This window comes from Euprymna scolopes, chromosome 41 (assembly GCF_053919585.1).
Source record: "Euprymna scolopes isolate OS-2025 chromosome 41, ASM5391958v1, whole genome shotgun sequence".
NCBI lineage: Eukaryota > Metazoa > Mollusca > Cephalopoda > Sepiida > Sepiolidae > Euprymna > Euprymna scolopes.
Genome location: NC_136522.1, coordinates 69370166 through 69433208, shown reverse-complemented (window position 1 = coordinate 69433208; position 63043 = coordinate 69370166). Strand labels below are relative to the sequence as shown.

General features: G+C 32.7%; 1 protein-coding gene across 2 annotated transcripts; it reads left to right on the top strand.

Moving 5' to 3' along the window:
* The first annotated feature begins 2500 nt into the window (after positions 1 to 2500).
* LOC145266603 (uncharacterized) lies at positions 2501 to 58996 on the top strand. Of its 2 annotated transcripts, none has more exons than XM_080122488.1 (3): positions 2501 to 2696; positions 43759 to 43961; positions 51991 to 58996. In XM_080122488.1, exons 2-3 carry the CDS (start codon positions 43899 to 43901, stop codon positions 58759 to 58761), a joined length of 6834 nt encoding a protein of 2277 aa, XP_079978614.1. In that variant the 5' UTR covers positions 2501 to 2696; positions 43759 to 43898; the 3' UTR covers positions 58762 to 58996. The 2 variants fall into 2 exon arrangements, with proteins under 2 accessions (XP_079978614.1, XP_079978613.1); XM_080122487.1 differs by having other exon boundaries at positions 2508 to 3008.
* Positions 58997 to 63043: the final 4047 nt, after the last annotated feature.

The window sequence follows — 63043 nt, the reverse complement described above, 5'->3', positions numbered from 1 at the left end:
ACCATAAAGCGGAAGACCATTACCCGTATTAAGCTGGTCTGCAGTTTAATTTGTTGCTGGCTATCTTGCTCTTGCTTGTTGCTGGATCTCAACATTTTGAACCGAGAGAGAGACTTAGCTGTCGTACAAAGCTAAGACTCTGTAACATCATATTTGTATAGATACTCCCTCAGGCATTTGGGCTCATGGATTTTAAATGTCTGAGGGAGTGGCACTCGTCTGACAAGACGTTGCAATCATCATCATATATGAATGTATGTGCGTAAATATTTAACCGATAAACTCTTAAACTACTGGTCACATAACACTGAAATTAACTGGAAATAGTAATCATACACCAAGGAGAGTTTGTATACGGTGGAACGATAAAATTGTCGCCCTTAATAAAACAAAATTACAGTTTTATTTTAAAGCTTTTATTGAAAAAATTCACTTCAGGTAACTTGATTATGTAGTTGAGCTGACATCTAATCAATATAGGTGACTGCACCCTCAGTCAGTCACAAGCAGAACTGGGAGCATGCCTTTTCTGTAAGGGGCTCGGAGGATGGCGGCGATCAGACTGTGGGAGTTCATGTTGGTGATGTTCTCGACGTGTGACCAAATGAAGTAGTCCAGTGGGTTCGGGTTAGGGAAGGAGGGAGCCAGTGAGAGAAGAGTACAAAGTTACAGCACTTCTTCTGAAGCCAAGCCTGGGTCTCTTTGGACTTATGGGCTAGCGTCAAGTCCTGCTGCCACACCCAGGGTTTATCAGCGGCCACCACATTACACCAGGGAATCACTACACTCTTCAGCACATCCAGGTACACTTTAGTGTTGATTTTCAATCCAACATTGAAGATGTGAGGTGGCATGTTGTGGCTCTTACTTGAAACGCCATCATAGACCATAACTTTGGCAGGAAACTTTTCATCACCCTGGGCATGTCACTGTTATTCGTTGAAATCCTGCAATGCATTTTGAGGGTGCTGGCAATGGTCCTGTTGTCATAACTCAGATCAGAAGAGCGCATGACTTGTACCGCAGGTGTCACCTTCAGACATGCCAGAAGGCTCCTATCACTCTTGGGATTCATACACAACTGGCCAACTAGTGGATAGTCTGCAATACAAAAAAAAAAAAAAAAAGAAAATAAAGCCGGTTTTCATCAAATGGAAATGGAATCATGTCGTCTTTTCTAGTACAAAAGTTTTATCACTCCACACTGTTATGAGTAAATTCTTTGTTTGGATGAATAATGATTACAAAAATATGTTGGCAAGGTGAAATGCAAAATGTCCATTTCAACTTGACGACAAATTTCTATTACAAATTCAAATATAGCTTGAAACGGTTTAATTTTAAATCTTTCTTATCTATCTTGCGATAGCTCGAACAGCAGGGAACACAGCTGGAACACTAAATGTTTTTGTTTCGCTATTAGCTGATGGCATCCAAGTCATTTTCTAAAAACTTTTCAAATCGCTACTATATATTAGGTACAATATAATATTCAAAAGAGGATTTCCTGTTATAATAAATACAAAATCTGCATGAGTTAAAATATATTTAAGCATATTTTATGGCCGGGGAAGGCCGGGTGCTCCCACTAGTATACATGTATAGATTATATATGTATATATACAATGTACTTAATATGTATATCCATATTATATATATACATACATATATATATATATATATATATATATATATATATATATATATATATATATATATATATATATATATATATATATATATATATATATATTACATGGAGTTCACCACTTATCAAGCCCAATGGCCACGCAGGGATATATATGTACACACATATGTATAATAATAGAAATAAAGTTGTTATATGTTATATACACATATAACATGTGTATATTTCTCTCTATATACATATTTTATTTAAAATGTGTATGTATATATATATATATATATACATTTGTTTATATATATATACATTTGTTTATATATATATGTATATATATATATATGTATATATATATATATATATATACATATATAAATATATATATATACATTTGTTTATATATATATATGTGTATATATATACACATTTATATATATATATATACACATTATAGATTGAGTAAGGAGTTATGTTATATACATGCTAATTTAATATATGGGTATCTCTCTCTTTCTCTCTCTCTCTCTCTCTCTCTCTCTCTCTCTATATATATATATATATATATATATATATATATATATATATATATATATGTATAATTAGAAGATCGGAACAACATCGGTACCGTCGGTTTCAAATCAAAGCAAAGGCGAACCATGGTGATAGATAACCAACCACAGCAGAATACTCAATTAAAAACAATTTAAAAATAATAGCCACACACACACACACACACACACACACACACACACACACACACACACACGTCAATTTTATTAAATGTATATTAATTAGCTTTCATGAATATTAACTAAGTAGAAAGCTATGAATATTAATCAGGAGCAGCCGAACGGCGCCATCTTGGTTTTTTTTTTTCTTTCTTTCTTTTTATTTTCTCATTGTTTCTAGTGAAGCCGTCAACGGCAGCTGCACTTTCTTTCTGCTTCTAGCACCAATTTGCCGTTTTGGAAATGCATTCAAGCCTCTGTGCGTATATTTGCGGTACATAATTCGCCGGACATCGAACGATAAGCAGAAAGAAGAAGAAAAAAAAGTATATATATATTGCTAATTTTTTGCGGTTTGTTTTGCTACAAATTTAAAAAGCAAAAAAGAAAAAAATGTAAATTCTAAACAAGGGGGACAACTCTAATCGGCGACTGAAAATCAGTTTTTCTTTTTTCCCTTTGGTGTTTTTTTTTTGTTTTTTTAACGAAAAAAAAAAATATAACACGAGTAAAACATATTTTTAAACTTATTGTACGGGATACTTCATCTTCAAAACCAAAACGATTTTTTTTTTTAAGAAGAAAATTAAAAAAAAATTGCATCGAATAGATTACAAGAATTCTTATAAAAAAAAAAGGTAAAGTTTTTATTTTTTTTATTCTTTCTTTCAAGCCAGGTGCTTGTTCTTTATTTTTTAAGCGCTCCATTCTCTTAACGACGTTAAACATGTTTCCCCGTTTTTTTTTGTTGTTTTTATTTTATTAAACATGTTACTTTTTATTTTTATTTTTTATAAATGATCGGAAATTATTTAATTCTAGTATGAACTGTAGAAAATTAAAGAAAGGTTATTTTTTTTTTAAAATAAATTATTTTTGCATTTTTTAAATTTATTATTAAAAATAACAATAACAAAACTAGAAAAACACACCCGGTCTTTCTATTTTCTAAGCAAAAGTGAATTCTTTCTTGTATACGTTTTTAGCGTCCCAATTGTTTTTATTAAACGTCATTCGATTTGTAGTTTGAAAATCACATCGCCACATATATATATATATATATATATATATATATATATTCGTAAAGATTTAATATTGTTTCTTTTTTTTTTAAAAAAACTTAATGTTTTGTTTTGCTAACTTTAAAGAAAAAAAACAAACAAACAAATAATGAGAAAAATGTACTATTATTGGATCAAAATTTTAAACTTTACCAAAGAATATATACAAAAGCACTAAATTCTCTTTAAAAAGACTTTCTATTAAATTAAACTTTTGTAAATAACTTTAAACTGTAGTGTTATATACAAAAAAAAAAAGAAAAAACAAAAAGAAACAACAACAAAAAACACAATTTAAACAATCTAATAAAAATGACGCCTTTTTGAGAAGAGAATTTGGGACGCTGAATCCGTACACAACTCGTTTTGTTTTCCGCCGTTTTATCAGAAAATATTTTTTTTCTTTGCAAAATTAACAGATAAAATATTTTCTCCGTTTGTTGTCGCCTTTCAGATTTATGTACATTATTACAAAAAAACAAAAACATTTTATAAATTTTTATGCGAATTCCGTGTTTATTATTGTAATTTGTGAAAACACTTTGTGCAAGAAGTCCAACATAAAGAAGGGGGAAAAAAAAGATCGCTTTTATTATTTCCCATTAACTGACATTTAAGTTTCGAGCGAATTGTCATTTTTTTTTTTATTCCGATGTTATTTTCCTCGCGTCAAAAAAATATAAATGCCTTGGAATTTGAAGTTAATTTCATTTATAAGATCGTTTTTATTTTTTAAATATTTTACAAAATATTTAAGTTTATGTAATGTTTTTATTGTGTGTGTGTGTGTGTGTGTTTTAATATATTTTTTCATTAAGACAAAATAGAAATCCGATTTTAGCAACGAAACAAATGTGTGATAAAATAATTCTTCATAAAATTAAAAATTTTCATAACACAACTGCATTTTTTTTTTATGTCTGACATTTTTACCGACTTGAAATATCAAGTATTTATTAATCTTTTTCTGTAAATTAAAAATTAGAAACTGAACAATTCTCGAGTAGAATAAAAATAACTTAAATGTGTAAATCTAGCTTATTTATTTATTTATTTTCGGGGGGGGGGATACAAAATTATATTTATTCCTAAAATAGAATATTTCATTTATCCAAGAGTTAAAACCGAGCCATCATAGAAACAAAAATCCCTTTCTCTTGACATGTTCAAGGGAGAAAGATGGGTAAATTTATACAAACACCGTGACAGCGAATTAACCCTAACCCTAAACCCTAACCCTAACCCTAACGCTGTCACCGTGTTTGTATAATAATACCGAAAGATGAAACTTATTTCTGTTTTATTTCATCTTGAACAAACCATAATAATAATAATTATTATTATTAATAATAATGATTAATTCTTTTAAAATAAATTTGAAAATTACGTTGTCAAAGATACAAGAATTTTATTATTCTTTATTTTAATGCTTGTTTTAATTCTTGGTTTGTAATAATCGTGTCATCACTTCTTCGAGTGTTTGTGTTCACGTGACTTAATCGTTATTTTTATTTACTTTTCGTGCTTCTACAGAATTTGAACAGAGCCACGTTGACTTTTGTCGAATTAAACCTAAAATTTAAGATTTCTTGTGAAGAAAAAGTTCGGTTCAAATTCTGGAGAAGTGTTTTTCCAACGAATATTAAATGCGTTACTTCAGTTTATGGACCATGCTAAATAACGTTATTATTTAGAAACCAATTCTTAATATAGGGAACATGGCTTTGTTATTCGTTCTGTACTTTCACCTAACAATTTAATAAACAAAGCATTTGAATTCAACTTGAAAATCCTACCTAAAATACATTGCACAGTCCGTAAACTGCAAAAGTATCAAAAAGGCAATGGTGTAATATATATATATATATATATAATTTGAAAAACCATTTAAGTACAAAATTAAATCCGACTGAATGAATTTCGGTTTCTTCGTAAACAAGTCAGACATTTTAATCTCTTTATAATTGGGCGGGGAGAGGGATTTAAGGGCATTTCTCAGAGCCACTAAAACGAAAAAGTGATAAAAAATAAGGGGGGGGGCAACCTGAACGAGAATCAGCCCCCTATAATTTTTATAGCATGTTTTAGTATGTAGTATAGTTTTCAAAGTTGGGTGTTTATTCCGAAAGCCGTTCTTAACATGGAGAGGTTGGGAGTGAGGTCGTAAAAAAAGTACCAACTACAGAATACCGGTTAAAATATATTCTCGTTCAGGTTCGCCGATTTTAGTATTTTTAAAACACTGTTTTAACTTATTTTAAAGCGTTTATTTACTTTGAAACACAAGTAGAATTGAGTCGTAAGTTAGAACAAGAAGAAATGTCTGTGATTAGACAGTAATCTGCTAAGTCTCGATAATCGCTAAAAGTCGAAAATTAAACAAAATCCTGGTAGAAATCCACCCAATCAAATTTTGCAAAGAATTTGAAAGCATTTAAACTGATTTTAAAATTAAATCCCAATTTAATTACAACATTGAAAGCTATTTACATCTAATATAATTTTATAGATATAAAAATATTTTATTAACGTATCTGTTTTCTAACAATTTTTAAATGTATTGAAAACAAAGGACCTTGTTAAAAAACAAAACAAACAAACAAAAAAATGTAAGATTCCCGGGCAACACCGGGCATATACAGCTAATAGTAGCCTAAAATAGGAACAAAAGCTTCAAGTAAAAGTAAGATTTTATGGAATTTTACATCGTCAGCAAATAATAATAATAAAAAGTTTTTTTTTTTTTTTTTTTTCAAGAAAGGTTATAACCCCCCCCCCCCCCCCAGTATTGTGATCAACCCTGGATATATTTATTTTGATCTCCTTATATTTGGTCCAATTCGGGATATATTAGTGCGCTTTTATATTTGGTCCAACAACCCTGGCTATATTTGGAATAGTGCACTTACTGATCCGATCCGCGCTATTTTTTAAATCGTATTTCCAAGTTTAATTAAAGTTTTATGGGTTTTTTTTATTCAATTGTAAGGTAGAAGTATAGAATAGGTACAAAACACCCTCCCCTCCCCATGTTAAGAACGGCTTTTTAAATAACGTTATTTACGTCCGGATCACTCTCTGCACTAGTACCACAGTACCACACACACACACACACATATATATAATACAGACCGTGCTGAAATAATAACGTTATTATTTAAAACCTCATTCTTAACATTATGAAAGGGAAGACATAAAAAAAAAATATTCTGTACTTTCATCTAACAATTTTCTAAACAAAAGATACCGTAAAAATCGACTATAATTTTTAAAATTCGAAAAATAGAATTGTCCGTATTTTTCTACATAATTACCTAATTTCGAATAAATATTTTCTCGTATATTTGTTCCCATATTGGACCCATTTTGGTATTTCCTTATTTGTTTGTCCGAAAATACCGGTTACTTGACCTAAAATGCACCAAACATTGATGTTATTATTATTTTTCATTTGCAAAACTCAATAATGTTCTGCAAAGTCCAAAACAAATATAACAATTTTCCTCTACAAAACCAAACCAAAGTCTAAATATTTGAATATATAAAGAATTTGAACTTTAAAACTTCTTTCTTTTTTTTTTTTTCTAAATTAATGAATTCGACATTAAATAATTCGAAAAGGGTTGATATGCCGTAAAATAACACTAAACAAGGATATAGTTTACATTGTCCCCTTTCGTTTGGTGCAGATAACTCGTTCGATTGAAAGAGACACGTTTTTTTTTTTTTTAGTTCATTGAGATTTATCTTCCCATGGAAAGAATTGACATTTCTTTGTTTGGGGAAATTGTCATGTCGAAGAAGGAAGAAAGAAGAATTTAAACATGAAGTAGACCCCCCCCCCCTCTCTCTCTCTCAATTGGTCTTTCTCTTTAGCACCCCCCCCTCATACATTTATCGATTTTATTAAAAAAAAAAAAAAAAATTCTCTAATATATTAAGAATAAAAATTCGCTTAAATTGTTAATAGCCAAATAATTTGTACGCATTTTTATGAATGGAAATTAAAATTTTCAAACTAGATTTATCTACCCGGCGTTGTCCGGGGGGTATTTTCACTTTCAATTTTTTTGTTTTCGTTTTCTTTTATATTTTTTTAATTAAAAACATTTTTTTTTTTTTTTTAATATATAATTACATTTAGATTATCTTTACGATTACTGTTCCCACTCAACTTCCGGTTGCTGCTTCATTCTTAATTGGATTTTTACGGTATTTATCTTTCTGTAGGTGCAAGTACAAAATAGTTCAAGAAAGACCCTCCTCATATTAAGAAGGGCTTTTCTACATAAGATTATTTTTTAAAGCCATTCTTGATATGAGTATGGGCAACAGAAAGTGAAATGGAAGCTTGAATCGTAAAGATAACCAAAATTTTATGATTATATTTTAGCCAAAGAATCACTTAATTTTGTTATCCTAATGTTTTAATCTGTTAAAAGTATGAGATATAAAAAAAAAATGGTATTATTTTATGCTATAACATTTTTGTATTTGGTGCATCTAAAGAATTTTTGCCAAATTGAAAAAAAAAAAGAGTTAATTTTGGGTTCAACTACTGTAGAAGCACCATTGATTTCAATAACTATACGATTAAGATGCAAGTCACGTGGAGGCGAGGAGGCACACAGACACACCAGAGTCACAATTGTATTTATTTGCTTTCCCAAGAGAGCAAAACATGACGCAAGGTCGTGAGGGAAACCAGCTCCCTAAAAGAGGCACTATGGCTGTAAACAAAAATCCTTAATTAAAGTAGATCTTTTTGAATTTTTTTTTTTTAATTAGTTGTTGCTTCTTTAAAGAAATTATATATATATATATATATATATATATATATATATATATATATATATATATATGAAATAAGAATTATAGTTAAGTTTACCAAAATAATCCAAGATGTCAAAACTAAAGTACATTTTATATATTGAAAAGTAATCTCAACCAGATGTAAAAGCTCGATGAAACCAAATAGGAAATAGAGCTTATAATACCTTTCACCAGACTATTCATTCACGTGAAATCACCTCCCCCCCCTCTATTCCCTCTGCTTCACTATTTGTTACCAAGTAAGATCTATGACTTACTTGTAGTTTCATTTAATACTTTTGCAAGCAAAATCCGATCCCGCATTTTACTAAATCCTACACTCTGATGAGAAGGAAAGTATTTCCTTGAAACTCCGCGGATTAAGGACTATCCACTTATTGTTTCCTTTTTTAAATTAAATATGTTTTAAACTCTTTTTGAAAGTGTTTTTAACATATTTTATTAACTACTTGTTCTTATATATATATATATATATTAGTGGAGATGGTAATTAATAAAAACTGGAGAAAGTGCTCAATACTATTGTAGAGCAAATATACGTTTTATTTTTTATTACCGTATCTTTCTGTTAAGTTACATTATTGTTTCGGCTACACGGCCGTTTTTGTTTGGCCGTCTGTAGCGCCCTCAGACATTTACAAGTCTGAGGACGCTACAGACGGCCAAAAAAACGGCCGTGTAGCCGAAACAATAATGTACCTATTTACAATGCCTCCCCACGGGACAAAGTTAGACACAGGGTCGTTTTTTAACGTGGAGAAAAGGTACAAAAATAAAAATTGTCTCCGTCGTGAAGGATTTCTCCTCCACTGAAAGATACGGTAATAAAAAATAAAACGTGTGTGTGTGTATGTAATATATATATATATATATATATATATATAATCCCATTAGTACTATCAGTAACAGTAATAGTCCTACACAACTGTTTTAGTTTTTATGAATGGAAATCAGGTTTCATCTTTACTTACCTCCCCACGAGGACATGGTTAAACACCAGGCCCAGAGTGCTCCTTTTTTTATTCCTCCAAAAGAAAAACACACACAAAAACAACGGGGCATTTTATTGGTAACATTTAAAATTGCCTCAATCTAGAAAGACTTCTCCAGTTAAGGACAAAACAAAATACAAGTCAAAACGCTCATTTTTCTTTTTATATTTTATTATTGATTATTGATTATATAGGAAAAAATTAATTTCAGGTCTTTTTTATGTAGGATTTAAAAAAATTCTGTTTGATTTTATTTTATTTTTGATTTCAAGAAATATTTGGTTAATAGCAAACAAAACACGATTTGTTGTTTTAATACATTTTTTTTTGTCGTTGTTTTAAAAATGGGGGGGGGGCAATAAAAATGTAATTATTTCGTATATAATTAAAAAAAATATGTAACGCTCCAAAAAAAATCTACAATAAATTTTTATTCAAAAATGATGAAAATAGAAAAAGTCTGTCCTTTGATGCGACATAGATGTGCGTGCGTTATTCGTTCCAGAGCACAAATGAACCCTGAATACTTGACGTTTGATGTTAGATTTTAAATGAGGAAAATATTTTCTATTCGACAGTTTAAAGGTTTCAAAAAACAAAAAAAAAAAATCACCGATATTTCTTTTTGTATGAGAACCATTGGAAAGTGGATTTCAAGTCTTGAAACCTCTGAATAGAAAATACTTTTTAGATTTAAATCAAAGTTTAAAGTCAGGGTTTGAATCGGGCTTTTAAAATAAACAAATATGAATTTTCAATCATGTCTTTATTTTATCGATAAAGCCAATTATTTTCATGTTTTCTTTTGCCTCTTTTTCTTCTTGGTTCTAAAATGTTTTGTTTAAAATTAAATTTCGATTTTAATTCTTTATGAAAAAAAATATTGAAAATACATTTCTTTTTAATCCACTTTTATTTAAAAAAAAAACAAAAACAAATGATTTAATCTCCTTGTCTGAAACAACAGAAATATATATATATATATATATATATATATATATATATTTTTATTTTTTTTATTTTTGACAATTCGACGTGTAACTCGATGTTTTTTGTTTTGTTTTTAAATTTTTATTATTGTCTTGTTTTACTTTCTGTATAATTCTATAACCGTGCGTTATTTAATTAAAATATAATCTTTGTTTACCAAGAGATAATTTTCTTGAACAATTTATTAAAAAAAAAAAAAAAAAATCATATCCTAGAAAATGATAATTTCATATCAGGGAAGCTGCATGGAATCGGTCACGTGTTTGTCTTTTATGAATATGTACTTACTGTTTATTTATTTATTATACAAGTGCACATTTATGACATGTTTTTTTTGTTTTGTTTTTTTGGCAATTAAAAACGCATAAATTATTTCGCGTAAAAAGTATTTTAAAATAATTCAATTTAAATGTCTGTAAAGTAAAATAAACAATGTTAGTGCAGTTAGATTTGCTTTAAAATTTAATAAAAAAAAAAATAATAAAACCAGTTTTAAAATTAAATTTTAAAATTTAAAATTGTTTAAAGATTTTAATTTAATTATAAATTCTTATTAGTTTATGTGCTTTAAACGAATTTTAAATACGCGTAAAAAAATGAAGAAAAACTTTAGTTTAAAAATTAAATTAATAAAATGTTTAAACAAAATTGAAAAATATTCTTGTATATTTATAATCCGTAATTGTTTTTTTCTTTGTGTGGGTGAGATTATTTTTATTTTTCCTTTGATTAAAAATTTCCATGTTAGATGTTGAAACACTCCAACACAGCCATGTTGGTTTTTCAGCCATTGTTCCAAAGAGACATGTGTCTAAAAAGATTAAAAAAAAAAAAAAAAAAAAACTAGCTCTCTTTATTAAAAACGATTTTCGCAAAATATTTCCTTCATGGTTTTTTGCAATTTTGACAATCTCCGTTTAATTTTGGCACAAATTGAAAAACGGTTTTTTTGTTTGTTTTTTTTTTTTTCGAATTGTCAAGCAATTCCATTGCTTCGCGTAAAACAAGGTGTTTTTCTTTTAGTATCTTTCTTCTGACTTATCTCCCTTTCTTTTTTCTTGTGGCAAGTTATTTTTTTCTCGTTATTCACTCAAATAAAAATAACCCTATACTTTTAAAACGGTATTATTTCTGCGAGTATCCCACTCTCCTTTTCCATCCATCCATCGATCTATATATCTATTTTCTTAATATGTAAGCTACATTTACTCCTGACCCGTTGGGTCATAACAACGATCAGGCTTGTAAAAATTTATAAAATATATTTTCTAAAACTTTCTTAACTAAAAGTAACAAATTCTTTTTGCTTCTAAGCTATTATGGTAAACTTTTACGACGTGCCCCCACGTATTATAAACACCTCAACCTCCCCACGTTAAGAACGGCTTTCGGAATAAACACCTCCCAACCGCGAAAGCTGTTCTTAACACGGGGTGGGGGGTATTCCGAAAGACATTCTTAACATAGAGAGGTTGGGGTGTTTATAATACGCTGGGGCACGTCGTAAAAATTGACCGTTTTTATTGCACAGAAATGTGACATTTTTTTTTTTCCATCTAATTTACATACGTGTTTACTGTTTATCTTGTGTATGGACACGCGTATGTATATTAGATGGTTGCGCTGGAAAAAAGAATCGCCCTCTTAATGTTTGTAGAAATATTAAAAAAAAAAAAAAAAGCGTGAGTAATAGACGAATGATAGTGAGATGTGACTTTTTTTTTTTTTTTTGTATACTCATGTTCACCCCTTACAAAACATATCGCCACTTGGACGTAAGGTGCTACTACTTGAGACCATGTCTAGGAAAGATTAACATGATGTTTGTGTATGTTACATTTAAACTTCTGCATATCAGGAAAGCAGGCAGCAGGAAGGGAATTCCAAAGTCTAGCTGTTCGTGGGAAGAAACTATTAGAATAGAAAGCTTTCTGGCATTTAGAGACAACAACAGTGAAGGGGAAGGGGTGAGATCTTATTGCTAAGCGGGTTTGTCGGGGATATGTACGTCGAGGGGGGATACAAGTGAAACAAGTTCATCAGAACACATTCCATTAAAATATTTGTAAAACAGGCACAGTGATGCAACATTGCGGTGATGAGACAGGGGCTGGAGCTTGGTGGTAAAGTGGGACTAATTAGATTGACAACTCTTTTTTGGACTTTATCTAGGAGGGAGAGACTAGTGGTAGATGCACCAGCCAAAATGTGTCAAGAATACTCCATGCATGGGCGAATGGTGGCCTTGTTCAATTTATAATAAATTACGACTAATTATAACAATTTTCTTTTTTTTTTTTTTCAAATATAACTCTATCCTATAACTAAAGTATATTTTAGTATATATTTTGGGGGAGCGACATATATATTTTTAGATATAATTATTCACGGACATGTTTCATCATTATACTACTCATCAGCGTGGTTGAACCTAGCAAGACTCGAGACCGTGAAACTATAAGTGACGTTTATTCATCATTTAATGACGAAAGATGTGCACACGGATAATTAATGTATATTTAAATATATATGCTGCTCTCCGTGTGAGACCATCACATTTGTGAAGGGAAAATTATGGCCATTTATTAGTATTTAGGTAGTGCTTTTTGTTCAGAAGTATCAAAATATCACAAAATGATCCAGTAAATGACACATTTCTTATTCTTATATATATATATATATATATATATATATATATATATATGATTGTGTAAGTATGAAATCTGTCTGTATGTAATTTATATATATATATATATATATATATATATATAACTTTCACGGCTTTCACCGATCATTTGAAAGTGTCACGTGATATCATAGATGAAACTAGAATAGATTAGAGTTATCTACCCATGTTTTTTTTTTTTTCTTATTTTATATATTTTTTTAATGTCCATTATTATGCAATTAATAATAGATTCTCTTATTTTAAAGTTGTGATTTTAGTTATTAATTTGGACTGCGTTATCGTCAGTATATTTCAGCCACATTCAGACAGATTAATTTTATATTTTCATATTCAACTCCTTTTTTCTGATTCTAACAATCTAACTCGAGCTCAATGGCTAATTCAACGGGTCACATTTAAAAATTTTTTTTCTCTCTCTAAATAACTTTCGGCACTTCTGCATGACAGTGCCATGAGGCGACTGGGACAAGTTATCAACCCCTTATCTTTGAATGAGAAATGCCCTCTACCGGCCATTCTGTGAACCTCAAATATAAACGTCTCCGAGAAGGTAAAAATATATAATTATGAAATAAATAACGCAAAAATATAGGAAAAGCAAAACATTTTTTGTATAAAAAACATGATTTTAATTTTTTAATATTTCTTTTAAATGAGTGATTTATAAGTGAAAATAAAATAAATGTTGAAAACATGGAAAATTTATAGATTGTTTTTAGAATTGTTTGTTTTTTTTCCTGTACAATTGTATAAAATCTAGCAACATAATTTTTTTCCCCCCTTAATAAGATTGTATAAAAAACATATCAAAATATAATTTTAAAAACATGAAACATAGAAGTTTAAGATTTTTTTTTTTTTTTTTTTCACAGCAAGATTGTTTAAACATATATCAAAATATAATTTTTGGTTTGTCAATGGAGCAAAATATAATTTTAATTTTTATAAATAAATAAAAACTTCTCAGTTTTTATTTATTTATTTATAAAAATTCATAGAAATGTTTAATTTTTTTTTTCTTTTTTTTTTTTTCAATGGATGATACGGTTTATCGACCCCTGTTCAACTGTCACATGCCCTCTATCGGCTGTTCTTGAAACTAAAATATACACGTTCGCCTCATGGCACTATCATGCAGAAGTGCCTAACTATTTCTTATAAAACTATTTTGATATATTTATATGAAAACAGTTAATGTGTTATTGTTAGCTGAGGAATATGATTACAAACTTTATCAATGTGTAAAACTATTCTTCATTCGATCTATTATATTCTTATTATGTATTTTTCGATCCATTATATTCTTATGTATATTCCGATCCATTATATTCTTATGTATATTTCGATCCATTATATTCTTATGTATATTTCGATCCATTATATTCTTATGTATATTTCGATCCATTATATTCTTATGTATATTTCGATCCATTATATTCTTATGTATATTTCCATCCATTATATTCTTATGTATATTTCGATCCATTATATTCTTATGTATATTTCGATCCATTATATCCTTATGTATATTTCGATCCATTATATCCTTATGTATATTTCGATCCATTATATCCTTATGTATATTTCGATCCATTATATCCTTATGTATATTTCGATCCATTATATTCTTATGTATATTTCGATCCATTATATTCTTATGTATATTTCGATCCATTATATTCTTATGTATATTTCGATCCATTATATTCTTATGTATATTTCGATCCATTATATTCTTATGTATATTTCGATCCATTATATTCTTATGTATATTTCGATCCATTATATTCTTATGTATATTTCGATCCATTATATTCTTATGTATATTTCGATCCATTATATCCTTATGTATATTTCGATCCATTATATCCTTATGTATATTTCGATCCATTATATTCTTATGTATATTTCGATCCATTATATTCTTATGTATATTTCGATCCATTATATTCTTATGTATATTGCGATCCATTATATCCTTATGTATATTTCGATCCATTATATCCTTATGTATATTTCGATCCATTATATCCTTATGTATATTTCGATCCATTATATCCTTATGTATATTTCGATCCATTATATCCTTATGTATATTTCGATCCATTATATTCTTATGTATATTTTGATTCATTATATTCTTATGTATATTTCGATCCATTATATTCTTATGTATATTTCGATCCATTATATTCTTATGTATATTTCGATCCATTATATTCTTATGTATATTTCGATCCATTATATTCTTATGTATATTTCGATCCATTATATTCTTATGTATATTTCGATCCATTATATCCTTATGTATATTTCGATCCATTATATTCTTATGTATATTTCGATCCATTATATTCTTATGTATATTTCGATCCATTATATTCTTATGTATATTTCGATCCATTATATTCTTATGTATATTTCGATCCATTATATTCTTATGTATATTTCGATCCATTATATTCTTATGTATATTTCGATCCATTATATCCTTATGTATATTTCGATCCATTATATCCTTATGTATATTTCGATCCATTATATCCTTATGTATATTTCGATCCATTATATCCTTATGTATATTTCGATCCATTATATCCTTATGTATATTTCGATCCATTATATCCTTATGTATATTTCGATCCATTATATCCTTATGTATATTTCGATCCATTATATCCTTATGTATATTTCGATCCATTATATTCTTATGTATATTTCGATCCATTATATCCTTATGTATATTTCGATCCATTATATCCTTATGTATATTTCGATCCATTATATCCTTATGTATATTTCGATCCATTATATTCTTATGTATATTTCGATCCATTATATTCTTATGTATATTTCGATCCATTATATTCTTATGTATATTTCGATCCATTATATTCTTATGTATATTTCGATCCATTATATTCTTATGTATATTTCGATCCATTATATTCTTATGTATATTTCGATCCATTATATTCTTATGTATATTTCGATCCATTATATTCTTATGTATATTTCGATCCATTATATTCTTATGTATATTTCGATCCATTATATTCTTATGTATATTTCGATCCATTATATTCTTATGTATATTTCGATCCATTATATTCTTATGTATATTTCGATCCATTATATTCTTATGTATATTTCGATCCATTATATTCTTATGTATATTTCGATCCATTATATCCTTATGTATATTTCGATCCATTATATCCTTATGTATATTTCGATCCATTATATTCTTATGTATATTTCGATCCATTATATTCTTATGTATTTTTACTAAGCTTACCCTGTTGTGGATAAAATAATCACTTGTGTTCAATTAATGCTATACAAAGGTATTACTGTTTCAGCATTAAATCCCTCCTCCCCCAGAGTCCGTTAAGTGGGTGTACACAGTGATGATGATGCTTCGAAGTGAAACTTGCCCAGTGACTGTTAAGGACATGTGTTGCATGGAGAGAAACGATATGACACTGACATGATGAGTTTTTAATGTGAATGTTAAAAAAAAACAAACAACTATGGTGCTGATGAGCTCAGAGTAAGATTAAATCTCTGCAATATAGCAAGATATGTGCAGAACAGAAGACTTAGATGGTATGGTCACATTAAAAGAATGGATGAGAGTTTTTGGGTTACTTGATGCAGGACAGTTGAGATAGCTGGTTTAGTTCAAAGGATGAGGTCAAGGAAACGTGAGGAAGTGATAGAAATAGACCTGAAGGATAAATAAAGACTTGGCCAGAGTTTAAGTTGGAAGTCAACTTCTTAAAACCATCTAATAACACATGCCAGCGTGTAAAAACTGGCACTTAAACCGAAGATGATAATTTCAAGTAATGTTGATTCTGGAAACGTTCTTTTGAAGCTTACGTAACCCTTGCTTCAATCTCGACTCCCCATACACACCATTCTTATAGGAATTGTCTGTTTTCTGTTAAAACCAAATAAAAGCTGGGTTTTTTTTTCTTTCTCATCTACATAAATAGATGTATGTATTTGTGAAAATATTTAAATTATAAACTCTTAAACTACTAATGTCACATGACACTGAGATTAACAGAAATAGTAATTGGACAACAAAGCTGGTTTATAACGATTAAAATCTTTGTTTGGATGGATAAATAAGGCCTCAAGAAATATGTTGGCAAATTGAAATAAAAATGTTCGTTTCAACTTGCAGACATATTTCTATTAGTTTTGCGCATGCACAAATTCATTCATAACTTCAAGTGGTTTAATTTGAATTTTTTTATCTTTTTGTTGATAGCTCAAACGGTTGGGAATGTGGTGAAAGCGCTGAATGTTTTAGTCTCGATTCTAGCTGATGGCACCCCAATTTTTTTTTTTAAACTTTTAAAATCGCTACTATATATTAAGTATAATCTATAAATATAAAAGCGAAAATGTATGTATGTGTGTTCGCTTTTTCTGTATATCTACAAAAGGCTTCTTTCAGAGAAGCGGTCGCTCGTCTAACAACTTTTAAAAACTTTTTATATCACATATAAATCGTAATATCTCAGTTAACAACGAAGCTCGCCTGTCTATTTAATTTGCTCGATTTCGGGAAGATAAATATTCAACATTTGTCGCTCGCCGCATGTGGGTTAGTCTTTTTCCTATAACATCTTGGGAAGCGTTCCCACAGTAAATGAAATACTATCCCGAAAACGGGCGCCTGCCAAATCCAAGCAATTAAATAAATTCAAACACGTTTCCGTTGGCATCTCGCGGTGGGGCAATTGTTAACGTCGCACGTTTTTTTTTTTTTTTTTTTTTTTTTTTCACACTTTAATTTACAACTTTGCCTCAACGGTTCGGGTTTGATCCTCATACTTACCTACCAAAACATTTTTTAACCCCCCCCCCCTCCCCCGGAGTTTCCACACACACCTCCAAACACCCGGGCAACGCCAGGTACCCCTCGCTAGTGTAATAATAAAAAGGAAATCTGCACAAGTATAAAATATTTGATTTTCTTGAAATAATATTTCTAACTATTCATCCAATCATTTACCTGTAATACCATAGATAAAAGATGATTGTAAGCTTTAAATGCATCTTTTTATGTCGGTCCAAAAATCAGTTTCATTAACAGTGATGATGATGATGTGTGTGTAAGTATTTTAGAAAAAATAAAATAAATTAAAAAAAAAAAAAAAAAACTATGTTATAGTGTTACGTGGGTTTCATTGATCCGACCATGTCAGAACATGGGCTTAAACCAGCTGGTGGATGCAGATTGACTGCTCACTATCCAAAGATTGATCAAATTGCAGATTCTAATATCATAACTTTGATCTGTTATTTTATTTATAATTCTATTACAATTATAAAAATGTAATAACTCTTAAAGAGTTTGAATATTGAGCTTTATTTTGCTTTGAAAATTGATTCTTATGAAAATCGATCTGAACTATCGAAATGTATTTTTTATATATATTGTTACATACTATACATATATAATTTCAAATCATGTGATAAGTGGTTACATGATGAAATCTACGTGGCTATTATAAAACATTTATGATTATTGAAAGCTTCCTTCAAAGTTGAGCACTGTAGAGGAAATATGAAAAGCCTCTAATAAATATACCATTACAAAGTTCCTCCTTAAGATGGATAAATTTTAGGATGGACAGCTTATGTTCATTAATTAAATAGTAGGAATAATTTATTTTTATTTTTTAGTACAAATCACCAAAATACCTTGCATCTCCCCCTCTCTCTCCTGGATTACAAAATGTATACTTTAATGTGGAAATAATGTAGCAGAGCTGATATTTATTCAATGTAGCAGCCTTCAGCCTCAATCACCGCCATGATCAGGCTGGATTTGGTGTTGTAGGAGGTCATGTTGGTGATGTTCTCAACATATAACCAAACGAAGTAGTCCAGTGGGTTCAGGGAAGTAAAGGGAGAGCCAATGAGAGAAGAATACAAAGTTGCAGCATTCCTTCTGAAGCCAAGCCTGGGTCTCTTTGGACTTGTGGGTCGGCACAGAGTCCTGCTGCCATACCCAGCGTCTGCCAGCAGCCACCTGATTGCACCAAGAAATCAACACACACTTCAGCAAATCGCTGACTTCGAAGATGTGAGGTGGCATGATGTAGCCCTCATTTGAAACCACACCAAAGACCATGATCGTAGCCGGAAACTTTTTCATCACCCTGGACATGTCCCTGTTATCCGGGTTTGCATTTTGAGGGTGCTGGCAATGGGTTCTGTTGTCATAATTTGGATCAGACATGATAGAAGGCTCTTTTCGCTCTCGGGATTTGTACACAACTGGCCAACTAGTAGATGAGAAAACTGGTCTTCATCACATGGAAATGGAATCATGTCGTCTTTTCTAGGGCGACAATTTTATCATTCCACCCTGTAGAGAGATAACAGCAATATCTCTTCTAAGAAAGTGGCTGTAGGGACAAGAACAAATCATCTGCCACTAGATTGCACCAAGGGATTACCACACTCTTCAGCACATCCAGGTACACGTTGGCGTTGACTTTAAGCTGGCTTTGAAAATGAGGTGGCATGATGTGGCCTGCAGTTAAAACCACACCAAGGACCATAACCGTGGCCAAAAACTTTGTTGAGCTGTGCCCTCAAGCGTTGAACCATCCAGATTTGCATTTTGAAGGTGCTGGCAATGGTCCTGTTGTCATAGCTTGGGATTGGTAGAGAGCATGAATTGTACAGTGGTGCATCTCCAATCTCATTAAACATCGTCACTTTCAGACAAAATAAAAGGCTCCTATCACCCTTGGGATGGTCTTGGATATGACCTTAAACTATATCCAATGGTGAGGCCCCAGCTTGCGGGCTTTGGGGAATATGGAGCCACCCTTTAATTGTCATTTCTCCCAGGTCCACTCTGATCCGGAGTGGTGGTACTTGTTAGAGTCCCAACTATGGGTTAAATAGAAACTGACTTGAAAAAAAAACAACTATATTCTATTATTATTATTATTATTATTGTCCAATTTCTACTGTACACTCTTTAACCCTTATCCTTGAGTGGCCTCTTGGCCTTGATAATGTGTTGATGCCTATGAAAAAAAAAAAAAAAAAAAGAAAAAGCCCAATGTGAACAAGTTCTAATTGAATCGTCCCCCTAAGTAATCCAAGTTACAAAATTCCCACTGTTTACTCTGCTAAAATCACAATGACTAATGTATACCTATTAACCCTTATCCTCAAGTGGCCTCTGGGCCTTGATAAGTGCTGACACCCATGTAAAAAAAAAAAAAAAAAAATTTTCTTCAAAATTTTTGGATTCGGCCTTAAATAACCTGAAAAGGGTTGATATGCTGTAAAACAAAAACAACCAACCAACCTATCACCCTTGGGATTTGTACACAACTGGCCAACAAGTAGATAGTCTGTAAGGAAGAAAGAAAACCGGTTTTCATCAAACAGAAATGGAATCATATTCTCTTTTCTAGGGCAACAATTTTATCGTACCACCCTGTAGATCTATTCTTGTTTTGCTTGAGAATATTTTTTTTTTTTTTTTCTAAGTACATACGAAATACCGTTTTGATAAGAGTCGATATTTGATTAAATTATGTTTTTTAGCCAGTCAAAATTGGAAGAAATTGAGACTTGGCAGGCATAAGTTGACTTAAAGTTCTGTTGTATGTAAAAATATATATACTTATACATTAACATTAGTTCATTTTTATCTATTTCATATTTATTTGACGATAGCTCAAACGACTAAGGCTGGAGCGCTATATTTTGGTTTCAGTTTCTATTCTACCAAGGCCTTTTTATTTTGACTTTTGAAATTACTACTATATATTGGGTACAATATAATAATCAACAGAGAATTTGCTCTATGATAATAAATACAAAATCTGCATGAATTAAAATATCATATTTAAGAGCATTTCGCGACTGGGTAAGACTAATATATATATATATATATATATATATATGAACAAATGATTAATAAAGCATGTTAAAAGACATCTTGTAAAAGAGTTAAAAACATATTTAATTTTATAAAAGGAAGCACAAGATAAGTGGATAGTCCTTAATCCGCGGAGTTTCGAAGAAATACTCTCCTTCTCATCAGAGGGCAGGAATTAGCAAAATGCGGGATCGGATTTTGCCAGCAAAAGTATTTAATGAAACTACAAGTAAGTCACAGATCTTACTTGGTTAAAAAAAAAGGGTGAGGTAAGGGGAATAGGAGGTAAAAGAAAAATGATAAAAAGATTTCACATGAATGGATAGTCCGGTGAAGGGTAAAAAATCCAAGAATTTTTTTTTTTAATTATATATATATATATATATATATATATATATATATATATATATATATATAAAAACTTAGGTATGTGGATACGTTTGTATATTTTTTGTATAAACAGATTTTATTTTAAAACTAATTAACTAATTTTTATGAATTTTGAAGCACAGATATTATGCATAAGGGGTTATAATGAGAGTTATATTTAGTTTAATTTAATTTTATGCAAAGGGGGGGGGCACTTGTCGTAAATTTCAGATACTCTAATTTTTACGAGAGACTTTCCAAAAGTAATGCCTCCTATTTTTTCTTATGCCTGAATAGATTAGAGGGGATTGCAAATGACATTGTTATAATAACTGAACTTATGCATACATGACCTGAAAGTTTCATTTCTCTGTTGCAGATATTGATGGTGTAATACTCTAAGAAAGCAATCCCTGTTATGGACATGCATCAGAAACAGATGTCATTGAATTTGTCCATGCAAAAAAATGAAACTGATCAACATTCACTAGCGCCTGTTGAACGTTTACAATACTGACGCAGTTGATGTCAGCAGAGTTAGGAGATAGGTTTGTCTATTTGAGTGGCGACAAATGCGACAAACGCCCATGCACAGCCACTACCTCATCCCTGGCCAAAGTCCATTAAGAATGAGGGTGACTGCATAGAAAAAAATATTTTGGAGCACAAAAAGTTGCTTGTTTTAATGGTACTACTCCTGTTTTCATAGCTCTTCAACATTTTGGCTTTTGAGTTCAAACATAGGAAGCCGATATTAACGGATGAATTTCTGTACAAAACATATCTAAGAAGACTGCCAGACATATAAATTCGCTTTGTGTGTGAAATTTGCAAAAGATAGGCTCAGCCGTTTCGGAATCTATGAGGAAAGAACTCGCACACAAAGTAACTTTTCTATAATAGTAGAGATGGAGATAAAATGAGTCCAATATGAAAATTGTCTTAATTTATTATAGGATATTAAAAATTGAACAGGAATGATCCCGGATCCCCTACCTAAGAGAGGAAGGAGGTGTCATATCTGTCTCTGAAAGATAATGCAACCCAACATTTAAATCTTAGATTTTAATGAGCTATCGATCATTGTGTTATTACATAGGTTACACAGATATTATTATTAGATTATCGAAATGTGATCATTTGAAGAGTCTCTGATGGAAGGGACGTAACTCCACAGAATTAAAACATTTTTCAACCCATAAAAGTTGTTTAATTTGTTCTATATTTACATAAGTTTTCACTCGAGCAGTCAATGTTTTGGATTGTATTCAAGTATTTTTGGAATTTGACCACGTACACTTTTTAGAAGTTTTTGAGGGAGCATAAACTGTCACTGATTATTTTTTAAACTTCTTATCATAAAGATTTATAAATCATATGTTATGGACACATAAATTCTAAGAATTTGAGAAATTTTTTCATAGAAAATTTCACCTAGTTACAAATTTCACCTATTTAAAATTAATTTTGAAAGTCGATATTTTGACTAGTGCAATTATAAAAAACATTTCTTTATAGAAGTACTAGCAAGCCGCCTGGTATTACCCGGTCATAAAATACACTTAAATATGATATGTTGATTAATACAGATTTCTTGGATCTAATATATAGTAATGATTTAAAAAGTTAAAAAAAAAAAAAAAATGATTACTGCGCCATTACCGAGAATCGAAACCAAAACATTTAGCTTACAATTTACTTTCTTTTTTTTTTGACGTTAATGCCTGAGCTATGAAGACATGTTTGCTGCAAGGCTAAAAATTAAAATATGAACCAATAGCTATTACGTTACATGTGCATATTCATAATGCCGTCGTTCGACCTTTACCTGGCAAATTCCATTTAAAAAAAAATTTTTTCACACTAAAACCCAAATATAAAGTTTCACATGTGTTCAATTACCCTATATATTAAGTTTCATGTCTGTAGACCAAATACTGACAGGAGTTTGGTAAGCAAACTTTTTTAAACAAAAATATATATGGAAAGAGGTTTGTATTTATTATAACCTTATTATGCAAACATTACGCAAGTATAAATCATGTAGCATATCTACATGAATATAATTACACGTAATAGTTAACTAAAGATGATCATCTCATAAGAAAACCAAAAAAACTAATAGGTAATTAAAATGAATGTTTAAAAGAATATGCAAATTAGCTAGATCTTTTGCAGATGAATGCAATTCCACACCCCTATATATGAGTTGTATTTTCTTTTTAAATAAACAGAAAAAAGGTAAACCTTTTTTTCTTCTTGGCCTTCGGGCCAAGATCTTTTTTTCTATTATCAAAGTGTAGTATCTGTTCCAGCGGGGGCAACCCCACATATCAGACCGTTGCTCTTGAGCAATCAGTTTTGGTTTGGTTACTGTAGGAGGAAACTCTTCATACCAATTGTCACTATCCATTTCCCCATATGGGAAACTGGTCCCCCTCCCCTCACTTGCCACATTAAAAACCGCCTTGTGCCTAATTTGCTCAGTGGAGAAGCAAAAAAATAACTAAATAACTTTATTTAGATCAGAGTGTAGTATCTGTTGCTTCACTTAAGTTAATTGGTCCTCGGTCAATGTAGGAGACCCTTCATACTGAGACAATTACTATTTTGGGATACTGCCAGTGCACTCTTTTTACCCTTGTTTTAAGGGAGCTGGTTATCCTCCCACATTAAAAACGACCTTGTGTCACATTTGCTTTTATGGTGAAGCAAATAAATACCTAAATAAATAGAAAAAAAGGATTAAAAATATGAAATATCAATACACACAAAAAAAAAAAAAAAATTATAGGAGAATAGATTTTCAGATGTGGTCACCTGTGAAGAATTCAAATGTGACACATTATTTTAAGTTTGTCCTGAGCACGCTGGGCCCAGATTGGGAAACTGGAAATTCTTAACAACTTTTTGTGTTTTTCCAGAAAGATAAAAACCCTGAATTTTATCCTAATAAAAGCAGAATAATTTAATTTTTTTCCCCATAAATTTTAAATTTAACATTTTTCCAAAAAAACAAAGAAAATAAAAAACATAGCCATTTTGAAAAATGACCTCCTTTTTTTAGTATGAAAGTACAGAATGATTAAAAAAAAAAAGCTTCCCTCCCTATGTCAAGAATGACTTTCTAAATAATAACGTTATTTCAACAAGGTCTGTACAGTGTACACTGCATGTTTTCTTTTTTCTTTTCTTCTCTTCTCTTTTTTCTCTTTCTTTTCTTTTTTTTCCATTGTAATTATCGTAGGATTACTGCGATTATAGTTTTTAGCTGTTTGCTAGTTATTAAATAAATAAACACTAATTTTTTGTTCGACGCTTTCCAACGATTTACATCACCTGAATATTCTGATGATAACGCGGCGGTCCCTTTTCTGCAAAGTACCAATTCAACAAAACTTTATACACACACTTTGCATTTAAGGATAGATTAAGTAATAACATTGTAGAAAAAAAAAAAAACTTAAGTCACTAAATATCGTATTGAGTGGATAATGAGAAAAAAAAATTATTTTTAGGCATTAAATTTTTATTAGTACGAGTCATTTCGGGTTTAAATCAGTTTTAGTGAGAAAAACACACTTCAAATGAGTAATGAAAACTTGTCCTGTAAAAACTCTAATGCCGATCCGAAAATGATCCGGAAAACGCAACGAGCGACTTTTTTATGATTCTAGAAAAGAGTACTTAGTTTTGGTTTCTGATCAGGGCGTTTTTATTTTGATATCAACAGTCTTAAAACGTGTTTCCATTAATGTGTGCTTATTTACTAGAAAACAAAAATATTAGGGGAAAAAGAAAAAAAAAAGAAAAGCGGTTTCATTGATCCTCGATACTTGCTTAAAAATCGAAAATGGGGTTTGTATTACTGTACACATAGATTCGAAAAAGTTGTCAAAAAACAAATATATAACAAATAAATAAAATGGGCGCCCGAGTCTCTCTTTGATAAGTTTTGCAAAAGGAGTTAAAAATATGCAAAATACTGTTAATTACCCGCTGAATATATGTCAGCCTATGTCACGGTAACATATTGAGCGGGTTTTTAACCGTATTTTGTCTAGTTTTTTTTATTTATAACTCCTTTCCCAAACTTACCGCGTCAAAGAGAGATTCGGGCGCCATTTTAAATTTTCCAATACATCGGTAAACATTGTATGTTTTTCGAGCTGAATAAACATGTTACATTGAATAAAATCACTAAAAACATATCCAGTTAGGTAGAAAAGTAATTTATCTTGCCTTTGATAACATTTATTTGTTATATATTTGTTTTTTGACAACTTTTTCGAATCTATGTGTACAGTAATACAAACCCCGAAAATGTCACAAATTACTGGTAGAACATTAAATTTTGGGGTGCTTATTCAGATATGGTGACATTAAAAATTAAAGAAAATACAGAAATATCTGTATGATGTACGTCTCGGTCATGGGATGAAGATGAACAATTCCAAAAACCACGTAATTTGATCAAGTTTTTTTTTCGTTTTTGTTTTTTTTTATTCAAGAAAACTAAATTTTACTGTTTCGATGAGAATGGAAAGAAAAAAAATGTAACAAATCGGTGGACAAGGGCAGACAACTCTAATGCAGTGGAAACTGTCAAAACAATCACTGATTATCTTCCCTTATGTTCTCTAGTAAAACATGGCCTCGTTTGTCACTTATCGGTAAAAAAAAAAAGAAGACAAATTTGTTTTAGAAAAACTTGCGGAGAACTCTCCGTTTTACGGTTGTTTGAAAATGGAACGGAAATTTAAATTTTGTTCCTTTTTTTTAAAAAAAAAAAAATAGCACATGCACGGCCCCCACCCTAAATCGAAAGTATAACATTCAACAATCGTACTTATATATATAAATTAATTTATTAACAAAACCGAAATACACAACAGCGGGGTTACTATCTTTAAAAGTATATCTGAGAAAATTGACCACATCCTGTCTGCTCATCCTTCGGCTAACATTCACATTTGCGGTGACTTCAATGTCGATAATGTGGAATGGCTGACCCACTCAAATAAGACAGATGATGAGGGGAGGTTCTATCATGATTTTGCCATTGCCTATGACCTCACTCAGATTGTTCACGAACCCACCCGTGTGTCTGATACTACCGGTCAGTATGCAAGCCTTCTAGACCTTTTTCTCACAACTTCCCCTGAGCTATGTTCATGTTCTTTTCTATCTCCTCTGGGATCCTCTGACCAGTTCATTGTATCAGTTAAGATAAAAATGAAATGTAATAAGTCTTCAGATATACCTCTCCACCGTACTGTATATCGATACTCTATGGCTGACTGGAATAGCTTCCATACATTCATATCTGATCTACCTCTGCATTCCATGTTTAAAAAGGATGTGTCCTCTATAGTATCAGATCTGACCGAATGGTTAATTGTAGGCATAGACCGATTCATACCATCTAAAAAATTCCAACAAAAACCTAACAGCCAGCCATGGTTCTCCCCAGAATGTGCTGCTGCCATCAAGCACAGAAATCACTTTTTCCATAGCTACCAACGTAATAGAAGCACTGAGACTAAAGCTGCTTTCAGGACTGCCAGCAACCACTGTAAAATAGTAATAAAAAATGCAAGAGAGCTATATGCTGAGTCCGTTAAATCCAAAGTAGCTGAGCAGCGACTTAGTTCTCACCAGTTTTGGCAAATAGCAAACAGGATCTTGAACAGAAGCGTGCATTCTATCCCAACTATCATCAATGGACCTGAGGTCATTTTGTCAGCATCAGACAAGGCCAGATTATTTGCCAAGGACTTTGCAGCTAATTCTACTCTATGTGACGAAGGCCATTCAATCACCATCAACTCCCCATATTTCCTCCTATAACACACAACACGCTATGCAACATACAAATATCTGTGCGTGAGGTCGCACAGCTAATCAAGAACCTTGATTCCAGTAAAGCAACTGGCCCTGACGGCATTCCAATTATAGTGTTGAAAAAGCTTTAACCAGAACTTGCCGCCATACTTACAAAACTGTTTAAGCAGTAAGTTTGGGAAAATGAGTTAAAAATAAAAAAATATACAAAATACTTTAAAACTCAACCGAATATATTTCAGCCTATGTCATAGTAACATATATTGAGCGAGTTTCTAACATTATTTTGTATTTTTTTAATTTTTAACTCATTTTTCCAAACTTACCGTGTTCAGCAAAAAGGTCAGTGCCATTTTAAATTTTCCAATACATCGGTAAACACTGTATGTTTTTTGGAGCTGAATAAATATGTTACATTAAATAAAAACAAAAAAAATTATCCAGTTAGGTAGAAAAGTAATTTATCTTGCCTTTATAAGATTTAAGGAGAAGTGCTTTCCAACACCTGGAAAACCTCATCAGTATGCCCTGTATTTAAGAATTCAGGTGATAAGTCATCTCCCTCTCAGTACAGACCAATCAGTCTCCTGTGTGTCATGAGTAAGTTGTTGGAATCCATATTAAGTAAAAAAGTAGGCAACCACCTCGGCACAAATAACCTTCTTAGTGACACGCAATATGGTTTCCGTTCTGCTACATCTACAGCAGATGTTCTTACGATTATATCTCATAGGATTAGTGAATCTCTCGGTAAAGGCTTCCTTTCTAGGGCAATTGCTCTTGACATATCGAAGGCCTACTTCACAAGATTTCCAGCTAGGGTATAACTTCTCAATTATTAAATCATTTCTCTCTGATAGCTTCATAAGAGTAGTGGTTGATGGGCAGAAATCAGAGGCCCAGAGTATTAATCCTGGAGTCCCTCAGGGGTCCATCCTGGGCCCAACTCTCTTTTTGATCTACATCAATGATCTCCCAAAACACATACTTAAATCATTCGTTGACATCTATGCTGATAACACGACCATCTATGGCAACACATCAAAGGCCATAAATGGCAAAGTTCTCTGTGATTCTCTCTCCTCTGATATTGAGCGTATGGTACAGTGGGGGAAGAGGTGGCTGGTTACTTTTAATGCATCTAAAACCAAGCTCCTATCTTTACATCAACACTCTGATCCCCATCTGTCATCAATTGAAATGGATGGCTCTCGTCTTGGGGAGGCTCCATGTTTTGACAATCTTCTAGGTCTGACCTTTACTCCTGATCTGAAATAGAACACATACATCAAGTCTGTTGCCATGGTCGCTGGGAAAATAGTGGGATCCTTCTACCATTCCAGAAGATATCTCACTACTGATGCAATTCTCTATCTATATAAAAGCCAAGTACATCCAAGGATGGAGTACTGCTGCCACATCTGGGCAGGAGCTGCTAAAAACAGCCTATCCTACCTTGACAGAGTACAAAATAGACTTCCCTGCAACCTCTTTCTCACAGAAGAGATGTTGCGAGTGTGTCTTTGCTTTATCGTTATTTTCATGGCAGGTGCTTGTCTGAGCTCCAATCTCTGGTCCCCCCTCGCCAATCTTTCACGATAAACACCTGTCTAGCTGAAACTACTGTCAATAATTTTCCCCACTCTTTATCTGTGCCTAAATCAAAACATAGATTCCATGAACAAAGTTTCTTTCTTAGAACTGCATGTCTGTGGAACTCTCTTCTGTTTGCCTGTTTCCCACCTGACTACAACTTGGATGTCTTCAAGTCCAACATAAGCAAATTCCTGATGAACCGCCCCCCCCTTAGTAAGACACTTTACCAAATCTCCATTACTAACGATTACTATGATACTATCCCATTGATTACTGTACATGCAATAACCCTTATCTCTGAGTGGCTTTCGGGCCTTGATAAGTGGTGACCTCCATGTAAAAAAAATAAAAAATAAAAAGTCAATTTGGTATACCTTTTTGGTATTTTGTTTTTATGGTACTTGTACAGTTTAATGAAGACATTAAAAAATGAAAATATCGAAAAAAAAGGTTATATTATACGTATCCGTTTTGGACTGAATATCCCCCCCCCCCCCTAAAAAAAAAAGAATTTCACTTAATTTGATCAAGTAGTTTTTTTTTTTTTTTTTTTTTTACAGCGAAAAAACATGTTTTTATGAGAGCGCGTTGAAGTCGGCCATTATGGAATTTATTGAACACGCCACAAGGAGATAACTGCAGTTAAAGCGCCGACACTCCCTCCCCATCTTTATACTAGCTTTTCTTCTTAAAAATCGAACCTTTCGCTCGGTATCATAGCAAATTGTTTTTTCTTTGTAAAAAAAAAAAAAAAAAAAAAAAAACTACTTGATGAAATTAAGTGAAATATTTTTTCAGAGAACTTCGTTCCATAACGAATATGTACAATTGAAACTTTTTTCAATATTTTCATTTTTTAAGCACCGTTTTTATTTCTAATATGAACTATAATCAGTTGAATTACCAAGAAAAAGAAACTTCCTAAAAATTAATTTTTAAAAGATTAAAACGAGTAAAATTCCATTATTTTAAAATGTTCCGTTACAACATAGATTTTTAATTGTTTAATTTTTTTTTTTTTTTTCGATAAGTTTTAATATAAGATAGCTCTTGTCAGCTATTTTATCGCCAAATTAAAACGGATTTGAAAATATTATTGCACAAATATTAAGCATTTTGTAGGTCCTCCCCCTCATATTTTGTTTGTCTCTTTTACCGAACAAAATATGGAAGCAGGTAGTTACCCAAAATAAACACTCGTAAAACCGTATTTGATATTTAATAAGCTCGCAATTTGTTTACAAACAAAACGTTTGAGCCCTCTACTAGTGGCGGACGGATGTTTATTTAAATAGGCATTCGGACAGTTTAATTTCGGCCACCGATTCCGTAGTCAGGGGGTAGGACTGCCGACTGTCATCACGACGGTTCCAGGTTCGATCCTCGGCTTGGAAGAGGTGTTAGTCTAGCGGCACTGATGAGTTGTGAAACAACGAAACAGGTCTGTATGTCGATGACTAAAATATATTTTATAAAGCTCCCCTCTTCGGTAGAGCACTCTCGTAAATTATCTTACTCGCTACTTAATTTAGCTGAAATAATGCGAAGCTCGCAATTTGTTTACAAACAAAACGTTTGAGCCTTCTACGAGTGGCGGACGGATGTTTATTTAAATAGGCATTCGGACAGTTTAATTTCGGCCACCGATTCCGTAGTCAGGGGGTAGGACTGCCGACTGTCATCACGGCGGTTCTAGGTTCGATCCTCGGCTTGGAAGAGGTGTTAGTCTAGCGGCACTGATGAGTTGTAAAACAACGAAACAGGTCTGTATGTCGATGACTAAAATATATTTTTGATATTTAATATACAAATGTTTATAATATTATTTCTCATTAAACTGTGTAAATCTTAAAACTAACAAAATTATAACAAAGATTAATTATTAATTGCAGTTTGAAGAAGATTAAAGAAAGGTTTAAAAAAATCATTAAGTCGCTTCTGCTTTTCCATAGTTTGTATAGTTAACACAAATCTGACGTCACGGAATCGTGCATTTTTTTTTTTCTTTTTCACATTCATTTGGCAATGCCTAGAGAACAATATTAATTGTAATTATGTTTATTTGTTTCTGTGTTGAATAAAAATCGTTTAATAAAAAAATATTCTGTTTGCTAATATTGTTCCAACTGGGTTTGTATTATTATACACATAGATTTGAAAAAAAGTTGTCAAACAAAAAAACGCCCAAAAAAACAAATATATAACTAACAAATGTTATCAAAGGCAAGATAAGTTACTTTTCTACCTAACTGGATAATTTTTTTCTTAATGTAACATTTATTTAGCTCAAAAAACAGTGTTTACCAAGGTATTGGAAAATTTAAAATGGTGCCGAACTCTCTGCTGAACAGAAACACAGTAAGTTTGGGAAAATGAGTTAAAAATATACAAAATACTTTAAAACTCCACCGAGTATATTTCAGCCTATGTCATAGTAACATATATTGAGCGAGTTTCTAACATTATTTTGTATTTTTTTAATTTTTAATTCATTTTTCCAAACTTACCGTGTTCAGCAAAGAGGTCAGTGCCATTTTAAACTTTCCAATACATCGGTAAACACTGTATGTTTTTTGGAGCTGAATAAATATGTTACATTAAATAAAAACAAAAAAAATTATCCAGTTAGATAGAAAAGTAATTTATCTTGCCTTTATAAGATTTATTTGTTATATATTTGTTTTCGAATCTGTGTGTATAGTAATACAAACCCGTTTCAATTTGATTTTATTACGTCATTTTCAATATTTTTTTAATTTTAATTTTATAATTCTTTTAGAATAATTACGTCATTTTCAATAGCCAATCAAATAACATTTTTAAAAACGGTGTACCCTAAAATATGTCCCAGTATTTTCCTCATATCTTTGTTCATCTAAACTGCAGGAGGGCCTTGTTTTTACTGTGCAATAATTCATATCCGTTTCAAATAGTTTAAACTAAAAAAAAAAAAAAAAAAAAAGTAACCTTTGTTAATAACTGTTTCCGTTAAAAAAACAAAAAACAAAAAAACACACACACACACACACACATATCGACCCACTGCTATGAATTAGGAATAGGAGCTTGTGAGCGAGAAAAGGTGAAAATATAATCAGGGAGACAACAGCTGCATGAGAACCTTTGTAATGTTAACTTACGGATGTCCAATGTCGACACACAAACGTCGAAGACTACCGATGTGTCACCTGACACATGTTTATTTTTATTTATTTTTTATTTTTTTACAGAGTAGTCACCACTTATCAAGGCCCGAAGTCACTCGGGGATAAGGGTTATGTAAAACGCGATGACGAACTGCATGAAACAGTTAATACCTTTTTGCGTCTTGCTTAAATGTTGACTTATTTTATTTATTTTTATGATTTCATTAAGATCAAGAATTCGTCACGGGCTACATTTCCTTTCTTTTACTTTTTTATTTAAACAAAAAAAAAAAGATGCCATTATCTTTTTCTTTCTTTTTAAGAAATAAATATGATGGTTAACTGGATTTGGTCGACCTAGACGAGAGTGCCCAAAATGCCGACCAGGACTGAATGGAAGAAATATCTCATGTATTTAATTTAAGCCGTCGTTTCGTATCTTACAACATATACAACAAATACTTTATTGTAACTTTTTCTTTAATCTTTAATAATTTATAAATATTTATATAAAATTATCAGAAAAAAGCCAAATTTGAAGCCAAAATTGAAAAAGAAACCAAGCTGTCAACCCTGATAGGCACTTGAATTTACTTTGGCAACACTCTTCTCTCTACCGTATGTATCGCTTGTAAAAAATGGCTACTTCTCCAAGAATGGAAATTCTCCTTAATTTTACCCAGGAGAAAGGATTACAGTATGCCCAAAGTAAACAGCTCGTGTCCACCCAGAAAATATTTGTTGTATATGTTGTAAGATACGATGTTGTAAGATACGAAACGACGGCTTAAATTAAATACATGAGATATTTCTTCCATTCAGTCCTGGTCGGCATTTTGGGCACTCTCGTCTAGGTCGACCCTGGATTTTCCTCATATTAAAAACCGGCCTTTGTCTAACTCGATAATCTGAAAGATAGGTGAATCATTTTAATAATGTTCGCATTCGGCAATATCAAATTGAATTTGCAAAGGGAAGATAACTCTATCAAACTGAATCTTGATTTTTTTTTTGTTCAAAATGGCGGCGCGCCGACTACTATTAATAAGTTACGGTAATTTGAATACCATGAATAAAAACCCAACTACTTGTTTATTTTCAATCCGATTTGTAATATTACGTGTCCACGTAACATAAAATTGTAATCTTATTTATAATTAGTTAACAAGGATTTTTATTTTAAATAAATACCGCCATTTTTCTTTCTACAGTTAATAAAACTATATATAAATTTCTTTTTAGGAATCCTAGTTATCTCCCCTTGTCGATCTAAAACCCAATCGTGTTGAAATGACAAAAACAAATTTGAAAAGCTTAAAAATGCTTGTAAAAATTACAAATCGAAAAGGGATTATTTTGTTTCATAATTAAACATTAAAAAATAAATAAATAAATAAAATAGACGTATTGCTAAATCGCCACCTCCAAAACATGAGATTTTACTCTTAGGGCGATACACGTGGACTACGTTAGACAACGTTGTAACTATTTCTCGTCTGTTCCATAAATTGTAATCGAAAACATTCAGGTTTATATGGACCTCCGTCTATAGAAATAGCAAAATTATTTTCAGGGATTGTGCAGTAAACAAATGTAATAAAAAGGTACAGAAATCAAATCTATAAAACATGATAAAGATGTATGTATGTATGTGTGTGCGTCTGTGTGAAAATATTTAACCGATAAACACTTAAACTACTGGATCACAAAGCACTGAAATTACCAAGACATATACTAAGAACGGTTTATGATGAATAAAATATGTTGGTAAGTTAAAATGCAAAATGTTCATTTCAACTTGTTGACATTATTATAAGAATGCACATGCATAAATTAATAATAGCTAAAAGTGGTTTAATTTTAAAACTTTCTCCTCCATCTGTTGGATTGACTCAAATGGTAGCAAACACAGCTGGAGTGCTAAATGCTTTAGTTTCGATTCTAGCTGATGGCACCCTAGTCATATTTACTTTTGAAATCTGTACTATATATTAGGTACAATATAATATTCAATAGAGAATTGGTTCTGTAATAATAAATCCGAAATCTGCATGAATTAAAATATATTGCTATAGAGAATAACAAATCTTGCAGGAGTCGTTTTTTTTTATGCATTGTGAAATATAAACCCCACCAAAAATGGCCGAAAAATCAAGTTGTTTTTTTTAAAACGAAATTAAATTTATTAAAATCCATTATTTCTGAGTAACTTCTTTTTCCAGAAAGATAAAACCCTGAATTTTATCATATAGAAAGCATAATAATGTAAAACTTTTTCTACTATTTTTAATTAAATTTTAAATGTTAAATTTTTCCCAAAAGTTAACAATTGCCGTTTTTTTGTTTTGCACAAAAAACGTATATAAATAGTTTAAAAACAGAAAAAAGGTTTTTGAAAGAATTAATTTGTTTTTTTCTTGTCTAACTAAGATTTAGGGTGATTTCTATGAGAATATGCAAAAAATATTATAATATAAGTACCTGGATTTCAAATAATTCCACTTATTCATGTAGGCAACCAGTTACTTCGAGTCGATTTGATTACTCTGTTTACATTTGTATTTGATAAAAAGCAAACTACGGAAGACCAAAAAGCCAAAAAAAAGTTATTTTTCAGTGACGAAAATTTCAATGTATTATTAATGCTGAGGCTGGCCAGTACCAGATGGGTGACCATTTGTATGAGTTTGGTTTTTAATGTGTATGTATGTGGGGGCCAGCTCTCCAAAATGGCGAGGGGGGGGGCAATTTAAAGCAGAATAAAAAATATTTCAGCGCGTTTGGTCCACCGTAGTCGAAAGGTGGCAAACGTTTTCAAACTGGATCGAAAAAATGATGATATTTTTAACACAAAGGGCACAATATTTATTGAAGTTTTTTTTTTTTTTTTTTTTTTGCATCGATTCTTCAAAGCATGCCCTGTTTAATAATGGTCATGCATTATTCGGCTCGCTAAAAAGAAATTGTTAATTCATTTATCAAAGATTTTAAAATGGCTTTTTTCGTATAAATATTAAGAAAAAATTTTTTTTTTTTTTTTTTTTTGCTTAACTTAAATTAATTATTTTACTTAACATATTCACCGAATTTCACACTTCAAAACTCAAAAGCAGGATAATTAAACACAATCAGACATCAAAATAAGGTATGAAAACAAGTTTTTTTTTTTTTTTTTTAATCTATAATCCTGTCCCTTACAACAACACAATATGTTTTGTTCAGTTTCAGATGATTATTTTAAGCATATTTGGAACCCTCTCAAAACAAGGGGGGGGGGTTGTAAGCAAAAAGAAAATATATATATAAATATTGTTTATGAAAAATAAGTACACTGTTATAAAGTTCATTCTTCTCTTAATAATCGCTGAAAATTTCGTATTGATTGGATAATTACCTGATTTTTGGTAGATTTTTAAAAAGACGGTCCGTCAAAAAGTACTTACCTGCCCCCCCCCAGCTTTGGCGGTGCCTAGTGAAATAGATCTGTCTTTCCAGATATTGGTTAGAGCAATCAATGCTGTCCTTGCCATTGCAATACATAGGCTTATTTTTTTGGTGTCATCTACTTTGTGAAAACTGCACCCAGGTAGTTGAAATCTTCTACATTTTCAGCATTTTGATTGTCCACGATTAAATTTTCAACATTTTGATTGTCCACGATTAAATTTTCAACATTTTGATTGCCCACAATTAAATTTTCCACATTTTGATTGTCCACAATTAAATTTTCCACATTTTGATTGTCCACAATTAAATTTTCCACATTGTGATTGTCCACAATTAAATTTTCCACATTGTGATTGTCCACAATTAAATTTTCCACATTGTGATTGTCCACAATTAAATTTTTAACATTGTGATTGTCCACAATTAAATTTTTAACATTGTGATTGTCCACAATTAAATTTTCCACATTTTGATTGTCCACAATTAAATTTTCCACATTTTGATTGTCCACAATTAAATTTTCAACATTTGGCGCCTGTGTTACTTTCATTGTCTTTTGTTTTGCTGACGTTGAGGAAGAGTCCTGCTGCTTTGCTGGCAACTTTTATCTTGCATTCAAAAGAGCATTTAAAACTACTTAAAAACTCACACACACAAAAAATGAGCCACGCAGATAGAAAAAAGTGTAACGTTGTTATTACATGTTAACACGGAGCCACACGTTGCGTGCAGAGACAGTCACAAAGGAACAAAAAAGCAAAGAAATTTGATTCAGATTTTTCAGTTGAAATAAAAGGCATTTATTCATGGTACTTTCCAAAATAACGCATTGCATCTTGCTTTGAAAGTTCTTCTCACACGAACATGTGCTTCCGACTTTTTTTTTTTCACAAGGGACTCACTATTTATCAAGGCCTGAAACCCACTTGGGGATAAGGGTTAATTAATGTCATGTGGTAGTGTAGTGATCGTTAATGATGTAAGTACAATTTGATTATTTAAGGGGACAAATTCAACAAGAACTTGTTTACATTAAACTTGAAGGCTACCATTACTGCTTGCTCATGATATGGCCATATGCCGGCACATACTTTTTTTGGTTCTCATCATATGTCTTTTTGTTCTCTCCGCCTTTTCTTTCTCGTTGTTATGTCATTTGCATATGTGTCACACATGTTACATGTTAGTGGCTCTGTTACAAAAATACTTTTATTGATTACCAGCCTGGGTGCTCGGCGTTGCCCGGGTGTTTGGAGGTCTGTGTTGAGCAAGATAAAAAAAAAAACGTGGTAGTAGGCAAAGGAGGAAAAGAATATGAAAAAAAAAAAAAAAAAGGTGACGTCCGTACCGTTGCATACATTGTCGAACCAGAAGTGGCAGTGGTTTAAATTAAGGCTAGACAATTGAAAAGAGGGGATGACTTTTGAAAATATCGGTGAAAAAAGTGACCCCTATTTGTAGAAAAGTACCCAGTTGAGGGTGAAGGAATTAATGTTTTTAGCCAAATTTTTGATATTTGTTGTCCAAAGGGTCAAGCTTCAAAACTATACTGATCTTGTGAAAGTCTGTTGACTCTGTCGAAAGTTTTAGGCAGATATACATACGTACGTACTTACGTACATACATACATACATACATTTAATTTCATCAATTTAAAAGCATACAGTGTAAATTTGGATTTTTATGAATAGCGTTACCATTGATTTATGAAATTTTAAAGTGATTTTAAATTATCAATTAAAAATAATATCGTCAAAATATTATGTACCTGCACCCCCCCTCCCCACAAAAAGTGTTAATTATAGTGCTTCAGCTATATTAAAGAATCAGCTGATCCACATTTTTACTCATGGCTTCACAAAAGTTAAACACACGTGCATTTTTATTTTGGGAGGTGCAGCTCCCTGTCAAAAGTAATTATACCTATTTACTATGCCTCCCCATGGGACAGAGTTAGACACCAGGGTCGTTCTTTAACGTGGAGAAAAGGTACAAAAATAAAAATGGTCTCAGTCGTGAAGGATTTCTCCTCCACCGAAAGAGAACAAGAAATAGAAGTGCAGCATCTGAAGAACAGATACTACACTTTGATCTTGTCCCTGGACTCATGAAAAAGAATTTCAAAAACCTGTTGAATATATCCGGTGAACCAAGTGCACTCAAAGGAACGGTTAGAATCTTAAAAACGTCTCCCAGTTGGAGTGACTGAAATTGTGAATGATTGTCTGGCATCCGGTAGGATGCCCTATCCCAATGAAAAGCAAATTAAAATTAAAACAAGAACTAACTGGGGGGGGGGGACAGCGGACTTGTACAATACACACACTTCATTTTTTTTTTTTTTTTTTTTTTTTCGTCTTAGCAGATTTTCGATTGGACGTTAATCTACCAAATTATACAATAAATTTAATATGTACTAGCGGGACCTATGGAAATTGCACAGCAGACTTTTCATATGTAATATATTCATGTTGGCATTCTGTGGATGTTTAGCGTAAATGGAGATGCCCTGATATTATTGTAGCTCTTTTGTTAAAACTGCAACAGTATTTATCTAAGTTAGCAGGCATACTCGGTGTAGCCCAGTCGTAAAATACGCTTAAATATGCTATTTTAATTGATGCAGATTTCGTATATATATATATTATATCTATAAAAGTGAACGTGTTTGTGTGTGTGTCTGTGTACATTTCCCTATGCAATAACTTTGTCAATTTCAAGTTTACAGACTTGAAATTTGATATAAAGGGTACTGAGATTTGGGAAAGTCTTTGATCGGGTTTTTGGCCAGAAATTTGGCTGTTAAGGGGTCAAAGTTCAACGATTTGACCTTTGAGAACACTACCAAACCCCTCCGACAATTTTGGGTCTAAACACTTGAAATATTAGATATAGGTTCCTTGGACATGGATCTAACTTTAGCCCAAAACAATAAATGTTAAGGGGTCATAATAGAGGTCAAAGTTAAAAAAATTGCCCGCTTTTTTTTTTTTTTTTTTGCTCAACATACACCTCCAACCACCCGAGCAACGCCGGGCTGAAATGCTAGTATTATTATAGTCAATTTTCTATCGATTCTTATATATTATAAAGTTGTGACTTCAAAAATAATATACTTATGACTGGGTGCATCAACTTTTAACGGAAACCAAAACCAAAATTTATGAAGAATTCATGTTAAAATTATTTATTAAAAGAAATGGAAGGTCATAACAATTGAACGACAGTCACTCGGAAGAAAAAAAAAGATGTAAGCATTACTCACAAAATAACACACGTGCTAACGTATTAATATATAGATATATTTGTAGAGGGGGTTCAGGGGGGTAGTTTCAATAAAAACGCTGTACTAGAAACTGAGCACCATTTACGAATATAATGATTTTTTTTGTCTATAATCTCATTGAAAAAAAGATAAATATATCAGTGTACAGACAGTGTGCTTTGTACAAGTCCACTGGAAAAAAATACATCAAATACTTATATAATTACTTATCCTAGAGCATACATAATTTTATTCATTTGGCGGCCTAAATTATTTGACAGACAAAAAATAAAAATGATAAAAAAAATTTCTTTTCTTTCAGCTTTTGGCTCTAATGTGTTTTATAATTTTTTTGTCTGTCAAATAATTTACGCCGCTAAACTATACATCTACCCATTTGGCGCTATATATTATTTTGATCACCTTTAGTATTACGAGTTAAGTTTTCAATGTTTCGGTGGAACCGAAGGTATCGATAGACGATCGGAATAATGTGGTTCCTTAAATAAAATGTTTGCATTAAGGGAGATAATGTTACAATTGTCTCCCTTATTTTGAACAATTGCGCCAAAATAACTTGTATCACTTACGAGTCGATAAACAATGAACCCCCAATCCACGCCGAAAGGAGGAGGTAATTCCTGAGGAACGTTGACTTTTTTTGCTTAGATCAATGTATAGTATCTGTTCTGGTACTACACTTAATCTTTTCTGTGTTTGGCCGATGAAGTACTTCTAGACTTATAGATTTTTTTTTTTTATCCCAATCTAGGATCTTTTTTTTTTTTTTTTTAGGGAGCTCACTTTTTTTCACATTAAAAATCGACCGTGTCCTTGTAGGGAGGCAGGTAAATAGAACCTCGAGTAAACGATGACACTTTTCGTCTTGGACAGAATTTCTTATATTGCTCGGAAGTTGTTTTTTTTTTTTTATATTTATCAATCGCCATGATCAAGTTTTTGTTTACAAAGTTATTAGGGCGGACCTGTAGAATCTTGCCCCGCGCTCTATTTTTTTATTTTTGTTTTCCATTTTTTATTTTTTTTTTATTTTAGCGGATTATTATCGAATGGACACTAGTTTATCAGTTAATCAAAAATGAAAAAGTTAACGTTTAAATATTTGTAGTTTCTAATGCAATATTCTAGTAAATCGAGTATTCATTTTTTAGATGTTTTTAGGCTGAATTTTGCCTTTTTTTTATAAGCAGTTTAGCTTTTTTATTGGAGATTTTTAGAAGCGAAATTCACACAAAAAAAGCTAAACTGCTTTAAAAAGGGCTAAATTTGACCGAAAAATGTCAAATTGTTCTAAAATGGGTGATCGACGGTTTACTATAAGGTTGCACGTTGCATTAGAAACTGAGTACCCCTACGACTTTTTCTTTCATTTTTTTTTTTTTTTTTTTTTTTTTTTTACATAATCTGATGGACTAGTTTCCAGCCAATATTAATCCACTGATAAAAAAAAAGTCGAAAATAAAAAAAGATGGGCAAGATTCTTCACGTCCGCCGTTATTTCCAGAACGTATATAAATCACACCCACGCACATTCATGTTTTATTTTTTCTGTTGATAATGTGGAGGCATATTGTATAATATTGCCCAATTTTAGGCAATCTCGATACTTCGATTTTTGTCCTCCACCCCTTATTTATTTCATCAAATTTAATCATGGCTGACAAAAACTACGACTCAAAATTTGATTTTCCCGAATAATAATAAATCAATTGTCAAAGTGATTTTTTTTTTATTTTTTATAAATATTTCATTTTTGTTCTCTAACGAGTACGTAAGACTGTTCTGTATTTTTAGTTTTAAATTGCCGCTATAAGTGCGAATCTGAATAATCGGCACTTCTACACGATTGGGACGAGATTTCGTAGTTAATAGTTTTCAGATAAAAAAAAAAAAACGATGGTTAAAGCTGATTTGTTATGTCAATTCTAATAACTTCAACTGTTGGCTTCCAAATTATGCAATCGAAATTAGCTGAATATTACTGAATTATTAAACAAAACAACTTTAATCGTGTTAGCAGCTGAAAAATTGCCGCCATCTTGTTTTAAACCGAAACGGAAAATTACCTTCCTTTTTGAACTCTACTTAATCGTTTTCATCAAATTCTATTTTTTATTTTCTTTAATAAATAATTTTCTACCTGATCGATTTTCGCAATTTTTGGATATAATCGTCTTAAAAATACGAGGAATACGTAGATGCCATTGTTTTCATGTGGAATTCAGTTTTACGATTTCCGAAATTTCGTCCTAATAGTGTAGAAGCGCCGAATAATCTTGTATTATGAAATAATAAAACAAAAAGAAAATATTCAACTTTTACATTTATGTAAAAAGTCTTTTTGAAATAATATTTTTACACTTTTTGTTATCGTTTTTATGATAATAACAAGCGGGACCTGTGGAAATTCCACAGGGGACTCGTTCATATGTAATATATTAATGTTGGCATTCTGTAGATGTTCAGTGTAAATGGAGACGCTCTGATATTATTGTACCTATTTACTATGCCTCCCCACGAGACAGTTAGACACCAGGGTCGTTTTTTAACGTGGAGAAAAGGTATAAAAATAAAAAATTGTCTCAGTCGTGAAAGACTGCTCCTTCACCGAAAGAAAACAAGAAATGAAAGTGCAGCATCTGAAGAACAGATACTACACTTTGATCTTGACCAAAAGGCCAAGTTTTAAAACTACAAAAGTATTTATCTAAGCTAGAATGAACGCCCGGTAAAACCCGGTCGTAAAGTACGCTTAAATATATTTCAATTCTTACAGATTTCGTATGTTATTATAGAGTTAATGTTCTATCGATTTTTATCATAAAGTTGCGATTTCAAAAATAAAAAAAAATATATCCACATGACTTGGGTGCATTAGTTTGAATCCAAACCGAAATAAAAACTGATAAAAAAAAGAAAAAAATACATATACATATATATATATATGTATATGTATAACTTGAATTCCTACAGCCATAATCGAAACCGAAACCAAAACTTATGAAGAATTTTTGGTAAAATTATTTATGACAAGAAATGGAAGACGTAACAATTAAATGACCCGGATGTAAGCGTGACAGACAAAAGAACACACACGCTATCGTATTAATATATAGATGATGATGATTATAATAAAAAATATGTTTCACACTTGTGTTATAACGAAACAAAAAATAACTTTTTTTTTTTACATTCATCTAAGAATAAAAAATATATTAAAAAAACTTTATATATAATTTATATGAATTAATAATTGTTTTTTTTTGTAAAACAAGTGTTAAAACTAAATTAATATTTAATAAAATATTTGATAATACAAGACGTTTTTGTTTATTTAAAAGTCTTTTTGGTTTCATGATAACACAAGTGTTACAACTAAAGAAATTTGGGTACTTGTACAGTTTATTCAACACATTCAAAAATGAAAATATCGAAAAAAAAAAAAAAAAGGTTATATTGTACGTATCTGTTTTGGACTGAAGATCTCTGAACAAAAATTTCATTTAATTTGATCAAGTATTTTTTTTTTTTTTTTTTACAGTGGAAAAACACGTTCTTATGAGAGCGCGTTGAAGTTAGCCATTATGAAATTTGCTTAACACGCCACGGGGAGATAACTCCATGTAAAGCGCCGATACCCCCTCCCCATCTTTAATTCTAGCTTTTCTTCCTAAAAATCGAACCTTTTGCTCGGTATCATAACAAATTGTTTTTTTGCTGTAAAACAAACTACTTGATGAAATTAAGTGAAATTTTTTTCCGGAGGACTTTATTCCATACGCATATGTGCAATATAACCTTTTTTTCAATATTTTCATTTTTTAATGTCTTGATTAAACTGTACAAGTACTGTATTTTTTTTTATTTTTTTATTAGAATATATGGTTTCGTTTTTTGTGTCTTGTCTCTGACTTCGTTCGCTAAAATTTGCGGAGTAGTACAGAGTACGCTCTATTTTTTAAAATGGTATTTCCAAGTCTTGCGATATCCGTTATTATTATTATTAAATTTAGTTGAAAGTACATAATGGTTAGTTACAAGACACCCTCCCCATGTTAAGAATGGCTTTCTAAATAATGTTATTTCAGCACGGTACAATAAGTGCATAAGTACCACTTATTGTTTCAAGGGGGATAACTCTATTTTACTAAGAATTGTAAGAAAAAAAATTTTTTTTTTTCAACTACTTTATTTGATGTAACAAGGTTTTATAACATTAATAATATAAAAGAAATATATAAAATGCGACGATATTTGATTTTATTTTCTTAAACAAAACATTCAAGTAAAATAAAATATGTATCAAGTGCGCTTGAAAGCCAAATCACAACGTAATATTAGGAAAATAAACTAATTTACTTGTTTGAGATTTCTAATTTAAAATTAGAAATTAAAACGAGTAAAATATTTATTTTCCTAATATTGCGTTGTGATTTGGCTTTCAAGCACACTTGATGCATATTTTATTTTATTCAAATTAAATCAACATTTCTATATGGAACTCAAACACTTGACGTAAAAACCTTCAAGTAATTGTAAGAAAAAATTTTTTTGCAACTACTTTACTAAGTTACCTCCCTTAGAACAATAATTTAAGCTTCCAAGGTGCCCAATTTTAATTTAAAGCCACCAATATTTTAAGTTAGGCGTTAGTTAAGTTCCCACTTTCACTAAGCTGTCGCCAGGTGGCGCTTCTAATTCGAAAAATGTTTCATTAAAATTATTTATTTGTTCAAAAAACTATTTTATAAAAATCCTATGTTGCTTTCATTAAAAAATTGTTTTGTATTTTTTTTTTTTAATTATAGTTTCTTATACAGACTTTCAAATAAATGTTTTTACAATTATATATGCTCAGAAAAAAATTCTTGTTCATTACTTATTTGCGGTGTTATTTTACAAAGAAGAAATTGGAGTTATCGCCCCCTAACAATGGCCGTCATACGTATACTTCAGAAGTGCCCTTTTTTAATGTTTTATTTTATTTTTTTAAAAAAGGTTTTGCATTTTATTCATTCAAAATGATCAAGGGGGGTAACTCTAAACCTTTCATTTTTTTCTTTTTCTTTTTCTTTTTTTTTTGATTAAAAAAAAATCACATGATTTAATTAAGGATTAAACTTTTAAAAATTTTATACATTAAAATATTTTTTAAACAATAAATTCTTTGATTTTTAAAAATTTTTCTTGGTTTCGTTTCAGGTTGAGTGAAAATGTTGTTGAGGTTCCAGTTTCTTTCTTCACCCATCTGTGGTGGGGAGTGTCTTGCCACCTTGCTAAAAAGTGCCTACATCTTTTAATTAATCTGGGTGAACGTGTGTTTAAATGAATCACCGAGAATAATGACCAATATAATTCCAGCTGCCATTTCTCAGCTCCAGGAATCATTCTTCCGAACGGTCAATGTAAGTGACTTTTTTTAACAAATTTTTTCTTCCTTGTTTTTTTTTTTTTTTTTCTTTTTTTCTTTCTTGGTTTCTTTTTTTTCTTTTCTCTTTTTTGGTTTCTTTCTTTTCTTTTTCCTTTCTTGGTTTCTTTTTTTTCTTTTCTCTTTTTTGGTTTCTTTCTTTTCTTTTTCCTTTCTTGGTTTCTTTTTTTTTTTTTTTCCTTTCTTGGTTTCTTTTTCCTTTCTTGGTTTCTTTTTTTTTTTCTTTCTTGGTTTCTTTTTTTTCCGTTATTGGTTTCTATTTTTTCTTTTCTCTTTTTTGGTTTCTTTCTTTTCTTTTTCCTTTCTTGGTTTCTTTTTTTTTTCCTTTCTTGGTTTCTTTTTTTTTTCCTTTCTTGGTTTCTTTCTTTCCTTTTTCCTTTCTTGGTTTCTTTTTTTTTTCTTGGTTTCTTTTTTCTTTCTTGGTTTCTTTTTTCTTTCTTTCTTGGTTTCTTTTTTCTTTCTTTCTTGGTTTCTTTTTTTCTTTTCTTTTCTTGGTTTCTTTTTCTTTTTCCTATCTTGGTTTCTTTTTGTTTGTCTGTTCTTTTCCTTTTTTCTTTCTTTCCAATGTGTTTTTTTTCTTTCTAACGTGTTTGTTTTTATAATGCACAAATCTTTTGAAGTCTAGTGTCTGTAAAGGATTATTTGAACGATTGGAATTTCATTTAAACATAATAATTAACATTTTTAGTTATAATTCCTCTTGCCTCCCAAGAATGCTTCTTAATAAAATTTCTGACCAGTATTCATCATCCATTAGTTTAACATTCGTTTTACATGGTGGCATTTGGTGGATGGTTTTCAGAAATTGACTTCCAAACTAACCTATCTCTGGCCTGGTCTTTATTTATCCTTCTTTCATCACTTCTACCCACGTTTCCCTTGGCCTTTCCTTCTGTATCCACTATCTCAAACACTTTCACCCATCACCCATCCTTGTTGCTGCACATCTTCCTATACTGTCCAAATTTAAGATTCCTCAGAGGTCATCAGATCTAAGCTTGTCTAAAATATTCACATTACACATCCATCATATCCTCTTCATACGATTTCTCTCCGTGCAACGCTTTGGTGCCACCAGATCAGGCTGTCTGATGATACTGGCTTTCTGATCACCAAATGCACCAAATGTTATCGATTGTTTTTTTTTTTTCCTTTTTAGAAAACGCAATCATGTTCTGCAAAGCCAAAAACAAAACAAAAATTTTCCTCTACAAAACAACCAAACTAAATGCCATGAATAAATATTTGGAGGCATAAAGAACTTGAAGCATAAAATCTTTTGCCAAAATTATTGGATTCGACATTAAATAACGCAAAAAAGGATTGATATGCTATAAAAACAAAGCAACCATCTCCATGCAACACATGTCCTCAACCAGCACCGGTCTATTTTCACTTTCATACATCACTGCATACGCATACGTTATAAACTCTTTCCTTGGTAGATCATGGTCACATTCAGCTGGTCAATAATAGCAAAAATTCCATGAACTTAAGCCGATCCACTCCTAAATTTGACGGTCTGAACAAGCTTGAAAGTTCTTGAGTCTTTACTTTTGTCTTGTAATGATTTTATTTCTATTATAACCTTGAAAAATCCTTAAAAATATGGAAAATGTCTTGAAAAGGCATGAAAATCATATCCTTTATGTCCAGTTAAAATTTGTGTCAAAATATTAAAAATTAAATAAAAATAAATGTTATTAAATTTTTAAAATTTAAAAAAATACCATTAAAATACTTTTTAAATATTAAAGATAAAATCAAAATAAATACTATTTAAATGTTAAAAAATGCTATTAAAATATTTTTTAAAATATTAAAGATAAAATCAAAATAAATACTATTAAATTATTTAAATGTTAATAAATACTATTGTAATATTTTTTAAAATAGTAAAGATAAAATCAAAATAAATACTATTAAATTATTTAAATGTTAAAAAATACTATTAAAATATTTTTTAAAATAGTAAAGATAAAATCAAAATAAATACTATTAAATTATTTAAATGTTTAAAAATACCATTAAAATATTTTTTTTAAATAGTAAAGATAAAATCAAAATAAATACTATTAAATTATTTAAATGTTAAAAAATACTATTAAAATATTTTTTTAAATATTAAAGATAAAATCAAAATAAATACTATTAAATTATCTAAATGTTAAAGAATACCATTAAAATATTTTTTAAATATTAAAAGTAAAATCAAAATACATTCTTCTAAAATTACATCATATTTTGTGGATACAAGAGTTATGTCCCTTTATTACGAAACTATGCGATGTTTTCCATATAATATCGAGTAGTTTCATGATAAAGGAATGTAAACTCTTTCCAGAAATTTAAAAATAAAAAACACAACATAGATCAATCTACAGTGGGGGAAAATATCATTTAATCGCACTTGGTTATTGTTGACAGGCATAGTGTTTTATATGTAAACTAGCCTGAGTACCCAGCATTGCCCGGGAAGTATGTGTTGAGCAAAAAAACTGGTAGTAGGTAGGCAGGCTCGAACCCATACTGCAAAGGAGGAAAAGAATGTGAAAAAAAAAAAAAAATGGACGTCATTGCCGTTGCATCTGCCGCCAAACCGGAAGTGGCGTCAATAATGATGTTTGCAAACTGGCAGAGGCTGGCTTAAGGTTAGTCAGTCAAAAAGAGAGGATTACACACAATAACCCTTATCCCTGAGTGGCTTTCAGGCCTTGATAAGTGGTGACCCCCATGTAAAAAAAAAAAAAAATGACTTTCAAAAATATCAGCAAAAAAAAGCAACCCTTCCTTGTAGAAAAGTGGCCAGTTGAGGATGAAGGAATAATGTTTTTTGCCCAATTTTTGGCCAATGGAAAAGCGATAAAAAAAATTTAAGAACCTATTTTAGTTTTATGAATAAATATTTAAAAAAAAATTTTTTTTTGTGCAAATAAATAGAAACATTTTGTTTTGTGATTAAAAACTAAGATACTATCGCACTTTGCGCACTAATTATTTTTATTTATTTATTTATTTTATCTTTACATAATCCTAACAAAAAACAAACAAATAAATAATTATTTGTTTGTTTTTTGTTAGGATTATGATTAAGAGTTAGGGGGTTAGGGTTTGTGCACCTCCAAGCGAAACAACCGCTAACAGAAACATTTTTTTCCACTCCTGTTACATATGTAACTTAAGTTCATTCGTATTAATTTTTTTTCTTGACAATATTTTAGGATTTGCTCCAACATCTGCAAAATTTTTATCTAGACTGGTACAATTCTGTAGTATCGTATTAGCATGTTGGGGCAACGCCGAGTAACCTGGTGGATTATTATTATTAGAAAAATAAAACAATTAGATTTCGGAAAATATGTATTTCAAGCTTCGAATGTTTAGTCAGGAATTCAACTCAGAAATGAAATAAACAAAGTTGATTTAGGAATTTTAAAGTAGATTTTAAAGTAGATTCGAATTTGATTAAATAAAGTAAACAGGGTTTTAGCTTTCGTGAACGACACGTGATTTGGTCTGTTTTGCTGATGAGCAATTTCATCGATTTTGATGACATTAAAAATATGGGAGTCTGAAACATTCATTGGTCACCATTCACTGCCAGGCAACGTCGGGTCTCTCTGCTAGTATTTTTATTTAGTCAATATTTCTCCCTGTGTGTGTGTGTGGATATTTCTCCCCGTGTGTGTGTGTGTGTGTGAATATTTCTCCCCATGTGTGTGTGTGTGTGTGTGTCAATATTTCTCCCCATGTGTGTCTATAGATTAATTATGGAATTATTCCATGAATTTCTACCTTTTGGATTACTTTGGATCATCTTCCAATTATGCGATTCCCTTGGATTTTACTTGTGGAAATAGAAACTTAACCAACTTTTTTTGGATTTTGGATTTTACCGTTATTGGATATTTTACCCTTCACCAGACAATCCATTCACGTGAAATCACCTTTTTCTTCACCATATTCCCTCTCCTTCACTATTTGTTACCAAATGACTTACTTGTAGTTTCATCAAATACTTTTGCAAGCAAAATCCAATCCCGCATTTTGCTAAATCCCTACCCTCTGATGAGAAGGAAAGTATTTCTCCGAAACTTTGTGGATTAAGGACTATCCACTTATTTTGTGCTTCCTTTTTAAAATTAAATATGTTTTTAACTCTTTTTCAAAGTGTTTTTAAACATGTTTTATTAGCTACTTGTTCTTATATATATATATATATATATATATATATATATGTAGGTGTGTGTGTGTTACAATAAAATTCGATTCACAAATTATCGTCAATAATGATGTTTGAAAACTGGCAGAGGTGCAGTTAAATTATTTTAATAGAAGTAATGTAAAGAATTATTTTTTACTTTGCAAAAATTGTTATCGCAATTTTCGTTTTAATTGAAACTAAATTCTTTCCTGTCAACGTGAAGGTTTTAGCTTATGAGAAAGACATGTGATTTGGTCTGCTTACCAGAGACCAAACTAATGAGTTGGTGAGAAATGTGTTAACAAACAGATATGTGGATGACCCTGTTGGAAGCAGTAAGAGGAACGAGTGAAAATGTAGAAAGAGACTCAGTGTGCTAAACTCCGAGGAAATCCATCAGACGAAATGAACTAATGTAAATTTTGGGGTTCGGACAAAATGAAAAGGTTTTTTTGGTCTGAGATCTGACAAATCTTATCCAAAAATTAGAAAAAAATGGTAAATTATTTTGTGTAGAAATATTGTTTTCTTTGAAGGAATGGTGGGGCGGTCAGATAAAAACCTTGCTTTTGACACGATTCTCAAACCGCACATGCATGAATTTCATTACGTTCTTTTGTTTTAAGTAGCTGACGTTGCAACATTCGTGCATTTGTGTCCTCGTAGGCCCATCGATAAGGTGTTCATTTGCTAACTTAAGTTATGCGAGTTTGTACCCGTCATGCACCTTTTTTTTTTCTTTTTGCTTAAAAAATTTTGTTTTCGGTTTAGCTTTTTTTTTAACTGATGCCACCCAAGTCCCCTTTTTTTTTTTCATCTCCTAAATGACCAGGCAAGACTTTCATAAATCAGAGTCCATTTTTTTTTTTTTTTTTTTTTTTTTTGGAAGACTCTTTTTTAGCTCCATCAACGACGGGTACTCTGCTAGTAGTATATTGATGAGAATATGACTTATATAATTTAGATAAGAGGGAGGTGGGAGGGGGCAGATAAAATTCCTAAAATAAACTCTCCTCCTCCTCCTCCTCTGAACTGGAAATGTCCTCCTCCCACTACTCTCTCTTGTAGTTTTTCACAGCATCTTCTCTGCCGCTCGTGCTATTTATAAAACATATTTGGTTAAAAAAGAAATCCTTTGCCATTGTAAAAACTATTACTTTAATAACGTGTTCCTTTTTTGTCAGCTAATCCGGTTTCTATTTGCTTACGAACAGGCAAGCTCACTTTACCAAAAAAAAAATTTTTGTTTTAGCTAGGGATGAGGTATCCTACCGGATGTCAGACATTCGCCTGTTATTTCATATATTCCAACCAAAAAATCTTTTTAAGATTATAATTGTCCCTTTAAGTACATTGTTTGTCTCTCTCTCTCTCTCTCTCTCTCTCTCACTGCACTTGGTTCACCCGGTATATTTGCCAGGTAGTTTTTGAAATTCTTTTTCATGAGTCGGTTTCTCCTATAATTACTGGGATTATAGAGACCATCCTAATGTTCCAGTTTCTTTTCGTGTCGTACATAAAACCTTGGTATTTTGTTATCTTTTCCCTCTCAGCTCTGTTAAACTCAGCATCATTGGGGGGGGGACACTAACTTCTACTAGGGCTGCTACTTTCTCTCTTTCATCCCGTATCACGATGTCGGAAAATAACATTGAGCAGATAAGAATTACAATTTAAAAAAAGGAAAATCAAAGAAATGGAAAAGCAATAAAATATAATATAACAACCTATTGTAAGTTTTATGAACAAATATTTAAAAAAATTAATTTTTTAGTCTAAATAAATAGAAACATTTTTTCTTCTTTTTCCTTTCTTTTTTTCCTTTTTCTTTCTTTTTTCCTTTCTTTTTTCCTTTCTTTTTTCCTTTTTCTTTCTTTTTTCCTTCCTTTTTTCTTCCTTTTTCCTTTTTTCTTCCTTTTTCCTTTTTTCTTCCTTTTTCCTTTTTTCTTCCTTTTTCCTTTCTTTTTCCTTTTTCTTTCTTTCTTTTTCCTTTTTCTTTCTTTTTCCTTTTTCTTTCTTTTTCCTTTTTCTTTCTTTTTCCTTTTTCTTTCTTTGTTTTTTTCCTTTTTCTTTTTGTTTTTTTCCTTTTTCTTTGTTTTTTTCCTTTTTCTTTGTTTTTTTCCTTTTTCTTTGTTTTTTTCTTTTTTCTTTGTTTTTTTCCTTTTTCTTTGTTTTTTTCCTTTTTCTTTGTTTTTTCCTTTTTCTTTGTTTTTTTCCTTATTCTTTGTTTTTTCCTTTTTCTTTCCTTTCTTTTTTCCTTTCTTTTTCTTTTTTCCCTTTTCTTTCTTTTTCCTTTCTTTTTCTTTCTTTCTTCCTTTCTTTTTCTTTCTTCCTTTCTTTTTCTTTCTTCCTTTCTTTTTCTTTTTTACTTTCTTTTTCTTTTTTCCTTTTTTTTTCCTTTTTTCTTTCTTTTTTTCCTTTCTTTTTTTCCTTTTTTTCCTTTCTTTTTTTCCTTTTTTTCCTTTTTTCCTTTCTTTTTTTCCTTTTTTTCTTTTTTTCCTTTTTCTTTTTTTCCTTTTTCTTTTTTTCCTTTTTCTTTTTTCCTTTTTTTCCTTTTTCTTTTTCTTTCTTCCTTTCTTCCTTTTTCTTTCTTCCTTTTTCTTTCTTCCTTTTTCTTTCTTCCTTTTTCTTTCTTTCTTTTTCTTTCTTTCTTTTTCTTTTCTTTTTCTTTCTTATTCTTTCTTTCTTTTTCTTTCTTATTCTTTCTTTCTTATTCTTTCTTTTTCTTTCTTTCCTTTTCTTTTTCTTTCTTTTCTTTTTCTTTCTTTCCTTTTCTTTTTCTTTCTTTCCTTTTCTTTTTTTTCTTTCCTTTTCTTTTTTTTCTTTCCTTTTCTTTTTTTTCTTTTCTTTTTTTATTTTCTTTTTTTATTTTCTTTTTTTATTTTTCTTTTTTTTTCTTTTCTTTTTTTTCTTTTTTTTGCATGATTAAAAATATCACTGTCCGGTTTAATAGCTTCGTTTTCTAGGTACGCAGCTGTAGGAATTGCTGAGTCATAGTGGATGGTGTATGACTTATTTCCGACTGTTCTTTCTGGTAAACATATTTCCAGAACTTCTGCATTCGATATTCAAATTTTTACCCGCTGCATTGTGTCGCACTGTATAGTATTACCCCTCCCCCACCCACCTCCCCAGCAGAACCTTACAGCTGAATATCAGGTGGCTCACACTCTCTACTTCTGTGTAGTCATATCTGCTCTTGTCATTGCTGAGACCACTCGTTTTCGTAAAAGCATTGGTCATGAATAGAGCTGGGACAACAGCATATTCTTTTCATTGTTTTAACTCTCGAGAGTGTATCCATTGATATCTTATATGCTTTTATATAGAGTGATGTAGTTCTCCATTGATTAACTGTGTCGTATATATATATATATTCGAGAGTCAAAACAATGAAAAGAATATTCTATTGTCATAGTCATGAAGCCTTGATCTTCGGCAGCCATTTTGCATCTGAACAAGCAAGCATCAAAATGGGTAAGAATGTTACCTGTGGTGTAGTTCTGCCTCTCTTGCTATTTATAAAATGGTTAAAAATTAAAAAAAAAGACAAAAAAAACCTTTAGATTTATGTGAGATATGGACTCTTGTAATAACTACTGCCTTAGTAATGTGTACTCTGCCACCTCCTTTTTGTCAGCCTATCACTTTTTGCACAAACAAATCTCAAATTTTTTGAAAACTTGAATTTTGTTGAGAGAAGGCCTCGAAAAACTTTGAAAAGTTCTTGAAAATGGACATCAAAAGTCTGCACTAACCCTGTATAATAATATTTATTCATTTTTTTTTTTTTTTTTTATAGGCTGATGGGGATACGACGGAGAGTACATCGACCCATCCATGCCATTGCCTCAGTATTCCAGCTGCCAGGCTTTTCTGGTGCCGCCATTGCATGCAGATCTTCGAAGACCCGATCACAAGATGGCGGCACAGCAAAACCTGTCTTCACTCATCAGGCAAAATGCGGAAAGACAAGGAGGGGAGCACAATGCAAGTCTTTCTCGGTGCAAACAACTTGGCCGAACTACGACGCGAGCAGAACAAATCTCGGGCAGTTAATAATCGAAGCAGCGTCCCTAGAAATTCTCATGGCGCGGACTTGCGGTGCTTTATCTGTAAGACATCTTTCGCGTCCATTGAGGAAATGCGTGCACACGTCCGGACGCCATGCCGGAAACGTCCAACTTTATTGGCCCCCAAACATGAATACTTGCCCATGCCGACAGAGGTTAAAACCCAAATTCAGATCCCGGAATCGGCTTCAGAGATCATATATATTAAGGACGGACATCAGACAGTTATCTCTTTGCAGTCCCCGTATCAGACAAATATAGTTGAACAAGCTCCAGAGACCCAAATCGCGACTGTTGAGACGGTGATTCCTGTCCTGTCCAAGAATGAAGACATTGCTAAGCAGGCTAAAAGTCGTACCGAAAACAAAGAAAACAGCACGCGAAAACGCAGACGTATTCTTCAGAAAGAGCTTGATGATCTTCCAAGCGTCAAAACAACAAGCCTCTCTCCGAAGTCGGACCAACAACTAGTGACGTTGGGTTTGTCAACAAAAACTGTAGATGGAGATGTTTTGGATAACTTTGAATCTCCGCCTATTAAGGTGTCGAAAGTTGTCAACCAAGATCACACTGAAGAGGAAGTGGTGACAGCGTGTGAAGTTCCGACCCAGCCATTGCAGACTGGTGAAGCGTTTGGTCAGTTGCTGACCCCAGAAAAGAAAGACCACCAGCCACCGGCGCCATCATTGTTTTTGGAGGCAAATGACTCCTTACAGAACCGGGTTATTACGGAGCAAATACCTAACGAAAGCACTGCTCTGAAGATCCCCAATTTACCCGTTGAAGAAAAAATTGTGACTGGTGATGCCGCGGAAGCTAGACTAAAAGATTTATTTACAACGATGGAGATACAAAATGCAAACAAACTGTCTCTGCCTCCGCAGCCTCTCCAGGCGCCCTGCCCATTTCCAGAGATCCAAAACAAAGATGTTTCCCAGAATGAAATTTCAGAAAATGAAGGGCAATCATCAACTTTTTCGGTCGAGGAAGAAATTGATCCGTCCGGGTTGCTACTGTATATGCCACCAATTAATGCCGGGTCGGTGACATTGCCTGACCCCTTGATTGACCTTCAAAGTGGCCTCCCTGCCGAGATGTTACTCGACGAAACCACCAATACTAAGCCAGCTGTTTTGCCTCCTGCTCCAGAGGCAATGAATGGTTCCGTCCGATCAAATATGATAGAGGCAACAAAGTTGCCATCGCATATTTTTGACGGAGATCTTTTACCGTCTCATATCCATTCGGATGTTTTGTTTGAAGAAATGGCCGACGACAAAGAAGCTTCGCATCATACGAAAGGACTAGCCAAGCTGAATGCTGAAGAATCAACGAGTGATATGGAAAAGGTTGCTCATGGTGTAATGGAAAATTATGCACCAGTCGGGGAAGCTTTGTCCGTGGAAGTTGTATCGACTGGAATTGCAACGCCGGTCAAAGAAGCCGCTGCTCAAAGTTTGGACTCTGTTGAGAGAATCCCGCTTTCTGCCGTGGTCAACCATGTGGAAGAAATTGCTCAACCATTCCTAGTTGATATGATCGGAGAAGTTTCGAATGAGGTAGCCACGGCTGTTCCCATCAAGGAAGTGACTACTTCTGTTGAGGCAGCAGCCGTGATAGAAAGTGTAGCACAAGTCTTGGAGACGACTGCTATTGAAACGTTATCATCTGTTGAAGGCGTCGCCCCCGTAGAAAGTGTTTCTCTGGTTCAAGAATCTCCCCTTGCAGAAATAGGCTCCCCTGACGAGGAAACAATTCCAGTTAAAACTTTAACTCCTACCCCAGGAATCGAAACAGATGTTGATAAAAAGACTGTAGAAACTGTTAATCAAACTTTAGAACCTATCCCCTCTACAGTGCGGCCACTTAGCCCAACAGAAGCAGTCTCTCTGATTGAGGCATCTACTCCTGTGAAAGCAGTCTCTCCAGTTTATGCATCGATCCCTGCTGAAGCGATGTCTTCAACTGTGGCATCCACACCCACGGAAGATCTCTCTCAAATTGAAGTATCTATCATCGAAGAAACTGTCTCCCCAGTGCTAGAAATTTCCACCATAGAAGACCAAGATGCTTCCAAAGTCACAGAACTTGTTGCCAAAGAGACTATGTCCACAATTGACACTGCTGTTGAAAGAACAGAAAACCTCGAACAGGATACCTCTTTGAAAACAAGTGAAGAAAATCCAGAGATTCCTTCCGAAGGATCTCCACTGGTTCAGATAAAGAATGAGGAACCGGTCTTGCCGATTGACAAATCTTCGGAAATATCCAACGAGGCTGCAGAAGCAAACCTCGAAGAGATGAACGATAAAGCAAAAGGCAAAGAGGCATCCGATGACGACGAACTAGAAACGAGCCTGGCTGAAAAGGCAGATAGGGAGACCAAATTTAAATCTACCAAACTCTTTAAATGCAAGGCTTGCAGCAACACATTTAAGACGCCGCAAGCATTGCAGAAGCATTCACGTGTTCCATGCAAGGTCAAACACACACGTAGCCTGAGTCAAAAGATCTTACGTCCCAAACAGCCGTGCTTGAAAATTGAAAAGAAACCGATGAAGAAAAAACTGATAAAGCCAACAAGGCGTCCGAAACTCCTCATTCCGATCATTCCTATCACACGGTCAGAATTGATCCGACCAGCCGTTCCCCGGAGACCAAAGCGTTTTTCTCGACGGAAGCGGAAAAAAGTTTTTTTCATGGATGAGCAGCACCACATCTTGCCATTTGTGAACGTTCTCATGTCTGAACTTTCAGACAAGGATCGTTTTTTCTACAAGCTGGGTATGATGAACCAATGCCATAAGATTTCCGGTTCTTCCGACCAAACGGCGACAATGGGAACAACGGCAAATAGTGAGACATCTGTAGTAGAAATACCTGATGACTCTATTGAACGATCTCCGTCGGATGTCCAGTCATCGGGTGTCAAGACAGAACTACCGACTCCACCGCTCCAAATTTCTTTGCTTTCTTCTGCTCAAATTGTTGCCGATGAATCTCGGGAAATTTCATCTGTAGCATTCATGGAATCTGGCAGTGTTTCCGATAAAGAAAATTCTGAGAGTCCCTGTTTGTCAATGCCTACCGCGGCAAAGATGGAAAATAACCAGTTTTATGATCCGTCGAGTGACCATCGAAAGGTGAATGCTCAATCCCCTTGCTGGGAAGCTGCCCCTCGCTTGGCACAACTTCCTGGGGTGATGGAAATTGTTAGGGTTACCTCTGCAAACCCTTCGTCCACGGATAAGTTGGCTGGAAGTAACACAACAAATAAAACCTCTCTTGAAGGAAATCCAAACAACGTCCTTGCGAACTGTCAAAGTCTTCCGTTCTGCGATTCTGACACGTGTATCAAAGAACGGGCTAGGAAACTTTCTAAGGAATCAATAACCGCCAAAAAGGTTGTTTTGAAATGCGAAGCAGACGAAGAATCCTTTGAAACAGTTTTTCAAAATGGGGATTCCATGACCGATACAACATCATTAACGTTTGCAGATCAAGTTATAAAAGAAGAGCCTCGGTCTGACGTTGTGAAACGGGAGATTGACGCGAATACGACTGACAACGACTTGAATAAAAAGACGAAACGGAAATCAAATCTGGTGGAAGCAAATAACCGGCCAAAGGCCACCGTGGAAAATAAAAAACATTTAAAGAACGCCAAGATTCACTCAGGAATAAACAAAAACTCCACAAGATGTAAAATGAACGTTATTCAAACGGCAAAAAAAAATCTTGTTGAATCGATAAATCTTAAAAGTAGTTTAAATAAGAAAGACCAAAAAGACTCTGTCTGTATGACGAGTCGTCCTGAATGCGAGACAAGAGAAAATGAACATTTGTCTACAAATTCTAACACTTCAAACTTGCAAAGGAAAAGTTCTACATCCTCGTTGTCCTTGAAGAAATCCTTGGACAAAGCCAGATGTGGTCCTACATCAAAAATGACTGGGGAAAAGACAGTTTCAAACGTAGAATCCCCGAAGGCTACTCTTGATTTTTGCACAAACGCAGTATTAAATAAAAATAATGAATCTCCCACGGCTACTGTTTTATCAAGTCCTGTCTCGTTACGGAAGCAGACACGATCTCAGCAAGCGACGTTGAAGAAAGATAAAGATGCATTAATCATTCCGAATTCTAAAGATTGTGTTATGTCAAGTCCCCAAAATAAAATGTCTTCCATGTTGACCATTTCAACTCGATCATCTCCGCATCGAAAAGCTGTCGGCAAACATGTTCCGCAGTTGCCTCTGAAGAATCTCAACTCTCTGACCGAAATGAAAAGGCAGTCGCCGAGATCTCAAAAGCCAGAAAATGTTATCCGTAAAAAACATGCATCATCGAAAGACAAAATGATATCAAAGACTCCGCATAATAATAATAGCAGTAGTAAAAATTCTTTGCACATCAAAAAGTTATCGGAGCCAAATTTGAAGAAAAAAATGATTTCTACTTTGTCGGAGAAACTTTCTATCTCCAACAAGAAGGCAACTAAGCTAAATAGTAAAGGCTCGAAACCAACAAAACCCGGCAGTAAAAAGTCTTCTCCTGTTAGTCCAAATCGAGTAACACGGAGAACACAGAAAAACCACGATTCTAAGGCTTTATTGAAATCAGTCGGAGAGACATCGAAACACAATCGAACCTTGTTGGCAAACGATCTTAAAAGCGGTCTTAAAAAATCTCCGGATCATCTCCATCACAAGGAAGACAGCTTTTTATTGAAAAATAAATCACGCGAGAAAGTCTCCAAAAATCAGAAAGAGATTTTTCAGTCAGAGTCAGCTCTTCCTACCTCGGAAACAACACCCCAAAAACTCAGAACTGTTGATGGGAAGTTTGTCACAAGAATTCGGCAAAGATCTGGCTCTCCCTGTACTAAACAGTCTGATTTGGCTTCCACCCCACACCGCCGGACGAGGTCTAAAAGTGACCAGGGGACTATTGGAAATTCTTCTTTCTCGGAAGGCAGAGATTTGATCTTGGAAAATTCTTTGTCTTCCCATGTTTCTCGGACAAAATCAAGAAATATTGAAGAGCTAGTAATAAATTCAATTTCCGTTAATTCGGATAAAGAGACATCTACCGTCTCTGAACAGGTTTGTCCGCAACAGACATCGGATACGATGACGTCTTCTATTTCTGAACCGGTTTATCCACAACACGCATCGAATAAAGAGATATCTTCTGTCTCTGAACAAATAAAACACGAGCCTAAAAATAGTTCAGTCATCGACGCTTTGCAAACACACGAGCCTAAAAATAGTCCGGTCATCGACGCTTTGCAAACACACGAGCCTAAAAATAGTCCAGTCATCGACGCTTTGCAAACACACAAGCCTAAAAATAGTCCGGTCATCGACATTTTGCAAACACACGAGCCTAAAAATAGTTCAGTCACTGACATATCACAAACACATGAATCTAACAGTAGTTTGGTGTTCGATACGCAAGAATGTGACTTAACGATTACAATGAAATCAACAACCAACGAAACTGTTCATAAAAGTGAAGAATTAAAAGATGATATAAAATCTCCCTTCCCCGCATTTGTTAATTGTCATCTTGAAAGTGCAAGAATAGGAACTACCCCAGAACAAATGATGTTGAATTCTGGAGGGGTTGATGCTCATAAGACGGAAGTAACTGCTTCACAGGGAACACTGACCAGTGACTCGGGTTGTGGTGATGGTGATGGCATTAATGAGACTGTAACGAACCCATGCCCAGTTAATTGTGAAAACTTGTTACATAACGTTGCTGTGGTGAATCCTAACCCTCGGATATCAATTGCAACTCAAACTGATTCCAGTTTTATTCAAGACACCAAAACTGGCGTCGTTATTCAGTCGGATTCATGTAGTGGCGTAGAAAACAAAGAAATCCCTTCCAACCCCAACGTTCCTATTCCTTCTCCTCCTGCCACAGATACAACCCTCATATCTGCGAAAGACGTCCCTAAGGAAAACCTTGCGGAACTTTCACAAGAGAATTTAAACCATAGTGCAGGCGAAAAGCCCTTTTCCGTAGAGGTTGACGTCAGCAATGACGACGACCACCAATTATCCCCCATTGCTCCCTCCTTTCCAGTGGACCCTTGTCAGTATGTCCAAAATGAGGTGGTCCTGCAAGAAAATGTTGAACTCGTCAACGACCCCATGCAGCAGTCTGTCATTCTCTCAGCTGAGACCGAGTCTCCTATGCAACAGCAGCAGCTGATGGTCGACGGAACAGCTGATCACAACGCGTTAATACAGTATTTGAGCAGCTTAGACCCTTCATTACTGCAACAAGGGGTCACGTTTGTTATCATTCAGGGGACATCAGGTGAAACTCCGCAAGATGTGGATGGAAACAACTTTGTCGTCGATCAGACTGTTTTTGCTGAACGAGCAGAACAAGAGTCTGACAATAGTTCAGTTATTTATGCACTACAACAACAGTCGGACATCGTTGTGAATGAAACCGAAGTCCTCACGATGGATTCTACGTAACATTTTTCTTGTTAAATTCCAGAGGACAATCATTTTTAACCTTTTTTTCTTTATATATGCTTGCCCTTTCTTTCAGGGGACAGGATAGGGAGGCAGACATCCCTGTCTCTCCACCATTGATAAGAAATTGTTGATATACCCCAAACATTTAAACACCATGATGTAAGAAGTCTTGTTTTTTATCATATATATATGTGTATATATATATATATATATATATATATATATATATATATATATACTAGCAAAAATATTTTGCGAAATATATATATATGTATATAATATAAAGCTGAACGTCTGTGTGTGTGTGTCTGGTCACGAATAGGCTTTTATACGGTTGACTATTATAGAAAACTGATCACATATAATGATAGAAGATGTATCGAGACACAGGAATGGGTATGTTTGATCTGGCATAATGATGATTCATTAAAATTGTGGGGTCTGCGTATGCGCCTGGTCAACAAAGTATGGAAATAAAAAAAATTTAAAAATTAAAAAAAAAAAAAAGTTTACAAGGGTTTTTTGATATAGATGTACATAATAATACTTTGATAAGTATGTTTTAACTTAAATAAGGATGGTATAATAAAATTGTAGTGTCTGCGTTCGCGCCTGGCCCCCATAGAATGGAAATAGGCACAAACTTTAATAAAGACTTTTGATATCTATCTGCGTAAGTATACTTTGATAATTATGTTTCAGTTTGAAGAAATATGGTATAATAAAATTATGGGGGTGTTTGTTTGCGCCTGACATCCATAATATTTCACAAAGTTTAACAAGGTTTTTTAATATAGATCCACAGAATATTGTGATAAGTGTTTCAGTGTGAACAGGTATGATATAATAAATTATGGGGTTTATCTATTTTATTTTTACTTTCATCATATTTTGCTTTGGTTTTGATACCCCTAAATTCGAAGCTATCCCTTTACAACCCTTCCTTTTCATAACCTATCATACTTTCATAAATCAGAGTCCATTTTCTGTAGGCTGTTTTTGAACCCAGTTAACGACGGGTACTTTTGCTAATGTGTATATATATATATATATAACAATATTTAAGGTTATAAGAAAGTATGTACTTGCTACGTACAGCATAATCACATTGACATACCGGTTCCTGCTGGATCACCAAAGTTAAGCAACGTTGAACCTGTTCAGTAATAAATGGGTGACCATTTAAGACTTACAAATGCTGTATGTGCTCTCCGCTTATCTCAGCATTGTTTCCAGTCGTCCTGGACTTCTCCTTGCCACTGGGCTCAAACAGGGCCAATTAAGGAGAGGTGTGGTTGGTGATTGCGCAACCCTTGCCTCACAATTACATGTGCAGCTGCCCCTACAGAGGGTATCCATTGTCTTTCAAGACTGAATGGAGGCATTGATAAATTAGATTTTTTTTCTCTCTCTCTCGCTCTAACATTGATATTAAAAACTTTTTTATTAAAAAATTATCAAAACTAATTTTTTTATATACTCGGTCATTGAAGATTAACTAATTTGCATATTCCTTTAAAAAATGAGCGTTAATTAATTGCTTATTCATTTTTTATTATTTTCTTATTAGATGATTGCTTTCATTTTACTATTACACTGAATTTTATTTATGCATAGTTTCTACATTCTGCATAATTGCATAGAATTTAAGATGAAAACGTTCTAGCATGCAAAAATATATATATATATATATATATATATATATATATATATATATATACACCGTACTTTGGGGTAATTGCGGCAACTAAAAAAAGTGCTCTTTATATGCGTGGTTGTCAAAAGAGCACTTTTAGTTAGTTTGTGCAATTACCCTGGACTTGGCACAATTACCCCAAAGTATGGTATATATATATATATATATATATATATATATATATATATATATATAAAGGTGACCTTGTTGGTGTTTGTGTGAAAAATCTCTACCAAACTCCTCTGTGAATATTTGGTCTACGGAGTTGGAATTTGATCTAGAGAGTATTTGGACCTGTAGCATGCTTTCGATTTGGTTTTTAGCCAGCAAAAATTGCTGCTAAGGGGTCAAAATTGAAAACAAAACAGCTGACCTTGGCATTGGAAGTCTCTGCCAAACTCCTCTCTGAATACTTGGTCTAAAGTCGAATAAAACTCCTGTTACTTTTGCACATTAAACAATCAAAGTCGCTCCCACCATCTAGATTCGGAAAGACATCCTTTTGTTTTTTCTTCTTCCTTTATTAAGCTGGGATTGAGCTTTACTCCCGATCTGAAATGGAATACGTACATCAAGTCTGTTGCCAAGGTCACTGGGAAAATGGTGGGATCCTTCTACCGCTCCAGAAGATATCTCACTACTGATGCAATTCTCTATCTGTATAAAAGCTAAGTACGTCCAAGGATGGAGTACTGCTGCCACATCTGGGCAGGAGCTGCTAAAAACAGCCTATTCTGCCTTGACAGAGTACAAAATAGACTTTGTAGCCTAGTGGGGGATACCCTTTTCTCTTCCCTGCAACCTCTCTCCCACAGACGTTGTGAGCCTGTCTTTGTTCTATCATTATTTCCATGGCAAGTGCTCGTCTGAGCTCCAATCTTTGGTGCCCCCCTCGCCAATCTTTCACGAAAAACACCTGTCTTACTGAAACCACTGTCAATAATTTTCCCCACTCTTTATCTGTGCCTAAATCCAAATGTAGATTCCATGAACAAAGCTTCTTTCTTAGAACTGCACACCAGTGGAACTCTCTTCCATTTGCCTGTTCCCCACCAGACTACAACTTGGATGTCTTCAAGTCTAACATAAACAAATTCCTGATGAACCGCCCCCTTAAGTAAGACACTCGAATACTAACGATTACTACGATACTATCCCATTGATTACTGTACATGCAATAACCCTTATCCCAGAGTGGCTTCCGGGCCTTGATAAGTGGTGATCACCATGTAAAAAAAAAAAAAAAAAAAAAAAAAAAAAAAATGCCACGGTCATAAAACAGTTAGCAATAGACAGAGGCTACTAAACTAATTCGAGAATGCATAAAACTTAGGAACAGCCCTTTTCTCTACCCTGCAACCCCTCTCCCACAGAAGAGACGTTGCGAGCCTATCCTTGTTTTATCGTTATTTTCATGGCAGGTGCTCGTCTGAACTCCAATCCCTGGTCCCCCCTCGCCAAACTTTCACGAAAATCACCCGTCTAGCTGAATCCACTGTGAAAAATTTCCCCCACTCTATATCTGTGCCTAAATCAAAACGCGGATTTCATGAGCAAAGCTTCTTTCTTAGAACTGCACGCCTGTGGAACTCTGTTCCGTCTGCCTGCTTCCCTCCGGACTACAACTTGGATGTCTTTAAGTCTAATGTTAACAAATTCCTTATGAACCGCCCCCCTAATTAAACACTTCATAAAATCTCCTCACTAACGTGATGTACTTGCAATAACCCTTATCCCTGAGTGGCTTCCGGGCCTTGATAAGTGGTGATCACTGTGTAAAAAAAAAAAAAAAAAAAAAAAAAAAAAACATCATGATAGTTAGCCAATACAGAACTCCGAAAATGTGACAGTGAATCATGTTCATTCACACAATTCTGAGGCAGCACGTTCAGGACTGCAGAAGACAATGCAAAAGAAGATCGCTGGTACATCTGAGAGCAAACACCTATGTGATTATGCAGATGAGCTAATGTGAATGTATATCGTCACAGGTTTGGTCTGTTAAGTTGCAGCACAGGGCCGTATTTAAGAATTGCAGTAGTGACAAGAACCATGAAATAATCTGTAGGCAACGGAAGCAATTAATTGTTACGTTCCAGCGAGTAGACAGCAGATCTAATCCAAGTAGATCATATACTCTGAAGAGAACAGGGTCACGGCAGAGAATATGTAGTATATATCTGATGGTATGACATTGTAGGTGCTCAAGATAATCAAAGAACACCTTGCCAACTTTGGCAAACAGTAGGGATTCCTATTCCAAGTGGGGACGAATTGTTGCCTTGTAAAGCCTAGTCAGCAAATGCCGTTCATGAGAATTGGGTAGCTCAGGTATGCAAAACATAAAGCTTCTTATTAACACTATTGGATATGTAAGACAAGTGGTTGTCAAATCTAAGCTTGCTCTCTCTCTCTATATATATATATACCCTATCACATATACCCTATCTATATCTATATATATATATACTCTATCACACAAAATTTAGCGAGTAAAAAAAAAAAAAAAAAAAGACTAAATCTTTTCAAGTGTTTAGGAGAAGAAAGCAAATAATAAGTTTAACATCTAGAATAAATTTGAAA

Excerpts from the sequence above, each read along its gene's own strand:
- LOC145266603 (XM_080122488.1), top strand. The coding sequence starts at position 43,899 with ATGACCAATATAATTCCAGCTGCCATTTCTCAGCTCCAGGAATCATTC. Across the intron at positions 43,962-51,990 it reads CATTCTTCCGAACGGTCAAT|GCTGATGGGGATACGACGGA; the intron begins GTAAGTGACTTT and ends TTTTTTTTATAG.